Source organism: Camellia sinensis, chromosome 1, assembly GCF_055761805.1.
Source record: "Camellia sinensis isolate YWXY chromosome 1, ASM5576180v1, whole genome shotgun sequence".
NCBI lineage: Eukaryota > Viridiplantae > Streptophyta > Magnoliopsida > Ericales > Theaceae > Camellia > Camellia sinensis.
Genome location: NC_138961.1, coordinates 113,563,172 through 113,635,260, shown reverse-complemented (window position 1 = coordinate 113,635,260; position 72,089 = coordinate 113,563,172). Strand labels below are relative to the sequence as shown.

The window sequence follows — 72,089 nt, the reverse complement described above, 5'->3', positions numbered from 1 at the left end:
CTGGCGACTCTGCTGGGAGTTAGAGGACTTGACTTGAACTCATGATATCTTGTTTTTATTACACTTATGTGTTTCTTTGCATTGCATGTGCATTGGTACGCCTAGGACACCATGTTTTCTGTATGCTATTCCTGAACGGCTTTTCGGAGGCATGCTTTGAGAAGTGTGCCATAAGGTTGACCGGTTGCGAGCTCTGTCACGACGGGAACACAAACCTCCGTTTTCACCGAGGCACCCTTTTTGACCATTCAACATAGTGCATATTCGGAATCCATAGTGACTATTCCAAACTAGGACAGGTTGCTACCCGATTATAGGTTGTTTGAAACCGCTGTGTGCGTAGTGAAACCCTAGCTCCTGACAAAATAGGACAGGGAAACCCTACCCCAACATAGGGGTGTTTTGGCTCTCATTTGCTTGCTATGTGCTTTTTGAGTTTGTCTCTACAGGGAATGCACGTATCAGTTTGCAAGTTTGGGTATCAGGCCTGCGGGCATCAGTACTTTGAGGATCAGTTATATCTGCGGGTATCAGATTCAAATTTAGGGCAGTGATTTTGGGAACAGTGATCAGTGGTTGAGAACAGTTCATTCAGCTTGTGTTTGCCAACTGTGTGTTGTCTTTATTTAAGCTGTTATGCTGTTTGTTTTTCTGTTCATTATTTCCTTATTATGCTTTATTTATCTTTTTGCAAGGTAGTTTAGCACTATTGCATCTGACCAGATAGATATTCCCCGAGCACTCTGGGTTAGAGGTCGTAGACTTAATCGATCCAATGATCTAATAGACGGACAAGTAGTGTTCCTTTCTTTACCCCCGGTTACCAGGCAGAGGTCAAAAGGCGTAGTGTATCGGTACAGCGGTGGCCAAATCAGTGGTCTACCCCACCAGTGAACAGTTAGGCTGAGGTCTCAGTTTCTATTGTGGGGACAGATATACCAGTTATTCAGTTAGGTCAGTACAATATGGCAAGCTCAGAGGAGATGATGCGTCAGCTTTAGGAAAGTATGAAAACCATGCAGCAGGACATTGCCCGTCAAACAGCATTTGCCGCAAGCCAGGCCGAGGTCATTGGCCAACAAGCAGAGTTAATCACCAGGCTACAGCAGTAAACCGGAGCATCTGCTTCACACCAAGCTCCTCCCCTACCAAGAGTTCCAATACTCGGGGAGACCCCCAACGTTCAAGAAAATACGGACGATCCAACGGGGCCGGCTCTGCCCCCGATCCTACCCCAGCTATCCAAGGCACAGACCAACCTACCGGATTCTCCCTTTGAGTTTGAGGTGGACCCCATAGCGTTAAAAGTGAGCAAGCTTGAAAAGCTGTTCAAGAAATCCCAGGGTGTGAAGTCCATTCCAGATATTGAGGATGGGTACACTGACTCGGCTGTGATGCTGTCGGACCGATTTAAGATGCCGCACATAGACCGTTTCGACGGGTCTGGAGATCCTATGGTGCATTTGCGGCTATTTTCGGATATACTGAGGTCGATGGGCCTCTCCAGATTGCAGAAGCTTTCTCTGTTTGGCCGGACCTTGTTGGGTGTAGCGGCTATTTGGTATGCAAAACTGGAAGATTCCGTCAAGAGGAACTAGAGGAGATGGCCGAGGCCTTCATAGCTCAATACTCCTATAATACACAGATCGAGATCACAACCCATGATCTTGAGACAACTAGGCAAGAGCCGAAGGAGAGTTTCTCCGATTTTGTGACCCGGTGGAGGGCCAAAGCCTTGATGATGACCATCAGACCTGTTGACAAAGATCAGATTCGGATGGTTGCCCAAGCTTATGCAGAAGATGATCGTTCTCCCCCTCCCCACCTTTGTAGATCTACCTGAGATAGGGGTGCAGATCGAGGATGCTATGAAACAAGGTCTGATTGACCAAGATAGAGAGCAGCCTAAGAGGGCATTCAACCGTAGTACAAATGCAGGCACAAGCAGTGCTGCAGCTACCAGATCTTCAGATGTGGGAATGGTCACTACCACCACCACCACCCCGAGAACCCTTGCAGCTACACCATTCACCGACACGTCCGAAAATAGCTCACAAACAACCAAGTATTCACCTCGAGGCCAAAGAACCTTCACTCCATTATACATGCCCCTATCCAAAGCTTTGGGGGTTTTGATCAAGAAAGGGCACTTGAAGCCCCTAGAGCCGCGGCCACTACCAGATAAACTTCCCGCCTCTCCTAACCCGGCCAAGTACTACGCCTTTCACCAACAGCATGGTCATGACACCGACCAGTGCTTTTGATTGCGTCATGAGATTTAGGATCTCATTGACAACAGGGTGATCGTGCCTCCGGAGAAACCGAATGTCACAACCAACCCTCTCTTACCACATAACCAAGCTCCACCTCCTAAACGCATCAATCTAATCCGAACTGGGGTTATGTCATACGACCCTAGTATATATATCACCCCTTCTCACCTACCCAAGCCAGAGGTGTTCATTCTCGACAGCACTGACTTGTGCGTATTGGACATCTCCCAAACCCAACCTGAGACGGTGGCAGCTATCAAAGATAGAAGTGGGTCAACTGCGGGTGTAGATCAGAATGATTATATAGAGCCTGAGGGGTCTGAGAGTTTCATGTACAACCCGAGCGGTTACATTATATCAGCAGGCCAGGCTAGGCTGGATGTGGAATTGCCAGCAGGAACAGGGACTTATGTAGTGCGGGAAGATGGACTTAATCAGAGACTGGATGACCTGGCAGAACTGGAAAAGGGCATTGCTAACCTTCAGTTTTTTGACGAGAAGGACTCAGGGGACGTGGCATTCAATTGGTTTGATGAGTCAGCGGAATTTACTGGGTGGCTTGACGACCAGCCGAATGTTGGTGAACAACCTCAGCTAGAACAGGATCCATCAAGGACTGAGACATCAACTATGGCCGGAAGGGCCGAAGAGCAAAGTGCATCGCCGGAGAGCACCGGTGTTAAGAATTTTGCTCAAGATATGGGCAGTTTGGGAACAGAAGAAACTGAATAGCAGGCTATACTGAGGTAGTCTGAGCCGGAAAAGATCGAAGATTCTGAGAGGACTAGAAAAGCCAAAGCCCCTGTGGGAACAGAATGTGCTGTGAGCACAGGAACGGAAGGTGCTGTGGGCACAGGAATAGTTGTAACGGAGCCGAGCAGATGTCTGTCAGCTGTCGATGGTATGTGGTGGGAAGATGATGATTTATGCCTTGTTCACACAGATAAAGACTGGGGACAAAGCCAACCGGATGATACCTGGTATATTGGCGATGTTGACCACATGACTAGGAGTGGGCGGTATTTCAAGCCCCCACACTTAGATCAACCAGAGGCGTCCGGAAAGGACAAGGAGGTAGAGAAACAAAAAGATAAGCTTCTCGAAAAGGAGGCTGTGCTGAAACAGCTAGAGAAGATACAAGCGGACATCTCTATCTGGAGACTGCTTACGGCCTCCAGAGTACATAGACAAGTTATCCTTTCTGCAATGGACAAGGCCAAACTTTCAATAGACACCACGCCTGAGCAGCTAGTAGGATTGGTTTTTTCGGGAGGAACTTCCCCGACGTTGACCTTTTTTGACAAGGAACTACCGCCTGAGGGCGCAAATCACAACAAACCTCTCTATATCTCTGTGGAATGCAGAGACAAGTGGGTACTGGTGGTTCTTGTCGATACAGGATCCGTTATTAACGTATGCCCGTCAAGGACAGCATATGCAATCGGGTTGAAGCCCGTGGACTTTACGCCAATTGCCCAGGTGATAAGGGCCTATGACAATACTAGCAGAGAAGTGATGGGGACCGTGAAGATTCACACTCACGTTAGTCCAAGACAACACGAGATTGACTTTCATGTCTTGGACATTCCCGCAACCTTTAATCTACTCTTGGGGCGTCCGTGGCTGCACCCGGTAAAGGCGATCTCTTCCACCCTGTATCAGATGTTGAAATACCCCCACGGGAAGTGGGTGGCTATAGCTTTTGGAAATTCGTCAATCCATCCACCGCCAAAGGTGTCTACATCGGTTTTGGAAATCGAGCATGGCACGGAGGATGTGTTCCTATTAGGATTCACCCTAGCCGAGGCCTGGGTTGTTCAGAATATCTTAGCTGTTGATGAGGGGTTGCATGTCAGCGCAAAGTCAGTGTACCTCATGAACAAGCTCCGGCATATCCCTAGGATGGGACTAGGAAAAAGTGGCCGGAAGGGCATTGCAGTATCGACCGAAGTGCCGCACAACCCGAATACCTTTGGTTTGGGTTATTTGCCCACCAAAGAAGACTGGGTGAGAAAAGGTAAAGAAATGGCTGGGAGAGCCAAAGCCAAGCAAATTGGGGGGCATTTTGATTTGATCCATCGGCCTATCCAAGGCACCCTGAACGAACGCTTCATCCGGGAATGGGAAGATTTTTCGTTTTGCAGCTTCCCAGAGCCATGGTTGAACGCAGAGAAGAGGCGCTTGCCGGGATTTGAAATCTTCTTCAACTTGCAAATATCCAGGGATGATGTTGCTGAGAAGTAGACAAGCCCATCAGCTGAGGTTGAGCAGTGTAAGGAAGTGGATTCCGAGAGCAACGAGATCGAAATGGGGGTAGCACTGGCTTGTCTACTATCAGATCCTCTGATCGTACATGAGTGCTTGGGAGATAATTTCTCAGTGTCTATGATTGGGAATGAAACGGCTGCAAGCCCACCTTCAAACATTTTGGATGCATCCGTCACACCTTCCCTTGTCTGGCAGTACGAGGAGGGATTCTTATCGAGTAGCACCGGGTCAGGTAGTGAGCCGGAATCTGATTCCATTGAGTCCGTAGAGTCGAAATCAGATTCCAGCTCGTCTAAGTCTGAGTCCGGTATTCCTGGGGGTGACAACCCGGATGCCACAGTCCTGTCTAGGTCATCTTTTTCTTTCTCTTTTGAGTCTGTTGTAACAGAAGAATCAGATGGACTGGATGAAGTGCTTAATGAGAATTGTGCGGCTGTGGCCTTCAATTACTTTTCTGTACCCTTGATTTATTGCATTAATTCAGACTTTCAAAACTTCGATGAAAACAACGAGGAAGTAATTCCTCCGGTTTTGAAATATTTGCTAGAACAAGAGCAGGAGAGGTTTGTAAAACCGCTGGTTGATGAAATCACCCAAATTAATGTTGGTACTGAAAAGGACCCGCTACTGGTCCAGATCGGGTCCACGTTGTCTTCGGAGGAGCGCGAGCGCTTAGTCGCTTTATTAAAAGATTTCAAAGATTTTTTCGCGTGGTCCTATGAAGACATGCCTGGAATCGATCCTGAGATTGTACAGCACCGGATCCCTCTTGACCTAGAGCCCGACCTGTTAAACAGAAGCTGAGAAGGATCCGCCCAGACTGGGCTATCAAGATCAAAGAAAAGGTCACCAAGCAAATTGACGCAGGGTTCCTGCTGGTATCTGAATACCCAACTTGGTTGGCCAACATCGTTCCAATGCTGAAGAAAGACGGTAGAATTCGGGTATGTGTGAACTTTAGGGATTTGAACAAAGCTAGTCTAAAGGACGACTTTCCTTTGCCGCATATCGATGAGTTAGTGGACTTCACTGCGGGGCATGCGTTGCTTTCGTTTATGGATGGCTTTTCAGGCTACAATTAGATTGTAATGGTACCTGAAGACTGGGAGAAAACTGCTTTTACCACCCCGTGGTGGACCTATTGTTATAGGGTGATGCCGTTTGGGCTGAAGAATACTAGAGCTACATATCAACGGGCTGCGACCACAATATTGCACGACATAATCCACAAAGAGGTTGAGGTGTACGTGGACGACATGATTGTCAAGTCCAAGGAAAAAGATGGGCCACTACACCGCCTTGCAAAAGTTCTTCCAAAGGATCAGAGAATTTCGGTTGCGGCTGAATCCTCATAAATGTATGTTTGGTGTTACAGCAAGGAAAATGCTGGGGTTCTTGATTACACAGAGAGGTATTGAAGTTGACCCTTCCAAAATCAAGGCCATCTTAGAAATGCCACCACCAAGGACTGAAAATGAGGTGCGAGGCTTTCTGGGTAAAGTACAATTCATAAGATGGTTTCTTTCTAAATTAACCATGACTTGTGAACCACTCTTTGGTCTCTTGAAGAAAGGAACGAAGTTCCAATGGGACGGCCGATGCCAAGTTGCTTTTGAACAGATTAAGCAATATTTACAGAATGCACCTGTGTTGTCACCACCTGAGCCAGGGAAACCGTTGATCCTGTACCTTTCAGTGACTGAAACTACAATGGGCTGCGTGCTTGCACAAGATTCTGAGGACAAAGTGGAAAGAGCTATCTACTACCTGAGTAAGAAGATGCAGGGTTACGAGACCCGCAACGCCTCGCTCGAGAAGGCTTGTGTGACCTCGGTATGGGCTACCAGGAAGTTGCAGCACTACCTGTTAGCTCACTCTGTAATACTGGTTTCGAGATTAGATCCCATCAAATATCTCTTCGAGAAATCGACACTTATGAGTAGGCTAGCCCGTTGGTTGCTTCTGCTTTTCGAATTCGATCTTAAATATGTGACACGCAAGTCAGTAAAGAGAAGAGCGGTAGCAGAATTCCTAGCCGATCACCCAGTGGACGGGGATGAAGCAGATGAGTACCTATTCCCAGACGAGGCCATTCTGCATGTCGAAGGCAAAACTTGGACGATGTACTTTGACGGGGTGTCAAACCAATACGGGTATGGGATAGGGGTGTTGTTAATAGCACCCGACAATTCCCGCATACCTCTGGCATTCAAACTCCGGTTCAAAGTCTCGAACATTGAAGCAGAATATGAGGCATGTATTGCTGGTTTAGAAGCCGCCCTAGAACTAGGGGCAAAACGGTTGGATGTCATCAGTGACTCAAACCTTTTTGTATCTCAAGCTAAAGGAGATTGGAAAGTCAAAGAAGAAAAGATAAGAATCTACCACCAGACCTTGGACTTGCTGATTCCTCGGTTTGAGAAGTAGAACTTCGCTCATCTGTTAAGAAAGAACAACAGGTTCGCAGATTCACTAGCAACTCTATCTTCTATGATAGGCATCCCTTTTGGAGTCCGGATGCGTCCGATCATCATTGACCAGAAATTTGTGCCGGCCTATGAGCTAATTGCTGCCATAGATGAGGTTCAAGATGAGAACCCCTGGTATTATGATGTTTGGAACTTCTTGGAAAAAGAGGCGTATCCACCAGGGGCAAATGCCAAAGATAAGAGGGCAATTCAAAGAATAGCTACTCAGTTCACCATCTGGGGGGGTAAACTGTACAAGAGAGGTCATCTGGGAACGCATAAGCTGTGTGTTGATGCTGAAGAGTCGAAGCGCCTAATGGAGGCCATCCATGGAGGAGAGTGTGAACCACACATGAATGGGGTGATGCTAGCCCGAAAAATCCTTAGACAGGGTTGCTACTGGTCCATCATGGAGGAGGATTGTATTGGCTTTGTCTGGCGATGCCACAAATATCAGATCCATGCAAACCACATGAACATTCCGCCGTCGAAGCTATATAACATGACTTCGCCATGGCCATTTTCAGTCTGGGGGATTGATGTGATCGGGGCTGTTACTCCGAAGGGGTCCAATGGGCATGGGTTTATTCTGGTCGCGATAGACTATTTCACAAAGTGGGTTAAGGCCCAATCTTATGCGGTGTTGAAGGCTTAGCATGTTGCAAAGTTCATCAGGAACAATATCACCTGTTGTTACGGGGTCCCAAACGAGATCATTTCAGATAATGGTTCCCACTTCAAGAAAGAAGTGATCGACTTGTTGGACAAATACAACGTGGATTTTCATAAGTCATCCATATATCGGCTGCAGACCAATGGAACAGTTGAGGCCACCAACAAGAACATCAAACATATTTTGCAGAAGATGGTGGAAACCTACTGGAACTGGCCAGATAAGTTGTCGTTTTCTCTGTGGGGCTACCGGACGTCAATTAGAACTTCTACTGGGGCGACTCCGTATTCATTGGTTTATGGGATGGAGGCCGTTCTACCCATCAAAATTGAGGTTCCATCATTGCGAGTATTGGCTGAGTGTCAGATAGCTGAGGCAGATTGGCAGTAGAGCAGGTTCGAAGAACTCATGTTGTTTGATGAGTGAAGGCTGAAAGCACTGTACCATGTTCAGGGTTATCAATGCAGAATTGCCAGGGCTTTCAACAAGAAGGTTAAGTCCAGAAATTTGAAAGAAAGAGATTTAGTGCTCAAAGACAACCGAGCTCCCATCCACGACCCTAGGGGAAAGTTCAGACCTAATTAGACTGGTCCTTACATCATCAAGTCTATTTGGTCGGGTAGAGCTGTCGTTCTGATGGACCTAGATGGCCTAGAGTTCTCCCAACCGATCAACATGGACAAGTTGAAGAAATATTTTCCCTGAGAGGCTCGCTGGACCGAAAACCCGAAAGGGCGACCTAGGCAAAAGTTAGAGCATGAAAATTTTGAAATTATAAAAACTAAGCTCACAAGGTTGAAAGCCCGCAAAGGGCAGCCATGGCAAAAGTTAGAGTGTAAAAGGTAAGGGTTAATACACGAGTGAACCTGAGCCGAACTGATTCCCATCTTTGGGATACGTAGGCAACTTCATCCTGAAGTCCAGCCACAAACACTTCCTCGATCAACTTTATCCACGTGATCATGTTTGGTCATCTTTGTCTATTCAACATTCAAGAGCTCGGTTGTGATCTCCAGCGCAGTGCTATCCAGCCTAGGGGCAACTTTCCAGTTGCTAGAATCCGGGGTTGTGCATCTCAGTGACGGATCTCAAGCGTGTCCAGTTCTGATCCATATCGAAAATGGTTTTGAAAAGTTTTAATAAAAATTGATTTTGTTCAAATTAATCTTTTTACACCTTAGACCATTTTTGGACCAAAACGGAAAATTTTCAGTATCCACAACCTTCAATTTCATTGATTTCAATACAGAGTTCTCCTACTCTTGAATACAAATTGAAGTTACTTTTCATTACATTCATAAAGAAAACTTGAAAGTTCTGATTAAAGCAAATAAATCCGGGACATAGTCAGGTGTTCCTGCATCCCCTCCCAGAGCTGGTCGAAGTCTCTGATGCCAAACAGGGCCCAACTTGTGCCTCTTCATTGAGCCAATCTATGCACTCATCAGAGAGGGTGCAATTGAAAATGGGAGCAGGGGCCAGAAGCTCTCTCGTCCTCTATGCTACGGCATACCGAGCTAGCTGTGCGCCTCGGACCGAAAATGTCGCAGGGTACTCGATCCCCTCCTCCGGACAAGTCTGATCATGACCGAACTGGCGCTGGAACCAGAACAGAAAATAGAAGACACAATGTGTCAGGCCAATCAATTGAATCCCGGGCTGGCAGGTCATGTTGTAGCTCATCGCCAGTAGATTGAGCCAAAGGCAGCGCCAAGCAATGTGGTCCGCGGACAATCTGCATATCCAGTTGTACCACCATCCCTCATCAGGGGCATCGACTAGACATCGCCGGAAGAAATAGCTGCGAGCTGAATATGCCAGACATGAGTCCACCACTCTCAATTTATCCATCAACCACACTTGGGGATGGATGAAAAATGAGAGATTAAAGAATAGAGAGGTGTACGTGCAGAGAAAAGTGAGCAAAGTGTTTTTGAGAAAAAAAAAAAACCGAGCCTGAGGACCGAGTGATGTGAGCAATAGTTATGTGAGATGGGGTAGGAAACATTACCTGCAATAGTAGTGGACTCCCCGCAAACCTAGCTGTCTCCCGGCGATGAAAAGCATCCAATCCCATCAACGTTTCGGCTAGCGTCATGGCAATGTAGCTTTTGCCTGCTTTCAAGCCCTCGGCGATCTCAATCAAACGAGTGCTAAACCCACTGAAGCCTGGGGCAAGTAAGAAATGAGACAGCATGCACAAGCAAAGCGCATGTCGCCGATAACCCTGCCAATCATGATCGCCGCGGTCACCGGCATCAGAAAACTGACAAACCAAGCTTGGAATGTCTAGCTCCCCGTCGTGAATCAATGACCGAGCATCATGCAAAGTAAGGCCGCACATCCGTCCTAGGGCTTGGATGTGTCCGAACCGGAGTTGAGGCAAGATTTATTCATTACGCTCGGATTCCATTAAAGCTTGGAAATCCTCATAAGTAGGACACATCTCTTGACCGCAAAAGCTAAAGACGTGTGTTATCAGATTCCAAAATCTTGCTGCGGCATAGAGGAACGGAAAACGCAGCGGGGTGTGACCCAACGTGAATAGTGCATTCATGCCGAAGCCCCGGAAATTGAGCTTTTCCGAGCCATTCAAGTTGGCAATCCAATTTGTGAGATTTTGGACAAGGAACTCTTCTATTTGGTGCAAATCAGTGTTGAAATGAGAAAAACTACGAAGCTGAGGCTTTTGTAGAAGATAAGGTGTTGAGTGGAAGACAGGTGTCAACATTCTGGAGGTACTTGCCATTTTTAGCCAATTGACCAAATATAGTGCCAACCAACCATCCTTTTTGGCCGATCGGCTAAAAATGTTGGCCAATGGCCTCTCCCTATGGCTGATGTCCTCTCCCCTTGTTCTATGAGTAGTCTATGTGTTGAACATGTTGGGAACTTGTGATTGGTTCCACTTCCAATGCCGTCCGATGTTGATTTTGCGAAGTCGCGCCTATTTGCTTATCGAGTTGTCGTACATTTGTTTATCGAGTTGTAATTTGCATTCTTTAAGTCTTTGTTTTGCTTATCGAGTTGTATTTACACTTGGTTAGCTTGTCAAGGTCTTTGTTTTACTTACCGAGTTGTTTTGTCGTTAGTTGGTTCACTACCTGATTAATTGCAATTCGAGTGTTTGGTTTTCAAAACAAAAGTTCAATCTCATTTACATTATTATGTAATGCGATGCGATGCAATGCATAGAATGTACAAATGTAACACTTTTTGAACAAAAATAGCTATTTCATTTCATCATATGTCTCTTTTGCAAAAAATACATAGTTTTGAGAAAATAAAACCTGCCTGAGGCAGTACAATGTGCTTTAAACTACTAGCAAAAAGAAAAGTAAAGCAAAAAAGGAGAAAAGCAACAAAATGTCTGAAGAAAGCAAAAAGAAGAAAAGCAGCAAGTGTCTGGATCAGTATCAATCATCTCGAGCACAGGAATTCGTCCTGGTCCTCTTCTTGGACGAGGGTCTAGGATCACCATAGTTGGCTCCGTAGCTAGAGTCTGAGCTGTCTCCGGCCTCACCCTGGGATGATGTCGCCTCCTCATCAGAATCATCAGGGGCGGGTTCTCCTGAACTGCTCTCAGCACAGGTATGCCTGTGACTGCCTCGGCTGTGGATAGTCATCCTCCGCCTGACTCCCCCTGCTCCTTGGGCAAGTACGGATGGTCCAGCTAGAGCACCTCCCGCGGTCAGAATCTGGAATGGGGCCTGAAAGGAACAAATGGCAAATGCATCAGTTATGCTACGCAAAGCAGGGTATGAATACCAAATACAGTGTGTGAGTATAGTGTATGAATGTTGTGGGCAATGTGTGAGTACAGTGTATGAATGCTGTGGGTAGTGTGTGAGTACAGTGTATGAATGTTGTGGGCAGTGTGTGAGTACAGTGTATGATTGCTGTGAGCAGTGTGTGAGTACGGTGTATGAATGCTCTGGGCAATGTGTGAGTACAGTGTATGAATGTCGTGAGCAATGCTATGAGCAGTATGTGAGTTCAAGTGTATCAGTGTCGTGAATGCTGTGTATCAAGTGTCGTATTGACAATGTGGTATATTAGATAAGTATGAAACAGATTATGCAAAGTTTGAGACTATGGTTGAAGGAACTTATCGGGATGCCGTAAATGGTCAACAGGTTGATGCTCCACGGAGGCTGTTAGCTCCAGAGACTGACGAGTGTAAGCCTGCAAAAGCGTTGAAATCATTAGTATTCTACGGAATATCAAACGAAATGAAATGAAATGACTGTACAGAATGAAAAGTATAGTATGTATCAGGGTAAAGCCCTGAACCCCGACAAGCTCATGATCAGCCAGAGGAGAAGCGATAGGTATCTGGTACGTCTCCCCACCCTGTCCTCGGCATGTCATCGTCGTAGGCAGCTCTAGCCATCCAGCTCCCTGTCTTCTCCGGGACCCACTCCTCCCACGGGCCTGGGTCGCCCTCGATGCTCCTGCTCCTGCCACTGGCGCCGCAGGCCTCTCTCTCTTGGCTTAGCGAGCACCGGTCAAAGGTCACATGAGATAAGCCTGGATGAACTCGGTGTAGTCGCCTTCATCTCTAAAGGGCTTAGAGTCCCAACCAAGCGTGTAGTCTATCATCTCCTCTAAGGTATACCTCTCGGTGTGCCTCGTGTGGATAGGAGGAGGTGCTGGAACTGCCTGCTCTGGCAAGCCTAAGGTCTGCCACAAGAAGCGCTCCCCAAAATACCATGCCCGATAGACCGGGCCCTCCAGTAGAATCCTACAACGGGCAGTCTCCCGAGCACCCCCGTACCCATCTCTCACTCTATCGGGCAACACCGCCCAGGGCTGCCAGGTGATCTGCAAATGACAAAATATACAGTTTGTTAATCTGTTATTGAAATTATAACATCAAGCTAAGCTTAAATGAATTGAAAGGTTCAACATACCTCAGCTGCAGTGATGGTATCGAAATAACGGCTAGGCCTCCGCTCGCACCTCACGTCGAATCGGTGAAAAAAGGGAACCATGGGGGGCATCTCCTTATCCGGCACTGGGCAAGCCTAGGAAAGTAGGCATGCACCCACAACTGTAGAGTGTAATAGGGCAGATATGAGTATGCTTATCAGATAAAGCAGAATGCAGATAAAGTAGAAATCAGAGAATGTGTGTAGTGTGTTGTGCAGTGTGTGCAGTGTACAGATAATGAAAAGCAGAATTGAAAAGATAGAAAGGGAAAATATACCTCCCAGGCTCGCTAGTAGCCCCCAAGCAACTGTCCGCTGCGGCAGGAAGGTGAGCTCATATATCCATAGAGAGTGGCCAAGCCTGCGCCACCCCAGTCATAGCGCTGGATCCTAGTCACGTCCACTAGTGCACTCAGCAAGTAAAGGGCGACAGTGTTCGCTCGATCGGCGAAGAGTGTGGTCCCCAGCAGGAACATGATGAAGCCGCGAGCATGCTACTCCACCTCCTCCTGAGACATGGGCACCTGAATCCTGAAGTGGTCCCCAAACCAAGAGTACCTCACGAATCCTAGACGGGAGAGAGGAGGCTGAGCGCCAAGCAAGTAAATCTATGCGGCGTCCCACTCGCCCATATCAGTATCGAAGGGGATCGGATCACCCCCTACTCCGATGCCTGTGAGCATGGAGAAGTCAAAGGGAGTCATCGTCATCTCCCCGGTAGCAGAAAAGTGGAAGGAGTCAGTGGTGTCCCACCACCTCTCCACCAGTGCGCTCAGAAGAGGCCTACTCCCAGTGAGGCGTGAGAGTCCCCTGCAGAAAACGCCGAAGCCAGCATGATCAACGATGCCACGGACTACATCGGGCAGCTCCATGTACCAACCACGGGCGATGATGTTCCCATACCCCCAGAAGGTATGGGAATCTCCCTGTTTTCAAAACAAACAGTTGCGAAGCAATGTTAGAAATACAGTGTTGAAAAGCATTCAGAATTGATGAAAATGCAGTGCGTGTGCATGTGTTCAAGATTATACAGATATCGGGTGTGGGTGTGCTCACAGATGAACTACAGCATATGATGTATCAGTGTGTTTGGGGTATTCAGTTGAAAATGCAGTGTGTGTGCATGTGTTCAAGATTACACAGATATCGGGTGCGGGTGTGCTTGCGGTGAACTACACATATGATGTATCAGTGTATTTGGGTTAAGCAGTTAAAGAACAGGATTGACTATCGCAGCTATTATTCTACATTGCGGAAAATGAAATAGAGGAAGAGTGTACCTCAGAAGCGCCGTAGGATAGATGTGACTCTGGCTCGTGCAACAAAAGCTCCAGTGGCAGGCCCCTCGCATAGCTCCTGAAGTGGCGAATGCCATTGGGAGGCAACACATGTACCGCTGGCCTGTAGGTCGCCAGGTCGAATGGTCGAACACGGAGAGGCAAGAGCTCGACCTCAGGGTCCAGGTCTAGCTCCGGGGGAGTCCCACCTCGTGGACTGTCGTCTGCCATTTCAAGAAGAGTACGAAAATGGCCGAGGATGTGAAAAATGGGTGAGAATACGAAAAGTCAACCCAAAAGTCAACCCCGAGGGATGAAAAATGGGAGAAAAGGTCGGAGTGTGGAAAAGGCACGAAGATCGAGTATAACTCAGGGGAAACAAACCCCAAGTGGTGGAAACCAAGAAAGGGACACCGAAAACGAATTTCGATCGGTTCAAAGTGTGTGAAACGGGAAGCGTTTTGTGAATCGAACGACGAAAAAGGCTCGGAAACGGGAGGAAAACATGGATTGAAAGGAAGAAAATCACCTAGAGAGAAAGAGGGAGGATTTTCGAGCTTGGAGAAGTGAGGATATAAGGTTTGGAACCTTATATTTAAAGACCCGTGGCTAAAAGACAAAACTGCCCCGAAACTACCATTTTTGGCTGATCGGCCAAATTATTAGCCGATCGGCTAAATGTTTGGCTGATGAGCTCATTTTGTGGCCGATGGACTCCCCTTGTGGTCGATGCACCTCCCACACCCTTGGTTGGGTCTGTTATGTTGTTTGGGACCTTCATTTCTCAAGACAGTGCAAGAAAGTAGACTTTTGAAGCTCAACCGGTCTTCGTGTTGACCTCGAATCGTGCCTTCCGAGTGTGGCGCTTGATACGTGCGAGGTGTATCCTTTTTCGTATCCTTTTGTCTCTTGCGAGATTCGGAATTGCAACGTTTTGTCATGTTTATAATGAGCGCGCATTGGTTATACGTCATTTCACTCTTACATTGTTATGCACGTACTATATGCGTTGTAGCGCATACCATGCTTGCATTGTTATGCACATCTCTTATACGTTGTCACGCACGCCATGCTTGCATTGTCATGCACACCATGCTTGCATTGTCATGCACATCCCTTAGGTCGCATTGTCTTGCGCCCCTCTATCTGCATTGTCATGCACATCTCATTTGCATTATCATGCATTTCCTCATATGCATTGTCATGCACGTCATTTGCATTGTCATGCATTCCTAGCTTGCATATCTCATTTGCATTGTCATGCACATTTCATTTGCATTGTCATGCATTTTCTCACCTTGCATTGTCTTGCACGTTTCATTTGCATTGTCATGCATTTTCCTACCTTGCATTGTCTTGCATGTTTCATTTGCATTGCCAAGCATTTCCATACTTGCATTGTCATGCATGTCATTTGCATTGTCATGCATTCCTCACCTTGCATTGCCATGCATTTTCTCACCTTGCATTGTCTTGCACGTTTCATTTGCATTGTCATGCATTTTCCTACCTTGCATTGTCTTGCATGTTTCATTTGCATTGTCATGCATTTCCATACTTGCATTGTCATGCACGTCATTTTCATTGTCATGCATTCCTCACCTTGCGTCGTCTCGCATATTTCATTTGCATTGTCATGCATTTTCTCACCTTGCATTGTCTTGCACGTTTCATTTGCATTGTCATGCATTTTCCTACCTTGCATTGTCTTGCACGTTTCATTTGCATTGTCATGCATTTCCATACTTGCATTGTCATGCACGTCATTTGCATTGTCATGCATTCCTCACCTTGCGTCGTCTCGCATATTTCATTTGCATTGTCATGCATTTTCTCACCTTGCATTGTCTTGCACGTTTCATGTGCATTGTCATACATTTTCCTACCTTGCATTGTCTTGCACGTTTCATTTTCATTGTCATGCATTTCCATACTTGCGTTGTCATGCATTCCTCACCTCGCGTCATCTCGCATATTTCATTTGCATCGTCATGCATTCCTCACCTTGTGTCGTCTCGCATATTTCATTTGCATTGTCATGCATTTTCTCTTTTGCATTGTCTTGCATGTCTTTTTGTGCATTGTTTTGCACCCCCTATAACTGGCATTGTCTTGTCTTGCTCATTATGCGCATTGTTTTTCACCCCCTATAACTTGCATTGTCTTGCTCGTTATGTGCATTGTTTTGCACCCCCTATAACTTGCATTGTCATGCTCGTTATGTGCATTGTCTTGCACCCCCACTAACTTGTGCATTGTCTTGCACTCCCTACTAACTTGTGCATTGTCTTGCACCCCCACTAACTCGTGCATTGTCTTGCACTCCCACTAACTCGTGCATTGTCTTGCACCCCTACTAACTTGCATTGTTTTGCAACCTATCTATAACTTGCATTGTTTTGCAATCTATCTATAACATGTGTTGTTTCGCACATATCTATAACATGCATTGTTTCGCACGTTCTACATGCATTGTTATGCACACTTCATTCGCGTTGTTACGCACTTCTTACTTGCATTGCTATGCATGTTTCTAACAATATTGTACCTGTTAAGTTTCTTTCTTTTGCAGGCACAATATTGTATGTACGGTTCATTTGAGGCTGGCGCAACCAAACGAACCGGACAGGTATTGTACATTCTCCGTGTGAGACGTAGCGAGAATTGAATAATTCTCTTACATCCTTTATGCGTGTAATATAGTTTGGTTTTTATTTGCTTGCTTAAAACTGTTGCATGTTATGCTTAGTTACAGCTCCCTTTGCATGATCATAAGTTATGTTCGGCCCCGTGCATGACCTTTGCATTTTGCCCCTGCCTACGGGCACATATCTTCGTTGTCTTGTATGCGTGTCTAAGTCTTCGGCCTCGTCAAAAATGGGTCGTCTCTGGGTTTTAACATTCACTCCCGTCATTTTTATGACTTTCAAGTTCTGTCAAAAAGGGGCAACTGTAGACACCCCATTTTTGACCGTCCTCAAGACTCGGACATGATCGTTTGAACACTTGATGATCAACCATGCTTGTGCTCGTTTTGAGTTCTCGGAGGTCTCGGCAGCACGCCTTGCCTCAAGATCCCTCAACTTGACTATTTTATGCTTGGTTGTGGACCAAGGACTTGTGTTTTTGCTTCTGAAGGAAGAGGGTGGCCTATTGGCCATCCCCTCAACCCATTGGCCAACGCATGAAGCCATCGGCCTTGTTTTCTTTTCATCGGCCAAAAGTGTTGGCCGATCGGCACTCTTTTTAGTCGATCGGCACTTATGTTGGTCGATCGACCATATTTTCTGGCCGAACCCTGTTCATCTGCTTTATCCAGATATTTTATGCCAGCTGTCATAGCTGGCATCCACAATTTCCCCCCTCCATAGGATTTGCCCCTTGATTAGCTTGCTTAGGAAGATTTAGAATTTGGAATTCTATAAGAAGGGAGCTCCTCCTCCCTTCTCAGAGGTTTTGAAAAATAGGGTTAGAGAAGTTGTATCTATCTAATCTCTATATTTCCCTCTCTTTACATCTTTATGTGTGTTTTTATGCACTAAAGGGTGTTTTGTTCTCACTATTGCACACAAACACCTAGCAATACACCATCCTTGGGTGCAGAGGTGCTAGGGAGTTGGTGTTAGGGTTCTTGAGGTGATTTTGATCAGAGAAAGTTGCTGGAGTGTTGTTCTTGAAGAGGTTCTTCAAGGGTGAGCAAACTTGCTTTTAATACCCCATTCTTGCTTAAGCTTTTATCCCTTCTTGCTTATTGTTTTAAGCTTAGCTCTTAACTGATAAAAGTTCTATTTTTACTTGCTTTAGACCTTTGTTTAAGGTCACTTTTTGGTTTGCGGTTATTTATCCCCTCTTAGGCCTTGTTTGGCCTTATTTTAGGACATCCCTTTTGGCTCTTGTTCTTGGCTTTGCATGACCTTTCTACCACTGAAATCCAGAGGATTTTCAGTGGTGGAAAGGTGGTTTTGGAGTCCTAAATAGGAGAGGGTCATCCCCTCTCCTTGTTGTCTTGTATGCTAGTATAAATGGCTTATATTGGTAGCATGTTTGCTTGGCTTGTTTTAGCTTCATTTCAGTATGTATTAGGCTTTGTTTTGCCAGGATATAACACTGTTTTGACTTGATTTGGACATACCATGTATGCTTCACGTACTTGCCTTGCAATCCTTTCATTTGGCTTAACATGCATCATGCTTTAAGCCATGTTTCTAACATGATTTTGGCTCGACTCGATGAAGTTTTTAGCCTTGTTGTAACATGCTTAAGCTCTAATTTGAGTTGTTTTGACCATATATGCCATGCTTTGTATAGCCATAGGGCATTCTAGCTTGTTAGCCTTAAGTGTCCAAGTCACTAGCATGCTTTATTTGGACCATTTCAATGATTTGACATCATTTGTTATACTATTTTAGTCCATGTTTCATGCTCAAACACTTGCACTTATCACTCCTTTAATGCTTTAAAGAGTTGATGTTTTATGCCTCATGAATTGGTCATTGTGTGTGCCATCATGTTTAGGTCATTGGGATGCCATCTAAGTGGGTTTTTGGTCTTGTTTTACCATGCCATAACTCTGTTTTTCATTGCTTAAGTCATGCCATGTTTGGTTTTGATAGGTGTAGTGTAACACCTCTTTTGTAGCCTTGCATGCCTCATGTTTTCGGCCCTTTGTTCTAGCTTATTTTGGCTTTGGTCCTTGCATGTTTTAGGCTCATTTTGGCATGATTTAGGACTATTTTGGATTATACTTGGCATTTGTTTCAGATTTTGCATAGCCTTGGTTTGAGCCCCTTGGCTAGTTTCAAGCTTTAAGCCTTTTCGCATGACTTGCTTGCTTTGTTTAGTTGGTTTGGCACCTTTCCTAACATGATTTCAGAGCTTACAATGTATGTCACATGTCCATATTTGTCCCCTTTTAAGTGTTCATGAAAGATGCTCTCCTATGCTTAGGTGATAGGCCAATTGGCATGCATGTTTGTATGTACCTTTGTCTTCATTTTCATAGCATTTTGGCCACTGATTTTGGGCATGGCTGAGGTCTAGCCATCTTTAGTTTAAGTCCATTTTACCATGTTGTCGCATGCTTGTCTCATTTTGTATGTTGTTGCATACTTGTCCACCTTTTCATGCCTTGCATGTTTGCATATTCATGTTGCATCTTACTACGTTCAAAGTTGTTACTTTACATCACGCTTATATGTTTGTCGCGCACTTGTTAAATTACATGTCATCGCATGCTTGTTGTTGGCATTGTTGTTGCATACCTATTACGTTGTATGCATGCATGTTTGTATGCTTGGATTTCATGTTGTTGCATGTTTACTTGTTTGCATGTTCTTGTTGCATTAGCTTGCTTGCATGCTTAGGTTGCATTGCATTGTGTGTGCATGCCTTGCCTGTTGATCAAGCATGATAGAAGTTGGGGCCCCTTACGTGTTTTGTCCATTTCATTTGATATTGAATTGCACACTTGGCTCCTTTGGCCATTATGCATTGAAATGCGTGATTGGTGGTCTGAGGGCCGAGAACTGCACACCTTTGAGTCTTAAACATGATAAGGGATGTAGTTGTGCAGACATTGTCATGTGAATGTATTACCATGCTTTGTTTGTCCTCTGCTGCAGCAACAGGAGCTTTTCACAGGAAGAAATGGTCGATCGACCACATTCAGTGCCGATCGGCAACAAACACTTGACTGATAGCCTTATATTTGGTCAATGACCTTCCTATCTTGGTCGATGGCATCATCTCTTGGTCGATGACCTCCCACAGTGTACACAAGATGGTTCAGAAGTGTCACAGAAGTTGGCACAATTTTCAGAGGTACAGAGCAGTGCAACCAGAGGCAACATGAAGCATGGCGATGGATTTCTAAGCAAAGCCGTCCGAGCATGCATTCATCCCTCGTCTCGAGGCCATTTCAGTGTTTTAATAGCTTGGAATAGTTATTTATTTCGATTTGGTTGTGTAATTAATTAATTAGCTTGTTAGTTAGTTAATTAGATTATTTGTATTATTCTTTCAGTCCCTCCATCGAGACGGCGCAATTATGTAATAAGCGTGCGTGTGTGTGATGCATGTCTTCCAACCCCCACTTCTTTCTCCCTTTTACTTACTTGCTTTTAGTGGTTAGTTCTAGGGCATATTTCAATTAGCATCCTTATGCTATGCATGTTTGCACCATTCATCTGTATTGCATGCACCAGGCTCGGCGCATCATACTAACTGCATTGTATTTCAATTTCTACTTGAATACATGTATCGAGTTGTCGCATCTCATATGCCATCTTAGAATAGCCGAGCCTATTTCTAATTGCATTTTTGCATGCGATGCATTAGCCATTTTAAACATAAACTAGGATCATGCATGATTTCTAACTAGTTTCTTGTTTTGGCATGGAGTACACTGTGAGTGTTTACGCTTTAGCATCTTGCATGTGTATGAGTGTTAACATGACAGCATTCTTGCCATGAGGCTAATTGCTTATGTGATATAACTGCCTGAATGCCTTTGGGTGAAGGTTGAATTACTTGAATTGGGACAATTCATTGAAATCCGCATTTTAGCCTACTCATGAGTGGCAAACTTCAAACCATTTTCAAACAAATGAAAATGCAATGCTTTGTTCCAAATTAGGCAATCTAGTCTATACTTGTGTGTTGTGCGCATCACATAGTAATTCTAGCTAATTAACCGGAATAAGAACGCATGTGTTTTCAAAAACAAGATATCATGCTTAGTACAGGCCGATCTTTGATCAGGCGAGCGGGGGTGCTCATAGATGACCTTCCCCTCTCGTACCCAAGTTCCCGAGCCGAGACAACTTTGGTGATGACGGACAAGTGGCCTTAGGCACGAGTCAGGGTTTCCTAAATTTCCCCAAAATAAATATTTAGGTGGCGACTCTGTATTTGGCAAAGCAGTCCATGTTTGGTACTTCTTTACAAAAATCAGTTTTTCAAAACGATTTGCTGGATTTGGACTCTTTGGTGATTTATCAATCTCACATCGCACATTATGAGATCAGATTAAGAACCGTGACATTGAGTCTGAACTGTAGCATGAAGCCCAAGGGCGCGTCTACAATATATTTCTGAAATCTCACAATACACAATGCAGGACACGTGTGCTTACGCTCTCAAGGTTATTAAACCAATCCAATAGAGACAACAGACAAATGGATAATACTCTCAGTAGCAGCAGCAGTGTGTCATCATGTCTAGCTTGCCAGCTAGCTAGGTATTTTCCATATATCCATAGCTGCTGCTGCTACTGCTACTGCTACTGCTACCTATCACTCACAGTTTGCCAAACCCCGACGCCAGTTCATTGCTAGAAGGGTGGCAGCGCTATGAGCAAGCGCTCCTGCCACAACAAAAACATGGAAAATCTGATGGCTGTGCCCTGCAATATCAAATGCACCAAACTTCCATCGCTCTGGTATCCTACTCATATAGAAACTCACTCCTACAGCGTATAAAACACCTATGACAAGCTCATATCCGAGAGCCAGAAGCATCTGTGGGTGGCCCCAAAAGAGAACCACGGCTTGTGCTGCTGGAATTACCCCTGAGAAGCCCATGGTCAGAAAAAAGGAGGCCTTGAAGGATCGAAAGCAGGGAGTGGACAGAGCAGGTGCAAGGAGGGTGATGATGAGAAGGATACCAAGTAATGAAATGGAGGTTAGATAAAGGAATCGTGAATATGGATTGTAGGAGAAGGCATAGTAGATGGGAGCAAAGAAGGAGCAGACTATCATTAAGGAGATGCCAGCATAGTCTAGGCGCCAGAAAAAAAACATTCCAGCGTTTGGAATGGCAAGCAAAGAAGTGGGAGAGGGAGCTGCAAATTAAACAGCTCATAGCCCTAGCAAGAAATATAAACCAAGGCCATCTAGGAATTTCCTTATTAGAAGCATCATCCATATCTAACATCGCCGCTGCCGATGATGCGCACGTGATGTGTCCTAGATCTAAATCCTGCTAGGCAAACCATGTTTCAGAATGACTTTAGTATATGCATAGACGTTCAATATTCAACTTATAAGTCGAGTACATTATACAAATGAAATTTAAAACTCTCTTCTCTAGTTGGGTATCTTCTTCTAGTCTAGTACATAGACATAGTTCACCTAATTTTGCACATTTTATATTTCCTTCCAAAATATTAATGACAATTAATGAAAAACCACAAAAACACCAAATTGAAAATGTGAGAGAAATGAATAAATTATATCAATAATCTCAATAACTTCTTAAGAATCCTAGTTTAGTTCTTCTAATTTCGCACGTTTCATATTTCATTTCAAAATATTAATTGCAATTGTTGAAAAACCATATTAAAACCAAATTGAAAATGTGAGGAAAATTAATAAATTATATCAACAATGTCAATAATTTCTTTCGAATTCTAGTTTAGTTCTTCTAGTTTTGCACATTTATATTTCCTTCCAAAATATTAATGTCAATTATTGAAAAACCATATTAACACCAAATTGAAAACGTGAGAGAAATGAATAAATTATATCAATAATCTCAATAACTTCTTAGGAATCCTAGTTTAGTTCTTCTAATTTCGCACGTTTTATATTTCCTTTCAAAATATTAATGACAATTATTGGAAAACCATATTAACACCAAATTGAAAGCGTGAGAGAAATGAATAATTTATATCAATAATCTCAATAACTTCTTGATCTCTCATTTTTTAGATTCTCATCTCTCGATGGTTTGGATTGATCTCCTCCACCAACCACTTCAGAAGCTGCTCTCTCGCTACCATTTTGGTAAGGGATTTCATGTTTTTTTCTTTGTTATGTGCCTCATTTGTAATAGAAAATAATGTCTCATACTTCTTAACTCTATCTCTCATTTTGCAGATTCTCATCTCTCAGTGGTTTGAATCAATCTCCTCCACCAACCACTTCAAAAGCGGTTCTCTCGCAATCATTTTGGTGATGGATTTAATGTTTTTTTTAATTGTTACGACAAAATGTCACATTAAACCCATAATCATTTCATTTTTTTCTCCCAAACATCACATCCAATTACAAAAAAATCCGACTATCTTTCCAAACACAAAAATTTTATACTCCTAAAATAGTCAAAAATTAAAATAAAATAACTTACTAAAATAGCAACTTCCCAAACACCCACATATTCAACGCGTAATACACGGAAAAAAAAAGAAGAAGAAGAAGAAGAAGAAGAAGAAGAAGATTGACTCAAGAGATGGTTTGGTGTTCAAAACTAGGGAGACACATTTTGGTACCATATATTCAACGCGTTTCGCAATGGTAAAAAAACACAGCTCTCACTCTCTCTCTCTCTCTCTATCTCCATCGTCAATAGTTTGCTCTGCATATAATTGTGGTTTGTATTTATGTATAACATTATTATTTTGGATGTTTATTATAATTTTATGATTTGCATGATTTTCATTGTTATAAATAATTTAAGAAAACAAAATAAAGATTTTATGCATTAAAATTAGCAAACATGTTTTTGAGTTTTTGTTTTTAAATTTTTTCAAATATTTTGTTTTTATTTTTTCAAAAATAAACAAAAACTAGTTTATAATTTTTTCATAAACATAAACAAAAAAATGTAAACGTTACTAAACGGTATCTAAACATTAATATTCAAAAAAAAAATTCCAACATGTAAAAAAGAATAAAAATTGCAGTTTACTGGTTGACTGTGCGGAAGACCGGTAACACCTTAAGCCGAATGGACTATTTTCTAATACCACCTCATCGCCCAAAGTAACAATACGCTCGTCAAGGCCTATCATAGTCCGAAGGAGACTACGAATCTGAAACTCCAAAACCAAAACAAACATGAGACATTTCATTGTTCATCATTCACAGTCCGAAATAGACTGTGAAATGGACTGTGATAGAGGAAAACAAATAAGCCTTAAATCAATGGAGTGGTCTTATATTTGTGAGTGTTTCTATTCACTCCAACAACTCAACCCACTCTGATTTGCACATAATGCTAAATCACATTGAGTCGGATTCGGAAGAGAATGCGGACTGTTTATCCATTTTTCATGTTTTGTCATTAAGCGAAAGGTTAGGCAGTCGAGTTCATAGAAAGGCGACGTCTTTAAGTTGTAATTTAATTTTATTAATAAATTAATATTTGATAATCTTGAGAAAAAAAAATTAAATTAACGTCTATTGATTTATGCCCAAACGCTGCCATATATTTTCCCATTTCATGTCTTATTATGTGGAGGAGGGGAGGGAGGGAAGACAACTCACCGGGAAAAAAGAATCTGAGCCTTTGGCATCTGTCTTCGTTGTCATTACCATCACTGTAACGCCCCAAAATAATCCAACATAAATTAAGTACATCAACCAACATAGCAACCCTCCAACCTTTACATCATTAATCAATATGGTTTGTACAAAAGTCCCACATGCAAATTATACATTCAATGATATAGAAATACATGAATCTATAGCATGTAAAACATCAAATCCCAAAAATAAATAAAATGCCCATAAGGGCTTATATATTCCAAGGCTTGAGTCCGGTTACACAAAAATGGTTTCCACGAACCCACACATTTAAAGCCCTTGGCTAGCAAATAAATTACAACAAAAATAGAGTCATTTACTCTTCACAAAATATATCCATGCCCTCAACTCGGCAGGATCACCACATCTTTTCTTGCACCAAAATCCCGTAGGGGTGAGTAAAAAACCCAGTAGAGAAACCTTAACAAAGTATATACATTTGTGCAGTATTTTCCAATATTAAATGCAAATGCCATGGAATGCCAATTGAAGAAGATTTCATTTACATGCCCTTTAAAAAGTTACCATGTTCAGCAAAAGCTTGATATCTCAACAATTATGAAATTTACAATTTTATTCAATGGGGCGGTAAATACGACTCAGGTAATCCCTAGGTTGGTGTCAGCAAGTAGGCTCAACTAGTACTACCAAAAACCCCACTTTACCAGTTGCTAACCGGAAGGGAAATGGTACCTCCTCCGTGCGTGTTTTCGGTCTTTCACCCTGGACACTCAGGCCAACTTATCAATTTCATCTATAGCTCCTATCCGGACTTACCAACGTATTTACCCCATAAACATTTCCATGTTTTCATTTCACGATATTATTTTCTCAATGCAAGCATTCCAAACTTCTTTCAAAGTGTAAAATTTTTAATTGAAAGAGAATATAATGCAATAATTAATAATGCTACATAACTATTCTCATCTTTAAGTGTCTCAACAACAAGACATTGTTAACCAAAATTCCCATTTCTCCTCCCCTCAATGTCATTTCACAATTGCCCATGTGTTCAATTGAAGCTATCAGCATATAGCAAAATTTTTTCATTTTGCACAATTCTCAACAACTTAGTCCTTTCAAGACTATATGCAATATTTTGAACATCAACTTCCACAATTTACAATTCTCATATTCCATGGAATTCAACAATGTATCAATTCATAACTACATGTGTATATGATTTTAACAATAATTTCATGTTTGGTTTCCAAAATCCTCATTAATCAAGAAGTTATCATGTTTACCACAACAATATAAAATTCTCACTCACTCTTTCATTTAATCCAAGAAAATTCCATAGATCCCCTCATTATATCCAAAACCCCCAATTTCTAGGTTTTTCACAAAAACCCCAACATTTCCTCATCTCGTTTTAAAACCTCACTAAATACATCAATCTCAACCCATGTGGTTCAACATTTCAAGAAAATCTTTAAAAAGAACAAAAATAGATTTCTTCTACAAGACCATCAATTTCTTGAGCCAAAAATCCATTTTTGAAATAAACAAAGGAGAGCTCTCAAAATCAATCAAAAACTTGCACAAACATATATAACTCTAAGTAATTCCCTACCTCAAGTGTTGAAGGAGAAAAGGAGATGAAACCCTGGAAGTTGATGGCGCCAAAACCCAATCTCCACCGCACACAATGTAGCTCAGGAAGAGCTCTTTAACTTTGATGAAGGAACTTAGGTTGAAGATGCAATGAACCCAAGCAGATCAAGAGCTTAAAGGGCTTTGTTGTATGAAATGTAGAGAGAAGGAAGATTAGTGTATTTTTTATGAGAGAATGATATAAGAAAAGTGATACACACAGCCCAAAAAGAGAAGAAAAACAGAGCCTCTCGGACTCAGGTCCGTCTGCACGTGCGGCACTTGCCCCAGTACGTGCAGAGCATGCCTTCCGCATGTGCGGCTCTGATCCACGCATGTGCGGCACCTTCCGCACCTTCCCCTCTGCACCTGTATATAATGCAGTGTGCAACCTTCCAAAGCCCACCTTTCCTCGCACGTGCGGCCCAAGGCCCCTGTTAGAAATTGGGCGCCCATGTGGCATGACCCTTAGAACCTTTTGAACCTGAACCTTTTGAATCTTATCCATGTAAGTTTGAATTTGAATTCACAACTTATTTGGATAACCATTCAGGATATCTATATCTATCATCTCAATAGATATAGATAGATGGATAGATAGATATTGGTTATATATCAGATTATATGGTTAATCTAAAGATATACGTATATCAGATATACATTATGTGGTTTTTACCTATAACCTTTTTTCCCAGACTCTCTCTTTGACTCTCTCCCAGAAAACAACGATCAAGCCATTTTGCATTGTGACTTGTGTGGGTGATACTCATTTTGTAGTATCACTCCACTGCTGGGTTCGTTGACTGATTAGATTGTGGAAGCACGTGATTTACCCACGAGGTTGTCATCAAGGTATGATACGAATTATTTTTATCCGCTACGTTAATTTATAATGCTTTATGATTTACATTGGTATCAGAGCCTATATGGGTTTTTTCGTGCTTATTTTTTATGCATTAAAATATGTGTATTTTTTTATATAAATATATATACATTATATGCATGAAAATTAATGGTGAAGGAAGATGAAGTGCACGGTTTTTTGCACTTCAACTCTCATTGATTGAGAATGTGATACACTTCATTTTTATGTTCACTAAATGTTATTTGTAATGCCATAAATGTTTTTATTGTAAAAAATGGAGTCCGACAGTACAAAAATCGAACCAGAAAACACCCTGGAAGGTAGAGCGTGGGCCTCACGCACCACCTGACGCTGTGGGAGGCTTCCACGCGCCTCCACGCACTCTCACGCGCCTCCACGCACGAGCTGTTCCGCGCTTTCCACGCACACACCCTCCGCGCCACACACGTGCGCCGCGTGCTGAGCCGCGAGCCGAGCCGAGCCGCGCCGTTTTTCCTCCGCCGGCTTGCCTGCTGATGTAAGGGTCTGTTTGTTTTGTTTTTAAATTCAGAATTACGTTAAATGGTCATAATTAATTCGTTATAGCTTTGTTTTAAGCGTGGTTAGTACTGTTAGACTCAGAATTATATTTTCTATCTTTTGTAAAATTTTGAAAATTTTATGAAAATAAAAAGTATTTTTCCTGTGATTATAATTAATTATTTATGCTTTAAAATGCTTCTGGTATTGCATAAATTATTTTCTGGGGTTGAATTTTTTATTGTAGACTTCTGAAATGTTTTACTATTTACTGGAATAATTTTTTTTGTTTATCAGATTCTTGAATTTTTTATTTCTAATTTAATGTGTGTTTATTAGTTATTTAGAATTCCAGAAAAATTCAGAAAAATTCCAAAAAATTTCAGAAGTGATATAGTTTCTGTTATGGCATAATTTGAATATTAAATACAGCATATTATTTTTTTTAGGGTTCGTAATATGTTGTGATTTGAATAGCATGATTAATTTTTTTTATTTTAATTCCGTTATTAAATGTAACATAGCATGTATTGATTGTGAATCTACATTATGATGCTATTGTATGGAATTAGAATTTTTTTTATCATGCTTTTAGACATGCCATAGTCAGTGGAAGGTTATTCGGTTGAGAGAAATCTTTGTAGATTAACTCCCGAAAATCAATATTTTGCGCATAAATTTAATTAAATTTTGGATAATTGTCACCTGTGGCGCAAGAGGTGATTACGAGCATAGCGGATTTTCGATCTTGCGACTTGTGTAATATTGTCATTATTTAATTTACATTTTTGTGGCAAAATTATATTATGCTAATCAAATTAATCCCAATGCGAATTTCTTTCTAAATTGACTTAGCTTATGGAAGTTAATTGGTTGACCTAGACTTAGTAAAGATGTTCAAATGTGAACAATGTAATCCTATTCTTTAGATGAGCAAAAGTCTTGGAGACTTTAGGTCAAGTCTTAATTGAGCCAAAGTAAGGAAACATGACTCAAAGTCGTCGTGGTTTTGTTGCCTTGTTTAGCATAATAAAAACTAATGTGTGCGCTATGGTTAGCGGCACGCTACGTAGTTTTGGTTGGCGAGTTTTGGAGTTTTGAAAGTAGTAAGCCCTCAATAGATCTGTATATGATCTTGACTATTGAGCTGCGCAGATTGACTTTGTAATTTGACTTGTAAATAATGTTACATCATTGGATGAAGTAACATTCAAGAGTCACGTCATCCAAGAAATGCGAGCTTAAATAAATTAGTCATTAAGTGTAAGACGAGTAGCCAGTATGAGCAGTGTTTTGCTCTCTACCCAATTATTGGGTGTGGATGGAGCAAAATTTCATGCACTATAATAGTGTGCGTTGAATTAACACTAAGTGAAAAGATTAGCACTTAGAAGTTGCAAAATCAATTAACATTATGTGAAAAGATTAGCATTAGAAGCTGCCAAATTTATTAACACTAAGTGAAAAGATTAGCGCTTAATGGCTGTAAAATCTATTAGCATTGCCAACTTGCCTAAGACTGGACACTTACTGTTTCCACACTTGAGTGTGAGACATGAGGAGGGGCTTCTTTGTATGATTCCTTAGCTAGGCTAACGTTTTTGAATGACGTTTACCACTAAGCGCAAATGTTGCAGCATAATAATGAAAAGGTCAAGGCTGACAAGGTTGTTATGACTCTAAGAATTTGACGCATGGCTCGTGAGAGTATTGTGTTGAATTAGACTCTTTAGCCTAATTCGCGCTTAAGTTACTTCAGGAGCTGTCATAGTTGATAGCTTATTCTCTCCTTCTTGTGGATAGTAGAATTAATTGCAAGTAACTATGAAGCGAGAAATAGATATGGCAAGAGGAGTATCGTCATCTTTTAACTAGATGCAGTAAAGTGTATGGAGAATAAAATTAACTTGAAGGTGCAGGGGATTAGCACTTACTAGTTAAATTTGCGACTTAGGCGCACTTGATATCTCCACGACATCCTTTTATGATCTAGTGAATATGAATTAGTCGTGAGTCATTACCTAGTTGGACCTAAACCTTTAAAACTTGTCTTTGAGAACTCACACATTAAGATGATTGGAATTAGTTTATGACATTGGTCATGAACCAGTGGCTTATTATACTTAATCACATTAATGAGATGATGACATGATGGTTTGAGTAGGCCTTCTCGGGCCCACTCACTTATGACATCCTGCTCTCATGTGAATGTGTAACTTTGTTCGCAATGGGTGCACACAAGTAAGTAGGAAAGCCGTAGAAGGTCATTTGTTTTGGCGCATTTAGTCCACTATGATATTTGTGACTAGATATGTGTAAGGATATGATAGCTAAGCCTCAATCTCGACACATTTATAGATTACGATACGCATCTGAGTCAAGACTATTTGATCTCCCATAAGTCAAAAGTTTTGAGATGATTTTTGACATAACACATATGAGGTTGAGATCAATGAGATAATAGATTTCGTGCCTTTAGTTTTGACCAAGGTGGCGAGTATCTATTTGAGTTATTTTAGAAAACTCTGTGAAGAGAGATAGATGCTTAGAAAACTGATTATTCCTAGTACTCAACAACACAATGGTGTAGTAGAGATAAGGAAATAAATATTGTTAATGTTAGGTGGATAATGGCGCAAAATGCTTCCCAATTTGGAATTGCACTAGTTTGTTGCCTATATCCCTAACTAAGTGCCCTCCATATCAGATATATCCCTAACTAAGTGCCCTCCATATCAGATTTTACACTCCATTTGAGTAATGGGTTAGCGTAGAGCCATCTATGGGCGATCTGTAATCGTTAAGCAGCTTATCTTTATTTTACTTCTCATAAGATTGCGAAGTTAAGACCTAGGGTTCTATAGTGCATTATTGTATGCTGTCTTGTAAACACAAAGGGTCGTGTGACGCATTATTGTATGCGGTCATGTAAACCCTCCGGGTCATGTGCATATGGGTAAGCAGCTTTGTGGTAGTGTAACTGAGTCACATAAAGTTTTATTAGTAAAGGTGACGTGAATAGAGTTTTTGGAACTCTATAAGATAGAGAATTCTAAGCATAGCGCTCTATGTAGCCTAGTTGAGAATGGAAATAAATTTCCAATATCCTAGGGACAGTGGGAGCGATGTGCCTACTAATAGATTACTCCATTCGAGAAGAATACTCTACATTCTTAGTTACGTGGTAGCGAATGTGAAAATTTTTCACGTCATCACTGGGTGATTGAGAGGGAAACATTCATGATTGCTTCGCAAGGTGATAAAGAGCCTAGGATAATGCCTAAGGCTTGAGTCCCCTATTTTTAGAAAGTGGATCAATGTTGCGTAGTTTAAGACAATGTTTTTGAGGATTAACCATTTTTATAATTTGGTTGACTTTCCATTATGACGCAAAACTGTTATAAAGTTATGCGTAATTTGGATAGTCATTGTTGTGGCATAAGGCTCGCTAGATACCGAAAAGTCGCACCATTGAGGAAAGTGTAGACCATGAGAAAACTTCCTCCTGGGGAGTGAGGTTATTTTGACTTAGGCTATGATTGACATAAGTTCGGAACATTGATTTGTGGACATTGTGACCCAACTTTCTCGTTAGAGAATTGGATAAGTAGATCCATAGGGATTTACCTTCTGCTTTTATGGTGAAAAGTTAGGAGCGCAAAAAGGTTGCTAGTTTCAATAAATCTTTTACAGCCTAAAACAGTTATCCAAATAGTGGTTCTTAGATTTCATCAAAGCCATGATAGGCCAACGATGATCGATGAAGACCACTGAGGCATGATCAATGGTTCAAAAAGAAGTTTTTCCTTACTTAGTCATTATGAGCCAGGAATTAATAAGGTTGTCGCCACCTAGGGTAGGCAGTCCTCTATTTTAGATATGATGGACATGGGTGATGTAATTTATATGCTTGGATGTATGATCCTTAGGGATTGTTTTAGGAAAATTCTCGGTTTGTCTTCGATGACTTACATAGAGAATATCCTAGAATGATTTTAGATGCAAAATTGCAAATCCATTGACTTACCTATCGGTAAAAGCCAGAGCCTTAGCTATTGAGTGAATCCTCGGATTGTCTTTGGCAGAAACAAATGACCTATATTCCTTGATCTTTTTTGTTGTGGGAGCCTAAAGTACGCTATGTGGGCGTATTTGGCATGCTAAGTGTTATCTTTGGTAAATGGTCAACTGAGTTATTTAGACATTGACCATGCTCATTAGATTGTGGATAAAATGCTTTACTAGTAGTATATTAATTTGCTTCTTGTAAGATTCAATGCACTAGTTGGGCGCATCTGCGCTAGTTGGGCACATCCAGAATGAACGCAAATTGGTCACCAAAATATCTTTAGAGAGGTAATTACGCAATCTTGAACCACTTCATATGAGGTGCAAATGGTGGATTCTGTTGCATATGCTTATCGCAAGAGGTGCTGATAAGGGTTATGCTTGGAATCTAGAATTGCGCAGACTGTGGTTGTGTTTTTTTTAAAATCGATCACTTATTTGTTATGAGATGATGGGATGCTGACACTATTATGATTAGTGTCATAATGATTAGCAAATGATGATGTCAGCAGGCAAGATTAGCTCACTCACACGAGCAATCGCCCTTGGCGCTTGGGAGCGAGCAAGGATGAGATTAGTTGTTGATTTTTATTTGGAGCCAAGAGAGGCTTAAATCATCCACTATGTATGTCGCCTTGGTTATAACCAAGATGAGGTCATGTTAAGGACCAAACATGGATGTTAGTACCCACTTTCCATGTTGTGCCTGTTATGATTAGCCAGATGCGAGATCTTATTTGGCGCCTGGAAGGCGAGCAAATAGAGAATTCAGGTTAGGTCCTAGAAAGCGACTAGACTAATATCTGTACGGTGTATCGAGTATGATGTCACTCTTTATGGAAGAGTTACTCCACCGTAGCATGTATTCATACTATATGTGCTTGGCGACCGAGTAATGAGGTGAGAGAATGGATCCCTGTTTCATCACCGTGTGAGTCTTACGTGTCATTATTGATATGACTTTCATTTATGTACCCTTTTGTGACTTTTGACTATGTCATAAGGTAAGGGGTTGACGTTCTACTACTTTGGTATGTTGCCTGCGGTCATGCATGATTCGGCCTTAAGGGACATCACTGGGAAAGCGGTCAATCCTAAACTAAATGGCATGAGGGCAAAGGGAAGATCATCTAGTATTATACCACTGTTGTATATTCACTGCCGGCAACTCACATCGCTCTGTATGAGAGGCGAATTGAGTGTGAATATATTGCAAGAATTGAGAGGGTCAAACATGCTCTTTTTTTTGAGGGATTAGAGATGTTTTTTGGACCGGTGTAATTAGATGGGTCTGGGGTATATGAGACACTATTTATGTTCTTTTTGGGTTGATTTCTCTATGCTGGCTCATTTTGAGTTTCTAGTATAGAGCTCCCACATGCAGGTGTTCTCAGCAGTCGCACGGTGCATTGGCTAGTATGAGATTGTTCTTTATGGGGAGATTGAGATAGAGATATGGCAGTGTCATGCCAACTCATGTGCGAGTGGGAGATGTTAGATATTGAGCGCCCATGTGGCATGATCCTTAGAACCTTTTGAACCTGAACCTTTTGAACCTTATCCATGTAAGTTTGAATTTGAATTCAAAACTTATTTGGATAACCATTCAGGATATCTATATCTATCATATCAATAGATATGGATAGATGGATAGATAGATATTGGTTATATATCAGATTATATGGTTAATCTAAAGATATGCGTATATCAGATATACGTTATGTGGTTTTTACCCATAACCTTTTTTCCCAGACTCTCTCTCTAACTTTCTCCCAGAAAACAACGATCAAGCCATTTTGCACTGTGACTTGTGTGGGTGACACTCATTTTGTAGTATCACTCCACTGCTGGGTTCGTTGACTGATCAAATTTTGGAAGCATGTGATTTACCCACGAGGTTATGCCATTAAGGTATGATACGAATTATTTTTATCCGCTGCGTTAATTTATAATGCTTTATGATTTACAGCCCCACACGGGCGACCCTGGCCCTCCAACCCAAAATTTTTCTGGTTCGACCCCAGACACTCCGGACTCGGCCGTGAACCCTCCGAAACAAGTGATGCTCAACCTGAAATTAGACAAGGACCGAAATTTGAAAGAAAGCTCTCGAACACCACAAAATCAAAGAGGAAAAAAGTGAAATGACGCGCAATGAAACCGGTCGTCACAATCATCATCATCATCCACGGTGTTTGAAGCGTAGGTCTGGTGTATGTCCCAACACAAGCTTAAGAAATGATTTTTCAATGGAGGAAAAAGAACATTAAAAAATTACGATACCTGAAGAAACTCACGATCAAGCTTTCGATATTGGTCTTCTCCAACGAGCTCAACAAGGTCAACGCAACAAATATAATAAAGCCCCCCTCCCCAAGTACCTAGGAAAATTCAAATTCAAGTTCAAATTCAAATTCAAATTCAAACTCAAACTCAAAAAGAAACTGATTTCAATTTTGATTTACGATTCATTCATGAGATTGAGTCGATTCGATTCAAACAACAATGAATGACTCACATCCAGATGTTTAGGGTTTCGTTGTGCGATGCGAAGACGCTGAACAATGTCTCCTTCAACGGCCATTTACACCGGTAATAGTCCAATATGAACTCGTTGTCCTTCAAGTACTCAGGCAAGCTCTCGTACTTCACCAATCGCCTCTCGAATCCCTGCTTCATGTTTTGGCCTGAGTCAACTCGACCAGCTTTCTCTTCACAATTACCACCGAGCTTTGCGCTGTTCCCACCTCTTCGTTTCATCTTCCCTGGAAAATCCCCCAATGTTTCTCTGTTTCCGGCGAGCTATTTGCCAGAAATATCTCTATTTTCCGACGCCTCTCTCTCTCTCTCTCTCGCTCGCTCGCTCTCTCCTTCTATCTCAAAATCTATATATATGCAATTATTTCTATCTGTGCATATATAGTAGTAGATAATATAAGTATATATGTGTGTATGTATGTCAAGCTGGTGCCGAGATTGGAGCTTCAGAGAATTTCTAGCTAGCGAGGAACGTGTGATTGAATTAAATAGAAAATGAGTTTTTTTCTTTTTCTTTAAAATAATAATAATTATAAAAAAAAGAAGCAATTGCTAGTAGAAATAAATACTCAGCCAGGTGGAAAAGGATGAATGGCCACGTATCAGAATTTGGTTCATTTGACTGTGGAACAAAAGTTAATAAGTGAATGTATGTGAGAAGTCGTTTTTAGTTTTCCAAAAATATTTTTCAGAAAATTATATTTTATTATTTTTTGTATTTTTTATTTTTACTGAATTTTTTTAATGTTTGAAGTAATTTTTTTAATTTTTAGACACACTTAACATAAATACATATAAAAGGTAAAAAAAATTTGAAAAAATCTTTTAAAAATTCACTAAATACCAAAAATGCAAAAACAATATGAAAATTCAGTATCTTTTTCATATTTTTATGTATTTATTAATTTTTTAAAATATTTTTTCACAATTTTTTTACTTTTTAGATACATCTAAGTAAGGTGAATCTAAAAAAGTAAAAAAAAAAAAAATGCTTAAAATTTCATAAATATTCACTAAAAACAAAAAAACACGAAAAACAAAAAACTCATTTTTCAAAAAACTTAATCCAAAAAATTCAAACCAAACATAGAGAATGGTGTGCTCGTGCTAGGGGGGTCTACAATATTAACGCCATGTTTAATATTTTTGCTTTGAGCGCTTGCTTGTTTCTAAATTTAAACATTTGCAAATCAAAATTAGGCGTTAAGGAACATGAAAAACATAATTTGAGTGATTGGGTTTTGGAGTGAACAATTTTCTAAAAGATTTCATGACAGGATACTCATATAGTTATCATGAGCCCGCATTTTGAGTTTGATATTACTATTAAATTAACACACACTTGCTCTTTCATTAGTTACTGGCAACAATCTTTGCACATGGTTAGAGTTTCTTGAGTTTGTTTGATTGAAATTTTGTTATTGGAAATGTGATTGTTATTAATTTGCAATGTGATATAATATTTTAGGAAAAAAAAAAATTAAACCAAAACAAACGTGATGGTAACTTATTTGGAATAGTGGGATTAGATGGAATTGGCATTTGAAAATGGAATTTCATTTGGTGGGATTTGGAATTAATAAAATCTTATCTAGTCCTACTACCCAAACTACACACCACATCTTTGGTTTTGATATAATCTTATCTAGTCTTATTGCTTCTTGTAGTGAAGCAAAACCAGGCACTGAGGAACAGGAAAGTGCGATGCAATAAAATTGACATGCAATAATAATCGCGTATCATGATGGGATAGAGTGAATAAAAACTGACATAAAAAGAAATAATAATAATAATAATAATAATAATAATAATAATAATAATAATAATAATAATAATCACTATATTTGATTTTAGTTTTTTAAATTCATTTTTTCAAAAATTAAAATTTTTATTTTTTTTTGTATCTATTGGTTTTTAATGAATATTTTAAAAATTTTAAACAATTTTTTTACTTTTTTAGATGCACCTTGCTTAGATGTGTAAATAGTAAATTATTTGTCAAAAAATATTTTAAAAATTAATAAATACACAAAAATACGAAAAACATATTGAATTTTCAAATTTTTTTTGTATTTTTAGTATTTAATCAATTGTTTAAGGATTTTTTCACAAATATTATACTTTTTAAGTGTATTTGTGTTAGGTGTGTCTAAAAATTAAAACAATTCTTAAAATATTAATAAAAATTCATTAAAAAAAATACGGAGAATAAAAAAATAGAATTTTCTAAAAAATATTTTATGAAAATCAAAAGCAAACAAGCAAGTAATTAATTACACCAAATCTTGACTAGTGATTCTACCATTTTTGTGTCTCTCATATGCTCTCATCTTCGTGTTGTAGTATCAAATAATGTTTCATATTACTCCTTTACTCTCTCTCTCTCTCTCTCTCTCTCTCTCTCTGACTCGTTGATCTCCACTTTTCGGATTCATTGATCACTCGCTCTCATCTCTCGACGGTTCGGGTTGATCTTTCATGCTTTTTTTTTTTTTTTGGTTATTATTTATAGTGAGAGCAATGCAAAATTTTTGCTGCCTCAATTCCCATAAAATCCTCCATCTTTGGATATAGGTATGAAATTATGAAAATTCAAATTTAATATAATGGATTTGTATTTCTTTTTTTAGTGCCTTTGGTTGCTATCATAATTTTGAGATAGCAAATCAAAATTCTAGTTGATTTGCAGTTTTGCTCCTTTGAATGTTCACATGGATAGATGGTGGTGTGAAATTGATTATCTTTCAAAAGTAATTTTTATTTATTAATACTAGTAGGGCACGCGTGCTACACAAGAGTTGAAAAAAAAATACTTATTAAATTAATGTAAGTGCAAATAAAATGTATAAAATACTTTTTTTTTATTAAGTTTAATAACTAAAATATTACTTTTTCGCAGTTTTACTTAACAAGAATAAGTAACCGATTTAGACTCAAAATAAACTACTGTAAAAGATTAAGATTTAAATTAACAAAATTAAAATTTTAGTATTTATTTTTTTACAAGAGTCAAACCTTGAAAATTTTCTTTTATAGTTTTTCCAAAATGTTTTGTAGGACACTATATTTTCCAAAATGCACTGATTGTAATTTTTTGGCATTAGATTTTCATATTAAATCACTTTGCTCTATTTTCATATTAAATTTTCCAAAATGTTCTATTTCATCAGATTTTCATATTAAATCATTTTGTTCTATTTATAGCATTATATTTATGTGATTTGTTATCACCGTTGATATAAAATTGAAATAGTTAATTGACAAGTAATTTTTAAAAGTGATATTATTTTTGGTGTTTGGACTATTCACATTTCTCTAGTGTCATGACCTGAACCCGCCCCTATGGATTAAGGTCATAACCAGCCAGTAATCAAGGGATTACCTACGGCCTGAAACAGCTATAAATGTATATTCCATCAGAGTTAAGGGGCCAAACGGAAGCAACTTGAAAATTTTGTCCATAGAGCTGTGCTTACATGATGTAGCAAATCATTCCAGAAATATTTTATAATAACTCACACATCACGAAGCCATAGAGTTAATCTATGTCCAGGAACTTTCAGTTCTGCGGTCATCCAAACAAAACTTATATACAAAAGTAATTCAACGTTTTCACAAATCATAGCAAGAATATACAAAAGGACAAAAGGGCGAAAACAAGTCTCGTGCGTGAGACATGAGGGTTGGCTCCTCAAAACTCTGACTGTCTCTCACATACTTCACTGAGGTTGGGTTTGGACGTTTCTTGGCTCACCTACAGACACATGAATGAGAGTGAGCGAAAGCCCAGTGAATAATATCAAATAAAGAAGGTACATGAACGGAGTTTGAAACAAATACATCAAACGGCCTTGGGCCCAATTCATATTTCTACTTAGTGTATCAAGTGACTACAGATTCAGACATATCAAACGGCCTCGAGCCCAATCCATTCATTTTCGACGGCTTTTGGCCCATTCATTCATGTCCGACGGCCTTTGGCCCAATTATTCATATCCGACGGCCTTTGGCCCAATCATTCATATCTAACGGCCTTTGGCCCATTTATTCAGATCCAACGGCCTTTGGCCCATTTATTCGTATCCAACGGCCTTTGGCCCATTCATTCATATCCAACGGCCTTTTGCCCATTTATTCGTATCCAACGGCCTTTGGCCCATTCATTCAAATCCAACTATCATTCATGTCAAATGGCCTTTGGCCTAATCATTCATGTCAAACGGCCTTTGGCTTAACAGATATTTGTCCACAATTCAAATTAACAAACATACAAGACTTTTATAGGAAGAAGCAATAAGACAAATAACATACTTCAAAATATCTTTACTAAGATATTACTCACAGTGATCTGCCAGATGGTTTGCCCTTGTGCTTGACCCTACACATTTCATGAACATAATGGGTCACAAACGATTCAATCTGTTCTTAATTCATATATCCCTCTTAGGCTTCATTCTTATCTTTTTAATCCATTTACAACGTTCAATGCACGCCTATGAGTTCTTAGAAATAAAAGGGAACGGAAAATGAAACACAAAACATCTTTACAAAATTTCTGAAATAGGGCTCCCCGCTCGAGCACAGGTTTCCCCGCTCGAGCGGACCCCTTTGGTCTGCAAAAGTGCTGGTTACCTCATTCTTATGCTCGAGCGTGACTTCGGATGCTCGAGCTGAATGTCAAACTACATGGCTAGACGCTCGAGTGTAAATCTTCCCACTCAAGCGGACATCAATGTCTGCAAAAGTTATGGGAACTAACATTTCACGCTCGAGCGGACACTCCCCCGCTCGAGCGAACACGCCAAATTCTGGAATTCCTAGAATTGTTCTTGAAGCTCAAACGTGTGTTCAGATTAGTGTAACTTGCATAATATGGTCCATAACTCACTTGTACATGCTCTAACATGATGAAAATACCAACTTTGCAACATCATGAAGCTCAATTCCCATGAATCAATTACATGCATACATGATTCATATCAAATCCATCTCCAACACTTCAATTTCATGCAACTAAAGCTTATACCTTCATGAATTGTGCTTGCATGTGAAATATAATTTCCATCCTTAACTTTGATGATATCAAAGATGATCAAAAGCATGAACTTTAGTCAAAACACAACATGGATCATGTATTTCATGCTCAAATATAGAAATTCATGGCTATCTCTTACATGCATGTTTATGATTCACCAAATTCAACTCAACTCTTGTTATTGATTACCTTATAGCTTGAATTCACAAAATTACAAACTCATGAACTCATGCGCATTTACTCACCTAGGAGCCTCAACCTTCCAAGTTCTAGTTAATTCTTGAGTTGATCTTCAAGAACTTTAAGCCTCTTGTTCAAAGCTTCAATTGTCTTCACTCTCTCTCTCTCTAACTGACCCTCTCTCTCTCTCTCTAGAGTAATCTCAGTCAAGGAGAGAAAAATGAGCTCAAAAACCATAACATGAGGCTATATAGGCCTTTATATAGGATGGCCTAATCAAATTTGATTATGGCTAAATAATAGAGTCTAATTTAATCGTTCTGAACCTAATTATTTTGATCCGAATCGATTTTCAATTAAATTTTACCATAGGCTCTAAAAATTACACCAATTACAACGGTGTGGTCAATTTCGTTTTCTGTGGCCGATAAGGCCTTCAATTTTTAGTTCATAGCAGTAAGTTGGATAGATATTCCTACGGTGGACAGATAGAAATTCAAAACCACATATAATCACATAGATGGCACCCAAAATCACATTAAACACATAATCACAATCATAATTAAGATTAATTAGCATAATACGGAACAGGGTTATCATATCTAGTTTCCAAATTTTATTAATATTTGAATTGCTATCATATCTAGATTGTCATTGGTTCAAGTTGTGTGAGTTTGAATTTTGGAGGTTGTAGAACTATGTCTATGGCTATGGCACAAAGGCTTGCTCAACTTGAAGAAGAAATTGAACGCGTCAAGAACCAGCTCCGTGAGCGACAGAGGCTCCTCTTCTCTTTTTGGCGATACCTACCAAAAGACGAAATAATAAGGGAACCAGGCTCATGCTCTAAATGCTGCGAGCTGAACAACACTTACTCATTCTCTCATTGGCATTGTGGTTTTGTGGTGGCCCAAGAAATTAGATGAAATTAACACGTGCTTATCTTTTCATGTTTTGTAATCGAGCAAGACACTTTATTAAGAAATAAAATAATTGCGCTTGTTTTTGGGTGGAAGTAGTTTGTTTATTGTCCTTTCTAGTCTACTGCAATCAATAACCATAAAAGCCTTTAGATCAACTAATAAGGAAACAATTTACCCTCTCCCTAGTAACTTACGTGAACAAACTCATGCAAAAAAAATGAAGAACAACATCTCGAATAAAAGAAGAGGTCGTTTATTCATTATTTTAGACCTTTTTTTTTTTGTTTTTTCTAGTTGTTATGATTAATGATTTGTTGACCGTCAGAAAATAGTCTCTCAAATATCATATCCGAACATCGCTACAACTGCGCTAGATCCACTCCCACTTACCAGGACCTCTGAGGGAAAAACCCCTATTCCAAGAGTCTTTCAATTCATTTTCAGATGAATGAAAGATAGTCATTGAATTCACTAGCTCCGGCGGAATGAGTTGCTGGATATATGCATTTTTACCATCACATCTATAGGCACCCCATTTTGATTGGCCCAAAGACTTGAGCGCTTTCTTTTGATTTCCTGATGATAATAATTAGAATGTATTTCTCACAGAATCCTCAGTAAGAGAGATGGAATTTGAACTTTAATCCCAACCTTTACACATTTTTTTGGCCAAACTACTTTTGACCTTAAAACCTTCTTTTCAAAATATTTTTTCCAAATGTTTCTACGATGTTCCGAGGCTCTTATTTTGTTTAAAATATTGCCCTTTTTCAGTAAACTGAGTAAGGACAAAGTGGAAATAAATGGAAGGGAGGTGAACTCTTTGAAAAAATATTTAAAAAAAAATCTTCTTTATAGGTTTGGATTTGAAGGAAATAGGAGGGGGTAAAAGAAAACTAGTTTAGGAAAAGAAAGAGCATCATGTCATTAAGAAAGAAATGAACAGACTTTATTATATTAGGCATATCTCTTTGTACACTTAGAATTTAAATGTGAGACTCCAACCATTGGAAATTAGACTTCTGGGGCTTCAATTTAGACCCAAGAATCACAAAAAACCGAGTCCGAATAAGGGAGATATGCCCGTTTGAAGTTGGGCTTAAGAGCAGATTTTGTTGAACTGGCCCGAAACAGCATCAGACCCTTTTTTTTTGGTTTTGGTTCGGTTGGGACACCTTATTAACTCACTTTCTGATATATTCATCACCAAATATATATACACTCAGCGTCTATTATCTAGTGCTTGATCCATTAGAGATGATGGTCCACTTTTGTCTCTCATTAGCTCCATTAGTACTCCATTAGCTTCATTATCTTCCTTTTATCTTCCACCTTGTCTTCCACCATTTCTCTACTTGCTTAGCCTATATATATACATCAGATTGTTGAGAGAAGCAAGGGGATAGATTATGGAGAACAGTTTCTAACCAAAATGCATTTAGAGCATCTTCAATAGTTGCATATTTGTTATCTCTCCTTAGCTACAATATGCAGGCAAATATTGAAAATTATATCTAACAAGTTTCCTATCCTTAGAGAGTGAAAACTCTGTCTCTGTCTTACAAATTTCAATACAGAGCATTTTTGTAATTCTCAATTAAAAAATAGCTACTTACTTTTAAAAAATAACGTTATTTTCCTTTATAAAGCTTAACTTGCAGCGAACACACTATGCACATGAAACAATACATCATTTTTGAATTTATGTTAAAATTTTAAAATATCATAAATTTTGATCTACATACTCATCTTTTATAAAACTAGTGTTTTTAGAATCTTCTCATTGAGATCTATAAAAAAAGATTCATATCGAATACGAAACTTTGAAGAAGAAATAAAATGAAATTTCATTGTGTTCATTGTTCTCAAATGGTGAAATTTTACCAATTCTCCAAAACTTTCATTACAATCAGCATGAATTTCTAAGAACTTTCCTATGAAATCTTAAAGTATGAATCAAACTATAATTGACTTAAATAGGAATGGGAATTCTTTGCAATGTTTATGGGATTTGGTTTAATAATTTTCCATATTAAACCAACTGGAAAATTTTGATCTCTCAAGGAAAATTTAGCCACCTCATGGGTTACGCTGTCACGATTCCTTGAAACAAAGAAGAAAAAAAAATCAAATCTAGCAAATATAATCTGTGCCTTAATTCCAAACCAATACCACACTCAAACAAAGGTTTATAGAAATAGAATAATAGTTTAATAAGTAATCACAACATATGTTTCTGGAATCTCACATTATACAAGATGACCTGCCTGCCCTTCCATACTGACAATTACAAAAATGCGAGACACGTGTGCTTGTGCTCTCAAAGTTATTAAACCAAACCGATAGAGACAACAGACAAATGGATAATACTCTCAGCAGCAACAGCAGTGTGTCATCATGTCTAGCCAGCCAGCTAGCTAGGTATTTTCCATATATCCATGGCTGCTACTATTGCTGCCGCTACCTATCACTCACAGTTTCGCAAACCCCGACACCAGTCCATTGCTAGGAGGGCGGCGGCGCTATGAGCAAGTGCTCCTGCCACAACAAAAACATGGTAAATCTGATGGTTGTGCCCTACAATATCAAATGCACCAAGCTTCCTTCACTCTGGTATCCTACTCACATAGAAACTCACTCCTACAGCTTATAAAACACCCATGACAAGCTCATATCCGAGGGCCAGAAGCATCTGTGGGTGGCCTCAAAAGAGAACCACGGCTTGTGCTGCTGGAATCACCCCTGAGAAGTCCATGGCCAGAAAGAGGGAGGCCCTGAAGAATCGGAAGCAAGGAGTGGACAGAGTGGGTGCAAGGAGGGTGATGATGACAAGGATACCAAGTAATGAAATGGAGGTCAGATAAAGGAATCGTGAATATGGATTGTAGGCGAAAGCATAGTAGATGGGAGCAAAGAAGGAGCAAACTACCATTAAGGAGAAAAACACATTCCAGCGTTTGGAATGGCAAGCAAAGACGTGGGAGAGGGAGCTACAAATTAAACAGCCCATAGCCCCAGCTAGACATACAAACCAAGGCCATCTAGGAATTACCTTATTAGAATCATCATCCATATCCGCCGCTACCAATGATACACGCATGGTGTGTCCTAGATTTGAATCCTGCTAGGCAAACCTTGTTTCAGAATGACTTTAGTATATGCATAAACGTTCAATATTCAGCTTATAAGTAGAGTACATTATACAAATGAAATTCAAAACTCTCCTTTAGTTGGGTATCTTCTTCTAGTCTAGTACATAGACATAGTTCACCTAATTTTGCACGTTTTATATTTCCTTCCAAAATATTAATGACAATTATTGAAAAACCATATTAACACCAAATTGAAAATGTGAGAGAAATGAATAAATTATATCAATAATCTCAATAACTTCTTCATCTGTCATTTTCAGATTCTCATCTCTCTGCGGTTCGGATTCATCTTTTCCGCCAACCACTTCAGAAGCTGCTCTCTCGTTACCATTTCGGTGAGGGATTTCTTGTTTTTTTTCTTTGTTATGTGCCTCGTTTGTAGCAGAAAATAATGTCTTATACTTCTTAACTCTATCTCTCATTTTGCAGATTCTCATCTCTCAGTGGTTCGAATCGATCTCCTTCACCAACCACTTCAAAAGCGGTTCTCTCGCTATCATGTTGGTGAGGGATTTAATATTTTTTTAATTATTACGACAAAATGTCACATCAAAACCATAATCATTTCATTTTTTTTTTCTCACAAACATCACATCTAATTACAAAAAAATCCAACTATCTTTCCAAACACAAAAATTTTAGATTCTTAAAATAGTCAAAAACTAAAATAGCTTACTAAAATAGCAACTTTCTAAACACCCACATATTTAACGCGTAATACACGGAAGAAAAAAAAAAGATTGACTCAAGAGATGGTTTGGTGTTCAAAACTAGGGAGACACATTTTGGTACCATATATTCAATTCGTCAACAGTTCTCCATAATCAACAGTTTGCTCTGCATATAATTGTGGTTTGTATTTATGTGTAACATTATTATTTTGGATGTTTATTATAATTTTATGATTTGCATGATTTTCATTGTCATAAATAATTAAAAAAACAAAATAGACATTTTATGCATTAAATTTTAACAAACATGTTTTTGATTTTTTGTTTTTAAATTTTTTAAAATATTTTGTTTTTATTTTTTCAAAAATAAACAAAAACTAGTTTTTAATTTTTTTCAAAAACATAAACAAAAAAAACGTAAACGTTACTGTAACGCCCTGAAATTTTCCCACAAGAATATGCCAAAACAAAAACAATAATATACCCAAAAAGTCAACCTTCTCATTGAACTAAGAGATAGGAGATTACAATTTACCATATACATTCCCATAATGTTCAGAATTTATATTCCAGTTCAATGAACTCGGCGGCCTTACAAAATATGAGCATCTAGGACGTACAATTACAACAAAATAGATTAATAGTCTTGTTACAAAAATTCCCATTCAAAATAACAAAATACACATGGATCAACTTTTCCAAAAAGAGTTATTGCTTGACCAATCCTTCAGGGAGGTGGTACATCATCAATTACTGAAAAAAATAAGACAGGGTTGAGCTATATGCCTAGTAGGAACACATTTAACCAAGTATTTAACCATTTGAATAAGATTATGGTATCTTTATGACAAAACATTACAAGGAAATTTATCTTTACAGGTAATCCTTAATAAACATGTAAATCCATAACAACCAAACAATAACAATGACTATGTCATCAAGCACAACAATCAAATATGCATAACCATATAACGCAAACCATGAGTCCACCTATAAGAGTCCAATTTAAAACACCCTTTACTTTTGCTTTAAAACCACTCCCACATTTGTCGGCTATCATACGGCAGGGAGTGGGCACCCCAAAGAAAACCATATGTTTTTCCACTTTCACCGGCTATCATATGGCAGGACTATGTGGACACCCAAAAACAGTTTTCCCACATTCGTCCAACGATAAGCCTAGATAGGGCATTTCGGCACCTTTTTAAACTCCCCGCACGGGTACCAACACAACACCACATTTGGAAAAACCGACTCTTACCCGGACTCACACACAATTAACAATTCATTCACATTTTATTCCATCAACAACCATCCAACATTACCCAAGAGTTGAAAACAACACAAGATTTAAGGAAAACAAATAACATCAAGCCACAATTCTTTTACTATATCAACATCCACATCCTTCATCTATTTATTATTTACAATATTTCATAAATCAAGGAAATTCCCCTTTCAATGTGGTGTCTTCAACTCAAATGGAGAATCTAGGGTTTTACCAAATTTTGGGGTTTTCCTCTATTATAGATATGGTTCGTAACAACATTTATATACATGTTTTGAAAAGAGGGGATAAAGGAATCTCAAACAAGAGTCAAGCAAAATGATTTATTTAGGTAAAACATAAGATTAACCTAACAATACTCTAATTAGCTCATAAATCATAACCGTACTATGAAATCCCTTCAAAACCAACAAATACTAAGGTAAAAGTATCCCTACCTCAAGTCGCGAGGAAGAAAGCCTGAAAAACTTAAGGTTGACGAAGCCACAAACTTCTCGGACTAGCAGAAAGCCCTTGACAAGATCTAAAAGTCATCTCAAAGGATCAAGGTGAGAAAACACCTCTAAGAGAGTAGATCTAAGGATTGAAGTGGAAAAAGTGAGTTTTTGAGAGAAAGAGAGAGAGAGACTCTCAGTTTTGAGAGGAAAAAGAGAAGAAAATTATGAGAGAGGTGTGGTTTGGGTATATTTATAGTAGTTGAGAATAGCCCTAAGGTCAATAAAAAAGGATAAGTCTAAAACCCCCAAAAGTAGGGCCCATTCAAACCCCAAAATTTAAAAAAAAAAACACGCAGGGGTCGACCCTTCGGGCAGGGGGATCGACCCTTCTGGTAGAAAAGACAATCTGGCACAAGTAAGGGGAGTCGACCCTTAGATAGGAGGGGGTCGACCCTATTTTCTAGCAACTAATACATAGATTCTGCAATATAAGAGGGCCAACCCTCCCCAGACTGGTGTCAACCCTATATTCCAGTAACACCTCCAGAAACATTACAACACGCAAGGGTCAACCCTCCTCAGACTGGTGTCGACCCTACATTTCAGTAACACCTCCAAAAACATTACAACATGCAAGGGTCGACCCTTAGGAAGGCTAGTGTCGACCCCAAAACAGAATATCTAAGTTTCCAAGGAACTTTTTGACAAGAACAAACGCGAACAAACAAACCCAACAAGTTTAAATCGAATTATACTCCTTCAAAACCAATATACCACAACTCCAAAGACTCCCAAAACGAAAATAAAGATATTAAACACACCTTCCAATAGATTAAACACCCAAGTGTTACAACTTCCCCACCTTAGGAAATTTCGCCCTCGAAATAATATCCATCATCATCATGATAACAAGGTTTGGCAACATCGTAGTTATTCAATCCTCAACAAACTCATAACTAAGCAAAATATATATATATATATATATCAATTTGACTCCAAGACAAGGAAATAATAGAAGGTTTTAGCTCATGCCCAATTCATCAAGTACAAAAAAAGAAAAAAAAGAAAAAAAAAAGAACACTGAACAAATACATCACAATTTAGAAAATAAGTCGGTGTATTTCTCGCGAATCTCTGCTTCACATTCCCATGTAGCTTCCTCCACACCATGATGGCGCCATAACACTTAACTAAGGGAATTGTTTTACTGCTCAAAACTTGCTCTCTAGTATCTAAGATTTGGAGTATTTTTCTTCGCAAGACACATCTTCGCCTATCTCAATCTCCATCCAATCTAACACATGAAAGGGATCGGGTTCGTACTTGCGAACCATAGATACGTGAAACACATTGTGGACCCCGGAGAGTTGTGGCGGCAATGCAAGGCGATATGCAACTTCTCCGATCCGCTCAATGATATCAAAGAGGCCGATGAATCTAGGCGATAGCTTTCCACTCCGGCCAAATCTTATTAACCCTTTTCTAGGAGATATCTTCACAAAGACATGGTCGCCAACTTCAAAGGATAAGGGTCGTCTTCTTCTATCTGCGTAGCTCTTTTGTCAGCTTTGAGCAGTAACTAACCTTTTCCGAATGAGGGCTATTTTCTTAGTAGTTTCAAGAACCAGATCTGAGCCTAGCAACGGTGAATCTCCCACTTCAGTCCAACATACCGGTGATCTACACGGACACCCATACAATGCCTCAAATGGTGCCATCTCGATGCTTGCTTGGTAGCTATTGTTATAAGCAAATTCAACTAAGGGTAGGTGTTTCTCCCAAGACCCTTTAAAATCTAGTACACATGCCCTCAACATGTCTTCCAAAATCTGAATAGCACGTTCGGATTGCCCGTTGGTCTGGGGGTGATAAGCAGTACTAAAATTCAGTTGAGTACCCAAAGCACTTTGAAGGCTCTGCCATAGCCTAGCTATAAAGCGAGGGTCTCTATTAGACACTATACTCACTGGTACCCCATGGAGGCAAACAATCTCATGAATGTAAAGTTCAACTAGAAACTCTATGGAATCTCCCATGCTCATGGCGAGGAAGTGAGCAGACTTAGTAAGTCTATCCACAATCACCCATATTGCATCATTGCTTCTTTGAGTTCTAGGAAGGCCAAAGACAAAATCCATGTTGACATGTTCCCACTTCCATTCAGCAACCTGAAGAGGTTGTAGCAGTCCTACTAGTCTTTGGTGTTTAGCCTTAACTTGTTGACATGTCAAACGCTTAGACACAAATGAGGATACATCCTTTTTCATACCCCTTCACCAAAATTGACGGCTTAAGTTATGGTACATTTTAGTGCCTCCATGATGCACAGTTAGGCGGGAATGATGGAAGTCCCTCAAAACTTCATTTCTCATAGATTTAGGTATAAATAATCAGTCGAGGTATCGAACACTAGAATCTGCATGAATATTTAAGCTCCTCTCTTCTTTCTCTTGAAGAATTCTCCCTTTAATTGCATTCACTTCTGGATCACCCAGTTGTGCTTCAACTACTCTTGTAACAAGGTTAGGTTGGGCGATGGTGGTGAAGAGGATAGCCTTTTCTGAAGATTCACCGAGCTGTAAAACAAATTCATTGGCATCCTCCATCATCTTCCATTCCCTTATCGCTAGACGAGCCATTGTACTTATCGATTTTCTACTCAAACCATCTGCTACTACATTGGCTTTACTAGGGTGGTAGTGTATTTCAAAATCATAGTCCTCTAGAAACTCTATCCATCTCCGTTGGTGTAGATTCAAGTCTTTTTGGAAAAATAGGTATCTGAGGCTTTTATGGTCGGAGAAGACTTCAAATTTTTCACCATGTGTCTTCAATTGACGCGAGCCATATGCTACTACTTTACCCTTCTGCATTAGAACACATCCCAACCCCTCTCTAGAAGCATCACAGTATGCCGTATAACTTAAACCTCATTCCGGAATGATGAGAATTGGAGCGGTGGTCAATCTAAGCTTTAGTTCTCGAAAAGCATTCTCGCAAATTTCGCTCCAAACAAACCTTACTTCCTTACGGGTCAATCTAGTCAATGGTGATGCTATGGAAGAGAAATTCTTTACAAATCGGCGGTAGTAACCCGCTAAGCCCAAAAAGCTATGAACTTCTGAGGCGTTCTTAGGTTGCTCCCAATTCTGCACAGCTTCTATTTTTGAAGAATCCACCATAACTCCGCCTCCCGAAACTACGTGACCCAAGAACTTCACTTCGGAAAGCCAAAATTCACATTTCTCAGAATTTGCATACAAACAGTGCTCCCTAAGAAGTTGCAGGATAGTACGAGGATGCCCTTCATGGTCCTCTTCGGAAGGTGAACAGATAAGAATATCATCTACAAAGATAACCACAAATTTATCAAGAAACTCTTGAAAGACCCTATTCATTAAATCCAAGAATGTGGCTAGAGCATTAGTCAACCCAAAGGGCATAACCAAGAATTCATAATGACCATATCAGGTACGAAAAGCAGTTTTGGGGATGTCCTCCTCTCTAACTCGAATTTGGTGATAACCCGACCTTAAATCTATCTTAGAGAAACAACGAGAGCCTTTAAGTTGATCGAAGAGATCATCTATCCTGGGCAAGGGGCATTTATTCTTGACTGTGGCTTGATTCAATTTATGATAGTCTATGCACAATCTTAAGGATCCATCCTTCTTCTTTGCAAACAACGCCGAGGCTCCCCAAGGTGAGGTGCTAGGGCGTATAAAGCCCTTACTAAGCAACTCTTGCAATTGTTCCTTCAGTACCACCAATTCAGCTAGGGCAAATTTATATAGCGACAAGGAGATAGGTGCCGTACCCGGAAGCAAATCTGTGGTGAACTCTACTTCCCTATGAGGTGGTAATTCTGTAAGATCGTCAGGAAAGACATCGAGGTATTCACATACTACCTTTGGAAATTCAACCCGGACTACACCACTTCTATTATCCAAAAAGGCAGTTAAGAGAGAATTAAACTGGACCTGGCCATGTGGATAGTATGAGGAAGGTAATGATCTACCGTACTTCTCTCCCAGAAACGTGAAACAATCACCACTTGTAGTGCACAACGTAACTCTCTCTCGATAACAATCTATGGTCGCCCGGTACGTAAACAACCAATCCATACCAAGGATAACATCAAAACCCGACATTTCCAACAGGACAAAATTAAATGGAAGTTATCGACCTGCAACCTTAATTACACACCTTTGACATCCCTGGGTCAGAATGACCTTACCCTCAACTGGTGACTCCACTATAAGTGAATATTGCAGTTGTCTACTCTCTAACCCCAACAATGATACAAAAGATGTGGCAATAAATGAATGCGATGCTCCAGTGTCAATCAACACATTTGCCCAAGTATTGAAAATAAGGAATGTACCTCTGACAATTGATGGCCCCGACGATTGCTCAAAAACGGTGACAGCATACACTCTTCCCTGTGACCTCTGCTCCCCTACATCACCTCTCTGAACATAAGCTTGTTGTGGGGATTGAGCAGACATGGCTCCTTGAACTACCCTAGATGCTTGTCCTGACTGAGCCGACTGATAAGATTGCCTCTGTCCCTGATCCATCTGTAAACCTCCTGACTATCTAGACCCTACCACACTCGGAGTCCCTACTTTCTGTGGGCAGAACTTCTTCAAATGTCCCGACTAACCACATTGATAACAAGATTGGGGTTGGCTCCTATTCTGAGATTGACCCTGTGGACGCATAGGTTAGGACTGTGCTCCACTTTTCTATCTGCGCTCTGCAACCTTATGACCCATTTGGACACATCTATAACAGGCACCAGCAACTCGGGTCATGCTTCCCAAACTTCCACTCATTACGAAACTAGAGGATTTGGCTTGTGGTGGAGGCGATTAAAAGGATGATGATGAACCCCTCGACCTCTTTGAAGAACCCGTGTCACCCCTAGCATCAGAATGTCCTACTCTCTTCGATCTCTGCCTTGTCTCTTCGGCCTCTATAGTAATCTTCACATGAGCTGCTGTAGACGCGCCCGCGGAGGGGACCCCGCTACTACAGTTCGGACTCGATTTGTGTCACGGTTCTAAATCTGAACCAAAGAGTCCAAATCCGGCAAATCGTTTTGAGAAAACAGATTTTGAAAGAAGTGCCAAACATGGACTGCTTTGCCAGATACAGAGTCGCCACCTAAATATTTTATTAAGGGGGAATTTAGGAAACCCTGACTCGGGGCCAAAGGCCACGTGTCCGTCATCACCAAAGTTGCCTCGGCTCGGGAACTTGGGTACGATCGGGGAAGGTCAGCTATGAGCACCCCCTCTCGCCCGGTCCGAAGACCGGCCTCTACTAACCGTGATATTCTGTTTTGAAAACGTTTATGTGTTCTTATTCCGGTTATTAACCTAGAATTACTATGTTGTGCGCGCAGCAAACAAGTATAGACCAAATCGCCCAAATTGGAACAAAACATTTCATGTTTGTTTCGAAAATGGTTTGCTACTCGTAAGTAGGCTAAAATGCAGATTTTGCCACCCTCGAGTGGGCTTTTAGAAAAGATGATTTTGCCACTATCTAGTGGGCTTAAAACTCACAATTTTAACGCATTATCCCAATTTAAGCAATTTGACCTCCACCCACAGGCATTCAAGCAATTTATCTCATGTAAACACTTAGCCGCATGGCAAGCATACTATTATGGCAACATTCACACGCATGTTGGATGCTAAAGCATAACCACTTACATTGTACTCCGTGCCAAAACAATAAACTAGTTAGCAAATGTGCATGTCCTAGTTCATGTTATTTTGCCTAATGCAACACATACAAGATGCAATTTTAGTTAGGCTCGGTTAACCTAAATATGGCATACGATATGCAACCAACTGATTCATGTATTCAATTTTGAAATTTGAAGATACGAATGCGGTTGGTATGATGTACCGAGCCCGGTGCATGTCAACAAATGCATGAATGCACGCATGCATATCATAAGGTATGCTAATTTCGAAAATGCCCTAATCTACCATCATAAGCAGGTAAATAAAAGGGAAGAAAGAAATGGGGATTGGAAGACATACACACACTCACCCACACTTATTACATGTTTACCCTCACTCAGAGGGTCCGAATTAATATTACAGTCCCAAATAATAAACGAATAAAATTATTACAAAAAAAATTCTAATTTAATTTAAAGGAAAGGTGGCGAAGGAAAGAAAAGGGTAGCCGCAGCCTCTGCCTCGGGATGCGCGAATGATGCATGCTCGAATCCGTCTTGCCCGGAAAACCCGTACTATACTCCTGTCGCCTCTGTTTGTACTGCCTTGTCTTTCTGAAAATTGCCAAAGTACTGGAGCAAGTTCCTTGCATCCTGCAGAGCACCACCGGCCGGACAGAATTACCACCGGCACTTCACAATTCCCATCGGCATTTTATTGGATTTATCGGCACTCCAGATAATGCTGGTCGGCACTAAATTCTGCCGGTCGGCAGAAACTTCCTGCAAAAGACAATTTGACAGCAAACAGAGAACAGACAGTGCATGGCATAGAGTTCTTGGACACATGTAAGCATGGTCATACTTCTTATCATGTTTTGAACTCAAGGAAGCATGACTTTCGATCCTTGAACCATCAGTGGTACATGGCGGGTCAAAGGATCGAATTTGCCATTTGATATGAAGATGCATGCAACAAACAAAATGAAAACCGAGGCCTTATCATGGTGAAGTCAAAGGCCTCGGGGACCGAAAGTTAAGGCGCGTTACATCACTTGTGGTATGAACGCCCCTCAACTCTCACACTTGGTTTGACACCCCAAACCAAGTAATGCAATGCATGTTATGCAAGACATGGCTCAAAATGCAACATGATATCAATGTGCAAGGTGTGCCAAGAATCATGCAACTAGTATGGCAAGCATGCAATATTAGACATGCAAGACACAAATGCGATGTAAACATGGATGCTTTGAGCAATAGAATCATCATGCTACAACAACATGCGAAGCAACCATGCATCAATCATGAAGCAATCATGCAAAGATGGCTTAAAATGGCAAAGGGGCAGACCCTCACCCTCCTCAAAACAGTGGCCAAAAGTGTCCGATAGATGGACCAATGTTCATGCCAATATGCAAGCCAAAAGTCCTATGGTTAAGGCACAAAAAGGAAACATTTCACCCTCATCAACATGATCACTCATGGCATGATTAAAGCAAAGCAAAAACAGAATTTTTACATGTAAAATGGGACCCCAAAAACTCCTAATATGGCAGCTAAAGTATCTCCCATGAAACATGTGCGCTAAGGCTCATTCCTAGGCATGAGAGGACACACCCTCAAGGCATGAAAGAGGCCATGCATGCACACATACAAGCATGATTCTTGGACTAAAATGTGGCCCTTAGATGATGTTAAATCATGAGGGTAATCACAAACATACATGCTAGAGGTCAACATGCTCAAAGCTTTTAAGCCAAAATACAAAGCAACCCTAACAAACATGTCAAGCATGACTAAATGGATAACCAACCAACCTTAAGCATGGAAAGACAACACTAAAAACTTCATGGGACCAAGCCAACATACTCAAGAATCATGGCCTAATCATGATATGTACTTCTAAGCAAAGTAGAGCAATACAAAGCAAGTGTTACAAGCATGCAAGGAGGCATAAATCCGGCCAAAACAGAGGTTGCATATGACCTAAAATGCCTAAAAAAATTCTGAAATGAGGCCAAGGATCATCAAGCACACATGCTACCCTTTTGAGCTCAACAAGCAAGGAAACAAACCATGAAGGGAGAGGGGCGTCGCTCCCCTATGCAAGACTTCAAACCATCCTTTTTTGACACTAAAATACACTGATTTTCAGTGGTCAAAAGACCAAAACACTGAAGTGAACAAAACCTTATGAAAGGAGCAACAAAATGGATCAAACAAGGCCTATAAGGGTGAGTTTGCACTCAAACCACAAAGTGACCTTAATGAAAGTGCTAGAGCAGGAAAATATGAGCCTTTTTCATGTTATACATAAGAGCTAAAACAGCAAGCAAGATAGGTAGAAAACTATTGCAAGTTTGGGGAATAAAAAGCAAGATGCTCACCCTTGAAGAACCCTTGAAGAACAAATGGTCTAGCCCTCTTCTTTTGATCAAAACCAGTCCAAAAACTCAAGAAACAACCCCCCATGTCCCTCAATCTCGGAATAAGGTGTAATAGTGTGTGTAATGGTGCAAAAGTAAGGTAAAAACCACCTTTTGAGCTAAGAAACACACACAAGAAGGGAGAGGAAGAGAGGTATAGAGATAATATGTATCTATATCTCTAAGGGCTGGTTTTTGCTTCTCACTTTCTAACCTAGAACCAAGGGGAAAGCCCCTCTCTTATAGGACACCCTCTTGCAAAACTTATACAACAAGCTTGGCTAGAGGGAAATCCCTCCATACACGTGTATGGAGGGAGGAAGAGTTGGTGCCAGCTATCACAGCTGGCACAAAATATCTCCATAAAGTGGAGGAACAGTGGTCGGCTGCCCAAAAATGCTATTTCGGCAAAAAACAGTGCCGACCGGCAACAAAATATGCCGACCGGCATTAAAATGTGCCGACCGGCAAACAAAAGTGCCGATGGCAGAAAAAGACCAGCCGGTGGCCTCCAGCCACTGCCGGTGGTGTGTGGGGATGCCTCACAAGGCATTCCCTGCCCCTCTAAGGCAAAACAAAAGTGTTCGGTGCAAAACCAGACACTAAACAGTCAGGTTCGGAGATTCTGAGGCAGGGCGCGCGAGCCGAGTCCTCCGGGAACTCCAAACAAACACAAACATGGATGATCACCGGGTGTTCAAACGGTGACATCCAAGTCTTGAGGACGGTCAAAAATGGGGTGTCTACAGCTGCCGTTTCAACTAAACGATCATAATCACGTAACATATTGCCAACCACCTTCATTAGGATCTTCGATCTCAAACTTTTCTCAAATTCAAGGCACCTTCGTTCTTTCGTTGCCACTAATTCAGGTGCAAAATGTGAGAGGCTAGTAAATTTGGCTTCAAACTCTGCCACCGGTGTATCTAATGGATTTCCACCATTGCCCTGCCTCCCCCTTCAACTGGTAGGTCGCTAATGCCACCCGTAATTCATTTTCTCGAACGTCTAAGATCTCATAGGACTTGACCAATTGCTTCAACCACTCGTTAGCTTTCATGGGATCAGGCTCGCCACTATACTTGGCGGGATTGGAACGAAAGAACTCTTTTTTCAAAAAGGAAGCTCTTGTTTCTCCCTCAATGACACTAGCCGCTTGCTCGGCTCTCAATATCTCCTTGGACTCCCATAAAGCCCCTGCTATTTCCCTAGCCAGGGTCCCCATAGCTTCTTGGGTTGGTGGAACAAGTATATTATTTTGACCCACCCTTTTTTCTTACGAAGGAATTTCGGGTTGGGCTGGAATATTCCTGCCTCCCTGACATGGTCTACCGCAAGCTCTAGCACGTCCAGACATCTATAAGAAGTAGAGACAATATTAAATTTAGGACCAACTTGCCGCACCTAAGTGCTCCATTCTTAATTCTCACACTTATACACCAATTAAACACACAAACTTCCACATAGAATAATCCAAACAATCACACATTCAATCACATAAAAGCACACGCAAGTTATCATCCCTAGATATTAGCTAGTTTCATGGCAATCAAGGACCTCCAAGTGGAAAGAACAGTGATCAAGTGCATTTCCAAAAGGATTTTGATGAATGTAACAAACAAAAGCCATATCATAGGATTCTAACCCCATACCCACATAGTCACATGAAAACACATAACACACAAGGCATCCTAAGCATTCCGTCCTAGCCTAGGGACCCTATTGTGACATACATCACTTCCCACGAGCCCGAGGTATTTTAACCTATGGCTCTGATACCATTTGTAACGCCCTGAAATTTTCCCACAAGAATATTCCAAAACAAAAACAGTAACATAGCCAAAAAGTCAACCTTCTCATTCAACTAAGAGATAAGAGATTACAATTCACAATATACATTCCCATAATGTTCAGAATTCGTATTCCAGTTTAATGAACTAGGTAGCCTTACAAAATATGAGCCTCTAAGACGTACAATTATAACAAAATAGATTAATAGTCTTGTTACAAAAAATCCCATTCAAAATAACAAAATACACATGGATCAACTTTTCCAAAAAGAGCTACTGCTTGACCAGTCCTTCAGAGAGGTGGTACTTCATCAATTCCTGAAAAAAAAATAAGATAGGCTTGAGCTATATGCCTAGTAGGAACACATTTAACTAAGTATTTAACCGTTTGAATAAGATTATGGTATCTTTACGACAAAACATTACAAGGAAATTAATCTTTACATGTAATCCTTAATAAACATGTAAATCCATAACAACCAAACAACAACAATGACTATGTTATCAAGCACAACAATCAAATATGCACAACCATTTAACGCAAACCATGAGTCCACCTATAAGAGTCCAATTTAAAACACCCTTTACTTTTGCTTTAAAACCAACCCTACATTTGCCTTCTATCATACGACAGGGAGTGGGCACCCCAAAGAAAACCATATGTTTTTCCACTTTCGCCGGCTATCATACGGCAGGACTATGTGGACACCCAAAAATAGTTTTCCCATATTCATCTAGCGACAAGCCTAGATAGGGCATTTCGGCACCTTTTTAAACTCCCCACGCGAGTACCAACACAACACCACATTTAGAAAAAACTGACTCTTACCCGGACTCATGCACAATTAACAAATCATTCACATTTTATTCCATCAACAACCATCCAGCATTACCCAAGAGTTGAATACAACACAAGATTTAAGAAAAACAAATAACGTCAAGCCACAATTCTTTTACTCTATCGACATCCACATCCTTCATCTATTTATTATTCACAATATTTCATAAATCAAGGAAATTCGCCTTTCAATATGGTGTCTTCAACTTAAATGGAGAATCTAGGATTTTACCAAATTTGGGGGTTTTTCCTCTATTATAGATGTGGCTCGTAACAACATTTATATACATGTTTTAAAAAGAGGGAATAAAGGAATCTTAAACAAGAGTCAAGTAAAATGATTTATTTATGTAAAACATAAGATTAACCCAAGAATACTCTCTAATTAACTCATAAATCACAACCATACCATGAAATCCCTTCAAAACCAAGAAATACTAAGGTAAAAGTATCCCAACCTCAAGTCGTGAGGAAGAAAACCCGAAAAACTCGAGGTTGACGAAGCCACAAACTTCTCGGACCAATAGAAAGCCCTTGACAAGATCTACAAGTTATCTCAAAGGATCAAGGCGAGAAAACACCTCTAAGAGAGTAGATCTTAGGATTGAAGTTGAAAAAGTGAGTTTTTGAGAGAGACTCTCGGTTTTGAGAGGAAAAAAGAGAAGAAAATTATGAGAGAGGTGTGGTTTGGGTCTATTTATAGTAGTTGAGAATAGTCCTATGATCAATGAAAAAGGATAAGTCCAAAACCCCCAAAAGTAGGGCCCATTCAAACCCCAAAATTCTGAAAATAACACGCAGGGGTCAACCCTTCGGGCAGGGGGATCGAACCTTCAGGTGGAAAACACAATCTAGCACAAGCAAGAGGGGTCGACCCTATTTTCCAACAACTAACACATAGATTCTGCAATATAAGAGGGTTGACCCTTCCAGACTGGTGTCGACCCTATATTCTAGTAACACCTTCAGAAACATTAGAACTTGCAAGGGTCGACCCTTAGGAAGGCTAGTGTCGACCCCAAAACAGAATATCTAAGTTTCCTAGGAACTTTTTGACAAGAACAAACAAACCCAACGAGTTTAAATTAGAGTGTACTCCTTCAAAACCAATATATCACAACTCCAAAGACTCCCAAAACGAAAATAAAGATATTAAACACACCTTCCAATAGATTAAAACCCCCAAGTGTTATAGTTACCGAACAGTATCTAAACATTAATATTCAAAAAAAAAAAAAATGTCCAACATGTAAAAAAATAAAATAAAATAAAAAATTTCAATTGACTGATTGACCGGGCGAACGACCGGTAACACCCTAAGCTGAACGGACTATTTTCTAATACCACCTCCTTGCCTAGACTAACAATACCCTCGTTAAGGCCTATCGTAGTCCGAAGGAGACTAAGAATCTGAAACTCCAAAACCAAAACAAACATGAGACATTTCACTGTTCATCATTCACAGTTCGAAATAGACTGTGAAATGGACTGTGATAGAGGAAAACAAATGGGCCTTAAATCAATGGAGTGGTCTTATATTTGTGAGTGCTGCTATTCACTCCAACAACTCAATCCACTCTAATTTGCACGTAATGCTAAATCGCATTGAGTCGGATTCGAAAGAGAATGCTGTTTATCCATTTTTCATGTTTTTGTCACTAAGCGAAAGGTTAGGCAGTCGAGTTGATAGAAAGGCAACCTCTTTAAGTTGTAATTTAATTTTATTAATAATTTAATATTTGATAATCTTGAGAAAAAAAAATAAATTAACATTTATTGATTTCTGCCCAAACACTGCCATATATTTTCCCGTTTCATGTCTTATTATGCGAAGGAGGGAAGGAAGAGAAGAAGGGAAGACAACTCACCAGGAAAAAAGAATCTGAGCCATTACCATCTGTCTTCGTTGTCATCACCATCATCATCATGATCATCCACAGTGTTTGAAGCGTAGGTCTGGTGTGTGTCCCAACACAAGCTTAAGAAATGATTTTTCAATGGACAAAAAAGAACATTAAAAAATTACGATACTTGAAGAAACTCACGATTAAGCTTTTGATATTGGTCTTCTCCAATGACCTCAACATGGTCAACACAACAAATATAATAAACCCCCCCAAGTGCCTGCGAAAATTCAAATTCAAATTCAAACTCAAACTCAAAATGAAGCTGATTTCCATTTCGATTTACTATTCATTCATGAGATTGAGTCGATTCGATTCGAACAACAACAAATGACTCACATCTAGATGTTTAGGGTTTCGTTGTGCCAAGCAAAGATGTTGAATAGCATCTCCTTCAACGACCATTTACACTGGTAATAGTCCAATATGAACTCGTTGTCCTTCAAGTACTCAAGAAAGCTCTCGTACTTTACCAATCGCCTTTTGAATCCCTACTTCATGTTTTGGCCTGAGTCAACTAGGCTAGCTCTCTCCTCTTTGCCATTACCACCAATCTTTGTGATGTTCCCGCATCTTCGTTTCATCTTCACCGGAAAGTCCCCCAACGTTTCTCTATTTCCGGCAAGTTATTCGTCGGAAATATCTCTTTTTTCCTACACCTCTCTCTCTCTCTCTCTTGCTTGCTCACTCGCTTCCTCCTCCTATCTCAAAATCTATAAATATGCAATTATTTCTATTTGTGCATATACAGTGGTAGATAATATATGTATATATGTGTGTATGTATATCTGGCTGGTGCCGAGATTGGAGCTTCAGAGAATTTATAGCTAGCAAGGAATGTGTGATCGAATTAAATAGAAAATGATTTTTTTCTTTTTGTTTAAAATAATAATAATTAAAAAAAAAGCAATTACTTGTAGAAATAAATAATCAGCTAGGTGGAAAAGGATGAATGGCCACGTGTCAGAATTTGGTTGATTTGACCGTGGAACAAAAGTCAATAACTGAATGTATGTGACGCGTCGTTTTTGGTTTTCCAAAAATATTTCCAGAAACTTTTATTTATTATTTTTCTTATTTTTTTATTTTTTTTGATTTTTTTAATATTTTAAGTATTTTTTTTAATTTTTAGACACACTTAACATAAATACATATAAAAAGTATAATTTTTGTGAAATTTTTTTTAGAAAATTCACCAAATACCAAAAATGCAAAAACAATACGAAAATTTAGTATATTTTTCATATTTTTATGTATTTATTAATTTTTTAAAATATTTTTTCACAAATTTTTACTTTTTAGATACATCTAAGTATAGTGCATTTAAAAAAGTTTTTAAAAAAATGCTTAAAATTTCAAAAAATATTCACAAAAAACAAAAAAACACGGAAAACAAAAAACTTAATTTTCAAAAAATTTAATCCAAAAAATTCAAACGAAACACAGAAAACGGTGTGCTCGTGCTAGGGGGGTCTACGATATTAATGCCATGTTTAATCTTTTTGCTTTGACCGATTGCTTGTTTCTAAATTTAAACATTTTCAAATCAAATTTCGGCGTTAAGGAAGGTGAAAAACATAATTTGAATGATTGGATTTTGGATTGAACAATTGTAAAAAGATTTCATGATGGGATACTCACATAGTTATCACGAGCCCACATTTTAAGTTTCATATTACTATTAAATTAACACACTTGCTCTTTCATTAGTTATTGGCAACAATCTTTGCACAAGGTTAGAGTTTCTTGAGTTTGTTTGATTGAAATTTTGTTATTGGAATTGTGATTGTTTAGTAATTTGCAATATGATATAATATTTTAGGAAAAAAAAATTAAACCAAAACAAACGTGATGGTAACATATTTGGTGTACCGTCCTGAAATAATCCAACATAAATTTGACACATCATCCACCATCCACATAATAAAAATAGTGATTCCACAAACTTTACATCATTAATCAACAAAGTTTATACAAAAGTCCCACATGCAAATTATACATTCAACGGTATAAAAACACATGAATTTATAGCATGTAGAGCATCAAATCTCAAAAATAAATAAAATTCCCTTAAGGGCTTACATCTTCCAAAGCTTGAGCCCGGTTACACAAAAGTGGTTTCACGAACCCATACATTTAAAGCCCTTGACTAACAATTAAATTCACAACAAAATAGAGTCATCTACTCTTCACAAAATATGTCCACGCCCTCAACTCAGCGAGACCACCACATATTTTTCTACTCCAAATCCCATAGGGGTGAGCATAAAGCCCAGTAGAGAATCTTCACAAAGTATATACAGTTATGCAAGACTTTCCAATATTAAATGCAATGTAATGCAATGCAATGCCAATTTAAAGAAAATTTTATGTACATGTTCTTGAAAATCACCATGTTCAACAACAATTGAAATCTCAACAATTCCGAAGCTTACAATTTTATTCAATAGGGGCGGTAAATACGACTCTGGTAATCCCTAGGTTGGTGTCTGCAAGTAGGCTCAACAAGCACTACCAATAACTCCACTTTACCAATTGCTAACAGGAAAGGAAGTGGTACCTCCTCCATGCGTGTTTTTGATCTTTCACCCCGGACACTTAGGCCAACTTATCAATCTCATCTACACCACCTATTCGGACTTACCAATGTATTTACCCCCTTAAACATTACCATAGTTCTCATTACAATATATATTCCTTTCTCGAAGTAAATGTTTCCAATCTCAATTCACAATGCATAATAATTAATTGAATGAGTATGAAATGCAACAATTAACCATGCCTCACAGCATTTCTCCATTATCAAGTATCTCAACAATAATATCATAATAATCACATTTTCCCATTTCCTCTCTTCAATGTTATTTCACAAAAATAACCACATGTCCAACTAGATTATCAAGAAATAGCAACATTTCCATCTTGTACAATTCTCATAATTTAATCATTTCATAACTTCATTGCATTGTGGGCAATCACCTTCCAAAATCCCCAATTGTCATGTTCCCGAAAAGAATTTACCCTATTGCTAAATAAAAGAAAGAAAATTTTCTAATCATTCATTTATTTTAACATGATGATGTAAAAATACCCACACCTTTCCAACATTTTCACAAAGTCCCAAATTTCTAGGTTTTTTTTTTTTTGCCCAAAAACCAAACATTTATTCATTTCTCACAAGAAATCTTCCCCTAAGGTCCCTATTTCCATAATATAGTCAAGTTTTCTAGTATGGCAAGAAAAATAAGAGGTAAACCCATTTTTGTAAAAAGAAAAGCCCTACATTCTTGAGCCAAAAAAATTAACTCTCATAAATCAACAAAACAAACCAAAACCCTCATCAATACTCGCAAAACATATATATATATATATATATAACTCAAGAAGTTCCCACCTCAAGATTTGATGGAGAAAAGAAGATGAAACCCTAGAAATCAAAGATGCCCAAACTCAATCTCCACCATACACAATGTAGCTCTTGAGGAGATCTTCCACTTTGATGGGGGAACTTGGGTCAAAATGTGTATGGATTTGGAGGAATCAAAGATCTTGTGGTGTTCTTGGTGTGAAATGTAGAGAGAAGGGAGAGAAATATGTTTTTAGAGAAAGAGAGAGAGAGAGAGAGAGATAAAATAAATGAGATGCACTCAGCCCCAAAAGAAGGAAAAATAGACTTTCAGACTGCCAGGAATCCCGCACGTACGGTACGTGCCCCGTACGTGCGGAGTCTACCTCCCACACGTTCGGCCCTCAACCCCGCACGTGCAACCTACCCTTGCCGCACCACCTCCAACACCTGCATATATTGCAATGTGCTGTCCCAAACCTCCCCTGAATTCCGTACATGTGGCCTCACCTCCCGTACGTGCGGGACCCCCCTCCCGCACGTGCGGCCTTGGTTTCCCCAGCCCAGAATTTCTTAGCTCAATTCTAGGCACTTCCGACTTGGCCTCGCACTCACCGGAACAAGTGAAAATCAGCACCGAACAAACAAAAGTAAGAATTTACTCGAGAACAACTTCGGGACACCACAAACCCAAAAAAAATTAAACAAAGGAGAACGGAGCCAAAGTACACCCGGTCGTCACAACCTCCACACCATAAGAAATTTCGTCCTTGAAATTTAAACAAACCAACCAGACTAAAGGGTTCTGACAATCATCATTCACACTGTCAAAATTCCAAATCGCAACATCGATATTCATTTAACATTTACCATTCTCATTATCATCATTTCATTAAGGCTACAATTGCTTATAATAGACATTTGAAATGAAGCATTTTTAAAAAAGTATCATTCCTTCACAACATCTTGCTTAGATTAACCATACGTACAACAACACGTCATAGACACCCCATTTTTGACTGCCCTTAAGACTTGGGCACTACTGATGGCTTACTTGATGGTGTAGGCTATGCTATGCAAAGATTTGATTTCTTTGGCAAGGAGAGCGTCAAATCCAAACCTCACACCGCATTTTGGGACCAAAATGATTTTAGATCTTAAAACCCTCTCTTTCAAAATATTTTTGAAAATGATTCTACGATGTTCCAAAGCTCGCATTTTGTTAAATGTTGCGCTTTTCGGTAAATCGAGCAAGGACAAAGTGGAAATGAATGAAAGAGAGGTGAAATCTCTAAAAAAATCTTTCAAAACACCTTATTTAGGGGTTTGGAGTTGAAGAAAAGAGGAGAAGAGGGAAGAAACCCAGTTGGGGAAGAAGTTGGGCATGAATTGTTAAGAGAGAGTCGAGCGGCCCTCGCTAAATCAGGCTTATCCTTTTGTACACTTGGATTTCATCCATGAGGCCACCACTATTGGAAACAGGACTTCCAGGGCTTCATTTTTCACTCAAGAATCTCCTAAAGCCGAGTCCGGATGAGGGAGATATGGTTAGTTGAAGTTGGGCATCAATCTGATTGAGCTGGAAATGAGCAAACTTCACTAAAAGGAGCATAACGTTTTTCACACTTGGAAGTTTGATGTGAGGCTTCCACCATTGGAAAGCTTACTTCCGAGGCTTCAATTTGGACACAAGAATGACCTGAAAGGGAGTCTATATGAAGGAGATATGCTCATTTGAAGTTTGACCTGCAGAGTAAATTTTTGCTGTCGGCCACTAGGGACGGCCGGCCTGCCAGTTGAGGTAGCCTACTGGCCAATTAAAGTGGCCGGCCAGCCATTTATGTCCATAAAGCCCAAAATTTGCAGATATTTCACCTCCAGCTGTCCTACACTGCTCCAGATATTTGTAGCTTCAGATATTTCAACCATGGCTCCATTTTTTCTATATATTGAAGCCATATCTCTCATTTTGAGAGGTTAACAAGTTTGGGAGCTTCTCACACTAAAATCCCTCTCTCTCTACAAATTTTTAGAGCTAAAAATTCTCTCCTTCTCTAGAATTCTCTCTCTCTCTCTCTCTCTGTCTCTCTCTCTCTCTATATATATATATATTGTGCTATATTGTGCTTGAAAGTGGTTTTTTCTTCACATATTTGCATACAACCCCTTAACCAAACACCCCTATCTTGGAGCTGAGGTTTCTTAAGGCTCATTTGGAGTTATTTAAGGCAGGTTTTGGCTCATAAAGTGGTTGTTCTTGTGCTGTGCTTCAAGGGTGAGCATCTCCCTCTTTTAAGCTTATTTTTGTACACAATCTTGGCCACCTTTGCATGCTGATTTTGGCCTAGTTGTCAACTACAAAAACTTCTGTTTTTAAGTGTTTAAAATAATGGTTTGAGGCTTCTTTGAAGTTAGGGGTGGTCCACTCTCCTTTGCTGCTTATTTGCTAAGTATTGAGCCATCTTTTAAAGCATTTCAAACAACCTTTTTTTGGCCCTTTAACCACTGAATTCCAGAGGAATTTCAGTGGTAGAAAACTTGTTTTGAGGTCCCAAATAGGAGGGGGTAGCCTCCCTTCCTTGTCTCTCCATGCTATGTCTAGTTAGCCTTGCAAAGTAACATGTTTTTGTCACTTGTCTTAGCTTAGTTTGAGCATGTTTGTGGCTATATTTTAACATGTTTAAACTCTTTTTTTTTGGCTGGTTTGGCCACTTATTGCTTGCATCTTGCACTTGTAGTGTAAACTTGCTCACTAGCCTAGTGTACTTGATGGTTTAGCCTATTAATCTATCATGTGTATGCTCCAATCCAGCATGCTTTTGGCTCTGATTTAGCATGCTTTAGGACTGTTTTGAGTGGTCTTGGTCATATGGTTCATGTATTGCATAGCTATAGTGCAAGTGCCTTAACTAGCTTTAGTTTTAGGGCCTTTAGCATGCTTTTATTGCCTTTTAAGCTTCAATTCTAGCATGTTTAGGCCACTGATTTGGCATGGTTAAGCTCTGTTTTGAGCTGGTTTGGGTGTTTGATCATTACATTGCATGCCTCTAGTGTTGTGTCCTTCATTAGTTTCAATGCTTTTGGCCCTTAATATGTTGTGCATGCGTTGCTTGCATGGTTTAGTGTCTTTAGCATCCTATTTCAGCACTAAAATACATCCCATCTTCCTCCATGCTTCACTCTTCCATTCACTTTGAAAGTAGTCTTAAGTCCCTTGTTGGCTTGAGCATGAATTGAGGCTCTCATGTCTAATGGTTTTAGCCTTTTCTTGAGGGTTTCTACTAACCAAAAGCATGAGGCTTCTTTCATGCTCAAGGTGCTTGTGGCTGAGGCCATCTTTTCCATTAGAGGATTCTCACATTGGACTTAATCGGTTAAAGGATTAATCGGTTAAAATGTGTAAACAAAACGAATCAAGTAAAATATGCAAGATAAGCATATTTGTGCTGCATTTCATGTGTTTGGATTGGACATTAATCTAAACACAAGAAATGTTGGATATTTCATACTCCAAGTGACTAAACGTATCACATTTCTTGGTCGCCAATACCCTTGATCATGCATGATAGGGTGGAGGCACTTTGAGTCTTATGTGCGCATTCACTAAGCTTGTACAAGCTTGGTTCTTTGGCCATCATGCATTGAAAATGCTTCGTTGGTGGCTTGAGAGCCGAGTGCCACTCTTCTTTGAGCTTGAGACATGATAAGGAGTGTGGTAGTACACATATTTCCTGCAAAATACATTGTTGTGCCTATGTTGTCCACTGTTGCAGCAAAACCAGAAGCCTGGAACAGCAGGTGGCCGATCAGTCACTTAAGGTAGCCGACCGACCACTTTCACTAGCCGGCCAGCCAGTTGAGGTGGCCGGCAGCCACGTTTTGTGGCCGACCGGCCACCAGTCCAATTTTGTGCAGAAATGATCCTGTTTTGGAGCAGAAACAGTGTGGAGTTTGGTTCAGGGTTCAAAAACCAAGGCACGTGCAAATAGAGGCAATTGACGACAAAGCAATGGATTTCCGGGATGACGCCAACCGAGCATGCATGTCTTCCTTGTCCGCAAGGCCATTTTATTGCTTATGATTAGTTTGTGTAATTAATCATTCAATTTGTTTTGTAATATTCTAATTAGCTTAGCATAGCGGGCTATTCAAATTCAATTATGTTGTAATAATTAATTAGCTAGAGTTAGTTAATTAGTTGTTTTGTAATAATTGGCTTAGCTTAGTGTAGCTTAGCTCATTATTCGAACCCTCCGTCGAGAGGGCAAAATGTTGTAATAAGGGTGCGTGCGTGTGTGAATGTCTTCCAACCCCCACTTCTTTCTTCCTTTTATTTAACTGCTTTCGATGGTTAGATTAGGGCACGGTTTGATTAGCATACCTTACACTTTGCATGTTTGCATCATTCATTTGTCTTGCATGCACCGAGCTCGGCGCATCATTCAAACTGCATTGTATTTCAATACTAGTTGAATACATGTGTCAATTGTTGCATTCATATGCCATCTTAGATAGCCGAGCCTATCTTAGTTATATTTTTGCATGTGTTGCATTAGGCATCTTGTATAATTAGGATCATGCATGATTTCTAATTAGCTTCTGTTTTGGCTTGGAGTATACTGTGAGTGTTTACACTTTAGCATCCTTGCATGAGTATGAGTATTGCCATGACAGCATGCTTACCATGAGGCTATGTGCTTATATGATTAACTGCATGAATGCCAGTGGATGAAGGCTTGATTACTTGAATTGGGACAATTCATCAAATGTGAGTTTTAAGCCCACTTTGCGGAGTGGCAAATCATCATGTTTTTAAGCCCACTTGAGGGTGGAAAATCCGCACTTTAGCCTACTTGCGAGTAGCACTTCCAAACCATTTTCAAAAACAAACGTGAGTTGTTTTGTTCCAATTCTCGTGATTGAGTCTATACTTGTATGCTGTGCGCATCACATAGTAAGTTAGCTAATAACTGGAATAAGAACACATGTGTTTATAAAACAACATATCATGCTTAGTAGAGGCCGATCCTTTGATCGGGCGAGCGGGAGTGCTCATGTTATGACCTTCCCCTCCGTACCCAATTTCCCGAGCCGAGGCAACTTTGGTGATGACGGACACGTGGCCTTTGGCACGAGTCAGGGTTTCCTAAATTTTCCAAAATAAAATATTTAGGTGGTGACTCTGTAATCTGGCAAAGCAGTCAATGTTTGGCACTTTTTGATTCAAAATCGATTTTCCAAAATTGATTACCAAATTTGGACTCTTTGGTGATTTATCAGTCTTACATTGCACTTTGTGAGATTAGATTCAGAACCGTGACAGGAGTCCGAACTGTCGTAGCACGATGACCCAATTCGCGCCCTCTCCGAAAGGGGAGGCGCGTGGAGATAGCTCGGGCGGTCTACACACGTGATTAACAACTTTAACACTTTCTTTCCTTTCAAGACTTGGGAACATTACAAATCAATACAACTAAGCATTTTCAAATAAATCCGGATACTTGGAGTGGACTTCCGCCTCCCTTTCCCACGTTGCCTCTTCAACCCCGTACTGTCACCACAACGCCTTCACTAACAGTATAGTTTTATCCCAAAACACTTGCTCTCGGGTATCTAGGATTTGAACCGGTCGCTCTTCGTAAGAGGCATCCTCATCTACCTCCAAATCAACCCAATCTAGCACATGAGAAGGTTGGGTTCATACTTCCTAAGCATGGACACATGAAACACATTGTGAACCCCCGAAAGTTGTGGCGGTAAAGCTAACCGGTATGTCACTTCCCCAATTCTCTCCAATATCTTGAAAGGCCCAATGAACATTGGAGACAACTTACCGCTCTTACCGAATCTCATTAAACCCCACCTAAGTGAGATCTTAAGGAACACATGATCACCCACTTCAAAAGACAAAGGTCGTCTCCTCTTATCAGCATAACTTTTCTGTCAGCTTTGGGCCGTAGCTAACCTCTTCCGAATGAGAGCAACTTTCTTGGTTGCCTCCCTAACAATTTTTAGGCCCAACAATGGTGCATCCCCTACCTCGGCCAAACAAACTGGTGATCTACAAGGTCGGCCATACAAGGCCTCAAACGGTGCCATCTTGATGCTAGCTTGATGACTATTATTGTAGCCAAATTCAATCAACGATAAATGGCTCTCCCAAGACCCCTTGAAATCTAGGATACAAGCTCTAAGCATGTCGTCTAAAATCTGAATGGTACATTCCGACTGCCCATCGGTTTGAGGGTGATAAGCGATGCTAAAAATCACCTTAATTCCCAATGCCTCTTGAAGGCCTTGCCACAATTGGGCGGCAAAATGAGGATCCCTATTTGACATGATGGTTACCGAAACCCCGTGAAGTTGAACTATCTCTCTAACGTACAACTCTGCCAAGTGCTCAACTGAGTCATCGGTACGCATCAAAATTCAATGTATAGACTTAGTCAGCATATCAACAATCACCCAAATGGCGTCATTGCCTTGCTGTGTTCTAGGAAGCCCAACTACGAAATCCATGGTAATGTGCTCCTATTTCCACTCAGTTACCGATAAGAGTTGTAACAAACCCGCGGGTCTTTGGTGTTCGACCTTCACTTGCTGATAAGTAAGGCTCTTCGACACAAAGGATGTGACATCCCACTTCATACCCCTCCACCAAAACTGACGGCTAAGATCATGATACATTTTGGTGCCTCCCGGATGTACTGCAAGGCATGAGTGATGGAACTCCTGAAGCACTTGTTCTCTACAAGATTAAGGTACAAACAAAAGGTCAAGGTAACATACACTCTAATCTGAGTGGATGTTCAAACCCTTCTCTTCCTTCCTGTTGGAGATTCCATCACGAATTAACTCCACTTCACGGTCTCCTTGTTGTGCCTCTACAACTTTGCTAATCAATGTAGGTTGAGCACTCAAAGTAAACAATGTTGCACCCTTTTCGGACTCACCTAAGTGCAATTCAAACTTACTGATAACACCTAACATAACCCACTCCCAAATGGCCACACTCGCCAACTTACTTATGGATTTCCAACTCAAGGCGTCAGCCACTATATTGGCCTTCCCTAGATGATAGTGTAACTCCAAGTCATAATCCTCCAAAAACTCCATCCACCTTTGTTGACATAAATTCAAGTCTTTTTGGGAAAACAAATATTTTAGACTCTTATGATCGGAGAAAACCTCAAACTTCTCGCCATACAGATAATGCCTCCAAATTTTCAAGGCAAACACTACTGTAGCTAACTCCAAGTCGTGGGTAGGGTAATTTTTCTCATGAGTTTTCAATTGCCGTGAACTGTAGGCTACAACCTTTCCCCCTTGCATCATGACACAACCAAGCCCATCTCGAGAAGCATCACAATAGACAGTATAGCCCAAACCTCTTTCCAGAATTATGAACACCGGTGCGGTAGTCAATCTAGTTTTAAGCTCTTGGAAAGGCTTTTCACAAGCCCCACTCCACACAAACTTAACCCCCTTTCTAGTCAATCTAGTCAAAGGCGCGGCTAATCTAGAGAAGTCCCTCACAAAACGCCAATAGTACCCCACTAATCCCAAGAAACTCCGAATCTCAAAAACATTTTTAGGTTGCTCCCAATCCTGTATAGAGTCTATCTTTGAAGATTCTAAAGTTACTCCCTCTCTTGACACTACATGGCCCAAAAATTTCACCTCGGTGAGGCAAAACTTGCATTTCTCAAATTTGGCATACAATTGGTGCTTCTTAAGCAAATCAAGCACTACCATCAAGTGAGCCTCGTGTTCCTCTACGGAAGTCGAATAAATTAGGATGTCATCCACAAAGACGACCACAAAATGATCCAAGTATTCCCTAAAAATTTGGTTTATTAAGTCCATAAAGGAAGTCGGCACATTAGTCAACCCAAATGGCATTACAAGGAACTCATAGTGGCCATAACGTGTACGAAAGGTCGTTTTCTAGATGTCGTCCTACCGGACTCTCAACTGGTACCCCGATCTCAAGTCTATCTTTATAAAGCAACAAGACACTCTAAGTTGGTCAAACAAGCCATCTATTCTGGGTAAAGGATACTTGTTCTTGATGCTAACCCGGTTCAACTTTCAGTAGTCGATACACAACCGTAACGACCCATCCTTCTTCTTCACAAAGAGGGCCGGCGCTCCCTAAGGCAATGTGCTAGGGCAAATGAAACCCTTGTATAAAAGTTCATGGAGTTGAATCTTCAACTTATGCAACTCCGCGGGTGCAAATCTATATGGCGCCATGGAAATTGGTGTCGTTCCAGGCACTAAGTCAATGGTGAACTCGATCTCCCGATGGGGTGGCAAACTAGTAAGATCCTTGGGAAATATGTTCGGGTATTCACAGGCTTCCCTTAGCAACTCAACATGAGTCCCGTCACTCTCACTGTCCAAGAGAGTAGCACGAAGGCCACTAAGCTCGTTTCTACTGCGAGGGTTAAAAACTGGCAACAAGACCCTATCAACCCGGTCTCCCAAAAAGTAAAAACAACCACCACTCAAGGTGCACACTATGACCCTTTGACGAAAACAATCAATCACTGCTCGATACGAGGACAACCAATCCATGCCTAAAATAACATCAAAACTCGACATGTCTAGAAACACATAGGCAAATGGGAGTCGACGCCCAGAAACCTCTATCTCACAACCACGACAGCACCGATCTAAGTCAACTGTAGCCCCGACTGGTGACTCAACTCTGAGTGAAGACGCTAATCGTGCCACATCTAACCCCAATGCAGATGCGAATGCAGCAGATATGAATGAATGAGACGCACCCGTGTCTATCAACACATTAGCCAAAAAGTTACACACAACAAAAATACCTCTTACAACGGAGGATCCCGGCAACTACTCTGGCGCGGTAACAGCATACACGGGCCCCTGTGGCCTCTGATAAACCTGCTCATCTCTCGAAGCATAGGCCTGCTGCACTGACTGAGCCGAAGCGGCTTCCTGAATAGCTCTCGAAGTCTGTACTGAGTGAGCCTGCTAGTGACTCTGAGTCTGCCTCAACCCAGATGCGCCAGATGCGCCTCCCAACTACAAGCAAGCTCTCTTCATGTGCCCTGATTGACTGCACTAATAGCAAGTAGGCCCGTACCCCATATTATGACGCTGACTATGAGATCGGTTAGATGGTGTTGGTGGCAACATCTACTGTCCTCCTTCCTTCTGTGGACATGCAAAGGCCTTGTGACCCGGTTGGCCACATTTGAAACAAGAAAACCCACTCGGTGCACTCTTCCCCAGGCCCGCACTAGGCAAGGGAAAGGTAGATCTAGACTGTTGCGGTTAGGACTGGAATGAAAAGGTGTTTCTGCTCTCCTTGTTGGGCCTATAGTCCCCCTATGACCCGTGGCCCCTTGACCTTGAACCCCAAATTCTCTCCTCCTCGGCCTCCACGGTAATCTCTACGTGTGCCACCGCTTTCACAAGCCGATCATAGTTCTGGATCATGTTTCTGGCAACCTTGAACAAGATCTTAGTGCTAAGTTTCTTCTCAAACTCGATGCAACGGCGCTCTTCCGTCACTACCAACTCAAGTGCAAATTGGGAGAAACTAGAATGGCCGCTTCAAACTCGATCACGGACATGTTGAGTTGCTTAAGGTCCTGAAATTCTTGCCTCAATCTCTCCCTAGCAGTTGGAGGTAGGTACTTGTCTTGGAAAGCCACCACAAATGCTTCCCATGTTGGTTCTATTCGGCCCTTGGCATACTTCCACCATTGGCCCACGTCCTCTTTAAGGTAGTAACTCGCAAGAGTCACTCGAAGCTCACTGTCTTCGATGTGAAGCATCTCAAATGTCTTAACTGTTTGCTTGAGCCATTCATCCATTTTCTTAGGCTCGGGGCCACCATGGAACTCATCCGGCTTGGCCCGCAAAAACTCCCTCATGAGGAAGCTCGCCCTTGTCTCTACGGCATTCTCCCTAGCTTGGTTCTCCGCCCTTAGAATATTCATAGACTCCCTCAAGGCCCTAGCCATTTCTCGGGCTAAGGCCCCCATTGCGGCTTGGCCCGCTTGCCCAGGTACTTCCGCTTGCCCTACTTGCTCGACCATATTAGCTTGGCCTAACCCCTGCTCTTGCACCGGAACCTCATGGACCAATACCCCATGCACACCTTGGCGACCCCTACAACGCCTTCCACCTCTACCTCCACGAGTTTGACCCCTTCCTGACATTCTAATTGAGAATCAAGATAAACAATTTAGCACATAATTCCAAATGTGCTCGCAACTAGTCTCACACGTTAAACTACAACAATTATATATTCTACCACACAAACAATTCAATTCACTCCACATAAGCACTTAGTCACGTAAGCACATACGAACTATCCTTTTGTGAGGAGATTCCTCCCACAAAAAATCAAGAATTCTTAGTAGAATGAGTATTGATGAAGTACCCTTCTAATAAGACCTCAAGGAATCTAATAGGCGCAAATAACATCCCAAAAGTCCAATCCCATACGCATATAGTCACATAAGCATGTTATCACATAATCATGAAAAACAAAACATTTCCTAATCATGCGAAATGAACCCACCGTGGCAAAACAACCACCTCCTGCGAGCCCCAAGTATTCAAACCCGGTAGC

General features: G+C 40.3%; 2 pseudogenes; both read right to left on the bottom strand.

Moving 5' to 3' along the window:
• Nucleotides 1-21,182: 21,182 nt before the first annotated feature.
• On the bottom strand, nt 21,183-34,002 carry LOC114291867 (heptahelical transmembrane protein 2-like; annotated as a pseudogene).
• An 8,383-nt stretch (nt 34,003-42,385) lies between these two features.
• On the bottom strand, nt 42,386-43,018 carry LOC114291868 (heptahelical transmembrane protein 2-like; annotated as a pseudogene).
• Between the last annotated feature and the right edge of the window lie 29,071 nt (nt 43,019-72,089).